At 41.5% G+C, this 72089-nt stretch overlaps 1 protein-coding gene and 1 pseudogene across 1 annotated transcript; both read right to left on the bottom strand.

Annotated features, from left to right (window-relative positions):
- Positions 1-15045: 15045 nt before the first annotated feature.
- Positions 15046-27161, bottom strand: Clec4a1 (C-type lectin domain family 4, member A1). Its single transcript, NM_001005890.2, has 6 exons — positions 26948-27161; positions 24373-24486; positions 21337-21438; positions 18183-18334; positions 16915-17030; positions 15046-15547 (listed from the first exon to the last, which is right to left on the bottom strand). The coding sequence occupies exons 1-6, from the start codon at positions 27045-27047 to the stop codon at positions 15400-15402; spliced, it is 732 nt and encodes a 243-aa protein (NP_001005890.1). The 5' UTR covers positions 27048-27161; the 3' UTR covers positions 15046-15399.
- Positions 27162-28468: 1307 nt separating this feature from the next.
- Rpl7-ps25 (ribosomal protein L7, pseudogene 25) lies at positions 28469-29842 on the bottom strand (annotated as a pseudogene).
- Positions 29843-72089: the final 42247 nt, after the last annotated feature.

The raw sequence follows: 72089 nt of genomic DNA, 5'->3' as shown, positions 1-72089 counted from the left end.
GGCACTCCTGAGGCTGCAGAGCAGAAGAGACCACCAACTCTGCTCGCCCCTGCCCACTTCCCTGGCCCAAGAGGAAACTGTATAAGGCCTCTGGGCTCCCGTGGGGGAGGGCCCAGGAGCGGCAGGACCCCTGCCTGAGACACCGCCGGAACCTGAAAGAAACAGACCGGATAAACAGTTCTCTGCACCCAAATCCCGTGGGAGGGAGAGCTAAACCTTCAGAGAGGCAGACAAGCCTGGGAAACCAGAAGAGACTGCTCCCTGCACACACATCTCGGACGCCAGAGGAAAAAGCCAAAGACCATCTGGAACCCTGGTGCACTGAAGCTCCCGGAAGGGGCGACACAGGTCTTCCTGGTTGCTGCCGCTGCAGAGAGCCCGTGGGCAGCACCCCACGAGCGAACTTGAGCCTCAGGACCACAGGTAAGACCAAATTTTCTGCTGCAAGAAAGCTGCCTGGTGAACTCAAGACACAGGCCCACAGGAACAGCTGAAGACCTGTAGAGAGGAAAAACTACACGCCCGAAAGCAGAACACTCTGTCCCCATAACTGACTGAAAGAGAGGAAAACAGGTCTACAGCACTCCTGACACACAGGCTTATAGGACAGTCTAGCCACTGTCAGAAATAGCAGAACAAAGTAACACTAGAGATAATCTGATGGCGAGAGGCAAGCGTAGGAACCCAAGCAACAGAAACCAAGACTACATGGCACCATCGGAGCCCAATTCTCCCATCAAAACTAACATGGAATATCCAAACACACCAGAAAAGCAAGATCTAGTTTCAAAATAATATTTGATCATGATGCTGGAGGACTTCAAGAAAGACATGAAGAACTCCCTTAGAGAACAAGTAGAAGCCTACAGAGAGGAATCGCAAAAATGCCTGAAAGAATCGCAAAAATCCCTGAAAGAATTCCAGGAAAACATAAATAAACAAGTAGAAGCCCTTAGAGAGGAGACACAAAAATCCCTGAAAGAATTCCAGGAAAACATAAATAAACAAGTAGAAGCCCATAGAGAGGAGACACAAAAATCCCTGAAAGAATTCCAGGAAAACACAATCAAACAGTTGAAGGAATTAAAAATGGAAATAGAAGCAATCAAGAAAGAACACATGGACACTACCCTGGATATAGAAAACCAAAAAAAGAGACAAGGAGCTGTAGATACAAGCTTCACCAACAGAATACAAAAGATGGAAGAGAGAATCTCAGGAGCAGAAGATTCCATAGAAATCATTGATTCAACTGTCAAAGATAATGTAAAGCGGAAAAAGCTACTGGTCCAAAACATACAGGAAATCCAGGACTCAATGAGAAGATCAAACCTAAGGATAATAGGTATAGAAGAGAGTGAAGACTCCCAGCTCAAAGGACCAGTAAATATCTTCAACAAAATCATAGAAGAAAACTTCCCTAACCTAAAAAAAAGAGATACCCATAGACATACAAGAAGCCTACAGAACTCCAAATAGATTGGACCAGAAAAGAAACACCTCCCGTCACATAATTGTCAAAACACCAAATGCACAAAATAAAGAAAGAATATTAAAAGCAGTAAGGGAAAAGGGTCAAGTAACATATAAAGGGAGACCTATCAGAATCACACCAGACTTCTCGCCAGAAACTATGAAGGCCAGAAGATCCTGGACTGATGTCATACAGACCCTAAGAGAACACAAATGCCAGCCCAGGTTACTGTATCCAGCAAAACTCTCAATTAACATTGATGGAGAAACCAAGATACTCCATGACAAAATCAAATTTACACAATATCTTTCTACAAATCCAGCACTACAAAGGATAATAAATGGTAAAGCCCAACATAAGGAGGCAAGCTATACCCTAGAAGAAGCAAGAAACTAATCGTCTTGGCAACAAAACAAAGAGAATGAAAGCACACAAACATAACCTCACATCCAAATATGAATATAACAGGAAGCAATAATCACTATTCCTTAATATCTCTCAATATCAATGGCCTCAACTCCCCAATAAAAAGACATAGATTAATAAACTGGATACGCAACGAGGACCCTGCATTCTGCTGCCTACAGGAAACACACCTCAGAGACAAAGACAGACACTACCTCAGAGTGAAAGGCTGGAAAACAACTTTCCAAGCAAATGGTCAGAAGAAGCAAGCTGGAGTAGCCATTCTAATATCAAATAAAATCAATTTCCAACTAAAAGTCATCAAAAAAGTTAAGGAAGGACACTTCATATTCATCAAAGGAAAAATCCACCAAGATGAACTCTCAATCCTAAATATCTATGCCCCAAATACAAGGGCACCTACATAGGTAAAAGAAACCTTACTAAAGCTCAAAACACACATTGCACCTCACACAATAATAGTAGGAGATTTCAACACCCCACTCTCATCAATGGACAGATCATGGAAACAGAAATTAAACAGTGATGTCGACAGACTAAGAGAAGTCATGAGCCAAATGGACTTAACGGATATTTATAGAACATTCTATCCTAAAGCAAAAGGATATACCTTCTTCTCAGCTCCTCACGGTACTTTCTCCAAAATTGACCATATAATTGGTCAAAAAACGGGCCTCAACAGGTACAGAAAGATAGAAATAATCCCATGCGTGCTATCGGACCACCACGGCCTAAAACTGGTCTTCAATAACAATAAGGGAAGAATGCCCACATATACGTGGAAATTGAACAATGCTCTACTCAATGATAACCTGGTCAAGGAAGAAATAAAGAAAGAAATTAAAAACTTTTTAGAATTTAATGAAAATGAAGATATAACATACCCAAAATTATGGGACACAATGAAAGCTGTGCTAAGAGGAAAACTCATAGCGCTGAGTGCCTGCAGAAAGAAACAGGAAAGAGCATATGTCAGCAGCTTGACAGCACACCTAAAAGCTCTAGAACAAAAAGAAGCAAATACACCCAGGAGGAGTAGAAGGCAGGAAATAATCTAACTCAGAGCTGAAATCAACCAAGTAGAAACAAAAAGGACCATAGAAAGAATCAACAGAACCAAAAGTTGGTTCTTTGAGAAAATCAACAAGATAGATAAACCCTTAGCCAGACTAACGAGAGGACACAGAGAGTGTGTCCAAATTAACAAAATCAGAAATGAAAAGGGAGACATAACTACAGATTCGGAGGAAATTCAAAAAATCATCAGATCTTACTATAAAAACCTATATACAACAAAATTTGAAAATCTTCAGGAAATGGACAATTTCCTAGACAGATACCAGGTATCGAAGTTAAATCAGGAACAGATAAACCAGTTAAACAACCCCATAACTCCTAAGGAAATAGAAGCAGTCATTAAAGGTCTCCCAACCAAAAAGAGCCCAGGTCCAGACGGGTTTAGTGCAGAATTCTATCAGACCTTCATAGAAGACCTCATACCAATATTATCCAAACTATTCCACAAAATTGAAACAGATGGAGCACTACCGAATTCCTTCTATGAAGCCACAATTACTCTTATACCTAAACCACACAAAGACACAACAAAGAAAGAGAACTTCAGACCAATTTCCCTTATGAATGTCGACGCAAAAATACTAAATAAAATTCTGGCAAACCGAATTCAAGAGCACATCAAAACAATCATCCACCATGACCAAGTAGGCTTCATCCCAGGCATGCAGGGATGGTTTAATATACGGAAAACCATCAACGTGATCCATTATATAAACAAACTGAAAGAACAGAACCACATGATCATTTCATTAGATGCTGAGAAAGCATTTGACAAAATTCAACACCCCTTCATGATAAAAGTCCTGGAAAGAATAGGAATTCAAGGCCCATACCTAAACATAGTAAAAGCCATATACAGCAAACCAGTTGCTAACATTAAACTAAATGGAGAGAAACTTGAAGCAATCCCACTAAAATCAGGGACTAGACAAGGCTGCCCACTCTCTCCCTACTTATTCAATATAGTTCTTGAAGTTCTAGCCAGAGCAATCAGACAACAAAAGGAGATCAAAGGGATACAGATCGGAAAAGAAGAGGTCAAAATATCACTATTTGCAGATGACATGATAGTATATTTAAGTGATCCCAAAAGTTCCACCAGAGAACTACTAAAGCTGATAAACAACTTCAGCAAAGTGGCTGGGTATAAAATTAACTCAAATAAATCAGTAGCCTTCCTCTACACAAAAGAGAAACAAGCCGAGAAAGAAATTAGGGAAACGACACCCTTCATAATAGACCCAAATAATATAAAGTACCTCGGTGTGACTTTAACCAAGCAAGTAAAAGATCTGTACAATAAGAACTTCAAGACACTGAGGAAAGAAATTGAAGAAGACCTCAGAAGATGGAAAGATCTCCCATGCTCATGGATTGGCAGGATTAATTTAGTAAAAATGGCCATTTTACCAAAAGCAATCTACAGATTCAGTGCAATCCCCATCAAAATACCAATCCAATTCTTCAAAGAGTTAGACAGAACAATTTGCAAATTCATCTGGAATAACAAAAAACCCAGGATAGCTAAAGCTATCCTCAACAATAAAAGGACTTCAGGGGGAATCACTATCCCTGAACTCAAGCAGTATTACAGAGCAATAGTGATAAAAACTGCATGGTATTGGTACAGAGACAGACAGATAGACCAATGGAATAGAATTGAAGACCCAGAAATGAACCCACACACCTATGGTCACTTGATTTTTGACAAAGGAGCCAAAACCATCCAGTGGAAAAAAGATAGCATTTTCAGCAAATGGTGCTGGTTCAACTGGAGGGCAACATGTAGAAGAATGCAGATCGATCCATGCTTATCACCCTGTACAAAGCTTAAGTCCAAGTGGATCAAGGACCTCCACATCAAAGCAGACACACTCAAACTAATAGAAGAAAAACTAGGGAATCATCTGGAACACATGGGCACTGGAAAAAATTTCCTGAACAAAACACCAATGGCTTATGCTCTAAGATCAAGAATCGACAAATGGGATCTCATAAAACTGCAAAGCTTCTGTAAGGCAAAGGACACTGTGGTTAGGACAAAACGGCAACCAACAGATTGGGAAAAGATCTTTACCAATCCTACAACAGATAGAGGCCTTATATCCAAAATATACAAAGAACTCAAGAAGTTAGACCGCAGGGAAACAAATAACCCTATTAAAAAATGGGGTTCAGAGCTAAACAAAGAATTCACAGCTGAGGAATGCTGAATGGCTGAGACACACCTAAAGAAATGTTCAACATCTTTAGTCATAAGGGAAATGCAAATCAAAACAACCCTGAGATTTCACCTCACACCAGTGCGATTGGCTAAGATCAAAAACTCAGGTGACAGCAGATGCTGGCGAGGATGTGGAGAAAGAGGAACACTCCTCCATTGTTGGTGGGGTTGCAGACTGGTAAAACCATTCTGGAAATCAGTCTGGAGGTTCCTCAGAAAATTGGACATTGAACTGCCTGAGGATCCAGCTATACCTCTCTTGGGCATATACCCAAAAGATGCCTCAACATATAAAAGAGACACGTGCTCCACTATGTTCATCGCAGCCTTATTTATAATAGCCAGAAAATGGAAAGAACCCAGATGCCCTTTAACAGAGGAATGGATACAGAAAATGTGGTACATCTACACAATGGAATATTACTCAGCTATCAAAAACAACGAGTTTATGAAATTCGTAGGCAAATGGTTGGAACTGGAAAATATCATCCTGAGTGAGCTAACCCAATCACAGAAAGACATACATGGTATGCACTCATTGATAAGTGGCTATTAGCCCAAATGCTTGAATTACCCTAGTTCCCTAGAACAAACGAAACTCAAGACGGATGATCAAAATGTGAATGCTTCACTCCTTCTTTAAATGAGGAAAAAGAATACCCTTGGCAGGGAAGGGAGAGGCAAAGATTAAAACAGAGACTGAAGGAACACCCATTCAGAGCCTGCCCCACATGTGGCCCATACATATACAGCCACCCAATAAGACAAGATGGATGAAGCAAAGAAGTGCAGACCGACAGGAGCCGGATGTAGATCGCTCCTGAGAGACACAGCCAGAATACAGCAAATACAGAGGCGAATGCCAGCAGCAAACCACTGAACTGAGAATAGGTCCCCTATTGAAGGAATCAGAGTAAGAACTAGAAGAGCTTGAAGGGGCTCGAGACCCCAAAAGTACAACAATGCCAAGCAACCAGAGCTTCCAGAGACTAAGCCACTACCTAAAGACTATACATGGACTGACCCTGGACTCTGACCCCATAGGTAGCAATGAATATCCTAGTAAGAGCACCAGTGGAAGGGGAAGCCCTGGGTCCTGCTAAGACTGAACCCCCAGTGAACTAGTCTATGGGGGGAGGGCGGTAATGGGGGGAGGGTTGGGAGGGGAACACCCATAAGGAAGGGGAGGGGGGAGGGGGATGTTTGCCCGGAAACCGGGAAAGGGAATAACACTCGAAATGTATATAAGAAATACTCAAGTTAATAAAAAAAAAAAGAAAGAAAGAAAGGAAGGAAGGAAGAAAGAAAGAAAGAAAGACATTCTACAGTCCTGTTTGAATAGGAATACTGACTTGTAGCTCTTCACAGATGATGGCTTCTGTCTGTTGTGGAGTGTGGTAGGATTCAGTTTTCTTTTAAGGGGCTGGCCCCTGGGAGTATGACTGTGATCCAAGTGAGTGTATGGGCAACACAAATTGAACTTGTTTTGTTGTTGTTGTTGTTGCTGCTGCTGCTACTGTTGTTTTCTCTCTCTCTCTCTCTCTCTCTCTCTCTCTCTCTCTCTCTCTCTCTCTAATTTTGTTTTGCGGAGGTTACAAGGCTTGGTGGGTGGACCAAGGAGGGCTGGCAAGGGAACGTGATCTGGTGCATTATGTGAAATTTCCAAATAACCAATAAAAATAGAATGCTAAAAACAAAAAAAATGGGGTTCAGAGCTAAACAAAGAATTCACAGCTGAGGAATGCCATATGGCTGAGAAGCACCTAAAGAAATGCTCAACATCTTTAGTCATAATGGAAATGCACATCAAAACAACCCAACTTTGGCCTCTTAAAAGGAAATAAAAAACCCTCCTCTCCACAAACGCTTTCTGCCCAACAATGCCCATACAGCTTCTTAGTTTTAGTTCCTCCCCTACACTTGTGGGAGCCCTATGTCAGCCCCAGGGGTTACTGGAATGGATCTACACCCCAGTGGGCAGTGCACCCAGAATGCTGAGGTAGCTACTCTAGCTATTGTGATTTAAAATGGCAGAAATAGAGCACTACAAATCTTATGAAAAGAAACTGATGTCCTTGTCACCCTTTTTCTCTCTCCAGTAGTCTATAGTTACTCAAAAAACACTCCCACTTTGCTATTAGTTTAATAGGATTCCCAAGACAAATTGGTAGCCATTACCCTAATAAAAAAATTAGTTTTCTGCCCTCCGCCTGTTGCAGCTGCCCCGTCCCGCTCTTTACAAAGAAACATATCATTGAGGCACCTCAGTATTTACAGATGAAGGAAAGAAGGGGGCCACAACAATAATATACTACTCCCATGGAGATGAATCCCCTGTTATCTGATTCAAGGAGCTACCCTATCACTCCCTCAAAGAAGTCAAGGCCCTTTCATTTCTTTTCAGATGGTGTATATGCTGTTCCTTTGCTCCCCTGGTTATCAAAATCCTTTGTTAAATTAGGCAAATCCACTGTTAAGTTCACTCTCCCCTCTGCTCACACATGTCTCCACTCTTTTACAGGGAAGCACCACTCACCTCTACATACAGCACGTCAGGTCTCACAGTCCCCTTTCCAGTCCAGTATCTGAGGAAAATGCTCTTGCTGATTGGACTGCCTCTACAGGAACATGCATAGCCTCCCTGGAGCAAGTAGATCGACTTCATTCACACACACGCACGCACACACACAAATATAAAGGGGGCTTCACGCCCAATTCCCCACATTGCTCTTGCTCAGAGGATAATAAAAGCATGCTGCTCTTGTGCATCCCTTATTATAGGGTTTGTATACCCTAGCTATACAAACTGATGTCACCGATATCCCCAGTTCTGCAGACAAAAATATGTCTTTGTTACTGTTGACCCATACTCATATTTTACATGGGCTACCGCCCAAAAATGAGAAAGCTCAAAAAGGTAAGTTCACCATATGCCCTCTACCTTTCTCATAATAGGATAAAAACTGACAATGGCCCTGCCTTTACCAGCTCCTAATTCAAAGCCTTCTGTTCACAGTGGAAAATTGCCCGCCACACAGGGATTTTTTTTTTACATTCCCAAAGATCAAGGGAAAATAGAAAGAATATATCAAACCTTAAACATCCAACTCATAAAACAAAAAGCGAATGTCTACCCCCAAAAATACAATTAATAATAAGGGTGTAGAAAGCTTGAAAAGGGAGTTTAACACAGGAAGCAACAGTGTTGTTGCACTAGAGAGGAAGTGGTGGTTAGAACACATTGGCTCGGTGACATGATGTTACAGGGACATGCAGGATGGAATGTTGAAGAGGCTCCTACAAGGCAAACAGGGAGAGACAGACTGAAGAGAGGAATATGTTGTGACTTCTGAGTTCCAACATAGAGACTGAGACCTATAATGACACCTCCCCTTCATAAAACAAAAACGGGAGATGTGGGATGAGTGCAACCTGGAAGGATGTGCCTGGAACAAGAGTGAGGTCAAGAAGCAACCAAAATGCCAAAAATCTCATTTGAAACTGACCGGGAGTAAGGATTCCTCCCTCCCCATTCTCCACCTGTATGTCCCAGGGCATAGTAGTACCACAACCCCACTCAGTCCTTCTTGGGGAAGTCATGTAGCCTCTTGGTCAAATTACAAGTTTAGGCACCCAGAATCCCTCTCCATGCAGATAAAGCGATCTCAGTACCTAAGCCCCAGCCAACAATGTACATCCTCCTTGAAAACTCCTACCCACCTCCCAAGGTTTACAAAGCCCTTATTACCCCAGAGTAAAGAGTCTCCTGGAGTATCATCTAAGAGAGCCGTTTCACTGACTATTGTCTAGAAGAACTGTTACACACACACACACACACACACACACACACACACACACGCACGCACGCACGCACGCACCCTCGCGGGGGTGGGGGGAGAGAGAGAGAGAGAGAGAGAGAGAGAGAGAGAGAGAGAGAGAGAGCTGTAACACTGAAAACCATCTCTGCAAAAGCTTTCTCCTCTCCAGCACTCACTGCCTGGACCAAGATCCTGCTGACTCACCCCATTCTGGTTCATCTTCATCCCTTCAAGCCCAGTGTGCTACCCCAGCACCCCAAGGGAAGAATCAGAGTACAGAACAACAGTTAAACATGCTGTCTCTTCACAGCCAGAATATGGCAAATACATAGGCAAATGCCAGCAGCAAACCACTGAACTGAGAACGAGACCCCCGTTGAAGGAATCAGAGAAAGAACTGAAAGAGCTTGAAGAGGCTCGAGGCCCCTTATGAACAACAATGTCAAGCAACCAGAGCTTTCAGGGACTAAGCCACTACCCAAAGACTATACATGGACTGACCCTGGGCTCCAACCTCATAGGTAGCAATGAATAGCCTAGTAAGAGCACCAGTGGAAGGGGAAGCCGTTGGTCCTGCCAAGGCTGGACCCCCAGTAAACGTGATTGTTGGGGGGAGGGCGGTAATGGAGGGAGGATGGGGAGGGGAACACCCATATAGAAGGGGAGGGGTTAGGGGGATGTTGGCATGGGAAATGGGAAAGGGAATAACATTTGAAATGTAAATAAAAAATACCCAATTTAATAAAGATGGGGGGGGGAGATGCTGTCTCTTCTCCAACCTGTATTGTTGGCCTCTTTGTCAAACTGAGGACTTTTTTGGGTCTATTTTTAGGCCGGTGCTGCATTTTCTTTAGGACTTGAAATCGGATAATGATGTCTCCCGCTGGTTTTTTGCTTGTTTGTTTGTTTGTTTGTTTGTTTCATTTCTTTTCGTTTTGTTTGGTTTTCATCATTGTTGTTCGAGATTGTTTTGGCTATCCTGGGTCTTTTGTGTTTCCAGGTGAAACTTAAGATTATTTGTTCAATTTCCATGAAAGCTGTGTTAAAATGGAAGGGGTATGCATTGGCTCTGTAGATTGCTTTTGATAGATGGCTGGCCATTTTCACATGATTAACCCTGCTGGTCCATAAGCAGAGGAGATCTTTCTGTCTTCTGGTGTCTCCCTCAACTTCTTTCTTTAGCATTTAAAAGCTTTTTAAATGTGTTTTAAGTAAAAAAAATTTAAAGGTCAGAACATTTCTGCCATGGCTGGCTTGAGTTGTAGGGTGACTTAGTCACAATGAGAAAAGGAGAAGTTTTGATGGCATACTGCCATGTGTTTTCCCTTCCCCTCAGAGAGGAAGAGTTTCAAACTGAGGGACTGAGAGAGAAAATGCTCCCTCAGCTGCACCAGTGAAGCGGCTTTAGCTTCCTTTGCTTCTCCTCTGTGTGAGCTCGGTCTGTACTGTCTGCTCTGGAGCACGGTACTCCACTACCTGCTTCCTCCCACCCTTTCATCCTAAGTTTCTAGATCATGCGGGCACAACTCTTGATAAAGCGTGATGACATCGTAGAACAAAGTCCGATGGACTAGCCCAGGCTAGACTATAATATCAAACAGGACAAAATGGTAAGGAAACAGAAAGCTCAGACAGTGGGCAGAGCTGTGGGTGAGTTCAAGTCAGGTGTGCAGATGACGGGAAAACATTTTCGCCTTTCCAGGGAGCTCGATGTCAAACCAAGTCTTCAATGAATGATCCCTCTGCAGGACTTTGAAGACAGATTTGTCCCACTAGCTGACATGAGGATTGGTGTAGAAAAGGCAGGTACCACACATGGACGAAGACCAACTGCACGTGTGATTTTTGATTGTCCTTGGCCCTTATCAAAGGGCTCAAAAGTTGCAGTTATGCAGATATGGAAAGCTAAAACCAATCAAGGTGATATGGGTCAACCCTCAGGGCCACAGACCCAGTCAGTCCAGATTCTACTGTAAGCTCTGAACTCACTGAAAGATTTTCTTTCACAAATATTTTAAAACAAAAATCACAAATAACACTTTTTAAACATTTAATCCCTTAATAATATTGGTTTGAGTTAGTCTGCCCAAAACAGTGTCTCTTTTCTAATTTTCCTATAAGTATTAAGATTCTTTGTTAAAGAAAAGAACAACCATTTTGACCTCAAATAACCTCATTAATCGATATCATTTGCACTAGGGTTGAATTGGGTCCTTACAGTCTAAACACAAAGGCCAAATAGAAATAGAGGGTCAATCCCAGATCCAGCAGCTCAGTTCGAATCATCTAAGTCTGTGAAGATGGATTTAGGTGGCCGAAATGAAGTAACTCTGTTCTGGTCAAAGATTAACAGGGCATCAAACTTTTCAGGCAATAGTTCACAGTTAATGGAATGCAACCACAACATGAAGAGTCATTACATATATATAGAGAGAGAGAGAGACAGAGACAGACAGAGACAGAGACAGAGAAACAGAAAGATGGGGGTGGAATAGTACGTGCATGAAGCTTAGAATATATGGAGCTGATTTTGGTTTAGGTTTTGTTTTAGATTTAATATATATACATATATATATATGCATATATATATATGTATATATATATAAAACCATCATTGTCTTCAGATGCACCAGAAGAGGGCATCAGATCCCATTACAGATGGTTGTGAGCCACCATGTGGTTGCTGGGAATTGAACTCAGGACCTCTGGAAGAGCAGTCAGTGCTCTTAACCAGTGAGCCATCTCTCCAGCCCTGGTTTTGGTTTTGGTTCTGTTTTCAGATTTACAATTTGAAATAAGTATGTTCAATATGCCATAAGATAAAAAATCAATACTGAGAATTTCCATGAAGAATCAGAAATTTTATTTTATTTTTTTAAAGCAAACAATGAAAGTTAAGAGCTGAAGAATGCAGTTTCTGCCATTACGTACTCAGTGGCTGGGTAATGCCACCTGCAGTCATCATGAGATCCTTGGGACACATCTGCTAAGTGTGGAGAAGCCAGAGCCCGCAGGCCTTGCCGACTTCACGTTCTGAGTGGTACTTTCCCGTGGACACAGCAGCAGCAGCTGGAAGGCACTAGATCCAGACTCGATGCTCAGATCTAAGCCAGTCTGAGGTCCTTGGAGGAAGAGGCTGTGCCTTCCTACACAGGAAAAGCTCCTGAGATGCCAGTTCAGAGCTCTCCGGCTGCTGTGCACCTGATCCTACACAGCAGCAGCAGCCACAGCAAGCCCTGAACTAGGTGCAGAGGGCCAGTGTGGTGCACGGCAGTGTCCTGGAAGCTGTATCAGATGCTAGCCCACTGATGTCACAGTGCAAGTGCTTCAGTCATGCAGGTGCCAGCCGCCTTCTTTGCCCTCCTCTTAAAAGCATCTCCCTGAAGGCACTACACAGACCAGAAGCTCTGGGATCTGCTGGGGGTGACCGCACCCTTCTCCAGATTCACCATTCTCCCAGACCCCAGTTCCCACACATCATAATTCGGTGCCCTCCAGGGCAGTGGTGGTCTCACACTACCTCTTTACCCAGTGGCCAACCTCAGGTGCCTGAGGAAGCTGAAAGAAATGGAGCCCCTGTGGCTGATGATGCTTCTCGGGTCTCCCCTTCTTCCTCACTGTGTGGACATTAGATACAAAGGAAGCCAGTGCCCAGCCCCCTCCCATCTCCCTGTGCACGCTGCCCATCTGGTCGATGGGCTGAGCAACTATTGTTCGCTGGATACCTTGTCAGGCTTCAAGTCAAGCCGAGGCTATGTAAGAGACAGAAAGACAATGTCCAATATCTGACCCCTTAAAACTCACCAGGTTGCTTGGAAATACCGTCTATTGCGCAAATGTGCACAACGGCCACTGAGCAAGGTCTCTAGATCGCAGAGGCCTCCTCAGAGCACAACAGTGCACACGTAAAAACAAGTCTGAACTCAAGTAACAGAAAAGAGAAGCCTGGCCCAGCTCCCCGAACCCCCAGCCCCCTTTACCAAAAGAGCTACTGCCCGGAGGTACGGGCTCCAGGTGACAGGTGACTGAGTTACTGAGATGGGCTCAGATGATCAAAATCCTCCTGGCTCCTGGGTTCTTGCCTCAGAGAACACAAATAGTTCCTCTCTGGTCCATAAGGAACCTTCCCTGCCCTGGCATTGTGGGAATTGCCTGAGAATGGCTGGGTTAAAAACAGTTCACTGTTACCCCAGTGTGGCTTAAATTACAAACCACAGGCACCTGTCACCTCTGCTCCACTTCCTGAACCAAACGTGGCACATTTCTCTTTGCTGGGGCAGCCTGCAGTCCTGTCCCGGCACTCAAGACCCAGAGAAGGGCGGGGTGTTCAAATACATTAGAAATTGTTCAAATTTGTAGAACTAGAAGGTGACGTGAGTGTGTTTTGCTGTTTTGCAGAAAAAAAAAATTTCCAAAAGTGCAATGCGATTTGTCCAGTTGTGGATCGCTGATACCCAGCCACTCAAGCTCAGAATAACAGCTGAGTTGGTGTTTCTTACAGGCCCGTTCATGGGTTTGGGCTCACCGGGGTAGCTTTCCCTTTAATATTGCTCTGTAAACAAAGACCTTATTTAATTTTGCGACATACCCGTTTACTTAAAGGTGCTGTGGGGAAAATTGAAGAAGCAGTGAAATGTGTCCACAAAATACATAGAAGCAAGAAGCAGTCCAGCACTGAATACTAGGACAGTGTGGGGTGGGATTCCACACACCTCTAATTCCAGGACTCAGGGAAGAGATCTCTTGAGTTTGGGGCCAGCCTGGTCTACAGAGCCAGTTTCAGGATAGCTAGGACTACACAGAGAAACTCTGTCTTGGAAAAAAAAAATTAAGTCCTTCCCCTCACCCCCGGAATTATTGTGCAGATTCTTTTCTGGGAAGTAAGGCTGGAAATCTGACAACACCCGAAACCGAAACCTGCATAAATAACTTGAATTTGGTTATGGTCAGGAAATAAGAGCTTAGTGAGAGCCTCAGCTGCAGCAGCTCTGGAGGTCACATCGTGATGTGCATGTGAGGATAATGTACGTGTGGAATCTTTACACGTTAATTCCATGGGAGGATAATGTACGTGTGGAATCTTTACACGTTAATTCCATGGGAAGAAATACAACAGCAGTTTCAAGGAGCTGGGTGTCAGGAGAAAGGATAGGGTTATAATGGTAAACTGAAATTTTCAGATCAAAAACAAGTTCTGGTGGCCCAATGTGCATCTATTGTGGCCACAACAGCCAATGATAGTATAGTGTGCATATGAATTTGTTTAGGAAGGCATTAAGCAGGGGCTGGAGAGATGGCTCAGCGGTTAAGAGCACCGACTGCTCTCCCAGAGGTCCTGAGTTCAATTCCCAGCAACCACATGGTGGCTCACAACCATCTGAAATGGGATCTGGTGCCCTCTTCTGGTGTGTCTGAAGACAGCAACAGTGTGCTCATATACATAAAATAAATAAATCTTTAAAAAAAAGAAGAAGAAGAAAGCCTTAAGCAACAGGATTGTTGGGGGGAGGGCAGTAAGCGGAGGAGGATGGGGAGGGGAACACCCATATACAAGGGGAGGGGAGGGTTTAGGGGGATGTTTGCTTGGAAACTGGGAAAGGGAATAACAATTGAAATGTAAATAAGAAAAAATAAAATAAATAAATAAGAAGAAAAAAACAAAAAAAGAAATGTAAATAAGAAATAACCAATTTAATAAAGGTGGAGAAAAGGGGAAAAAAAGCAGGCCTTAAGCACTCTTATTACACAAACAAACAGACAAATGGACACTGTCTTCAGTACTGGGTTAAGTAACCTGTAATCATTTCTTGGTATATGGTGGGGGGGGGGGGAACCACATCATCCAATCAGTGACTAAAACCTCTGCCATTAGACAGATGTTAGGAGATGTGCTTTCTGTGTGTGCACTAAGGGATCTCTAGCAGAGTATCTGTTATGCTTGCCTTATGAATGAGGAAATGAATGGACATGTACAAAAGTGATCTGCAGACATCTCTTACACATAAAGAATTTACTAAGAAGCTGGGTGGTGGTGGCACATGCCTTTAATTCCAGCACTCGGGAAACAAAGGCAAGAGGATCTCTGGGAATTTGAAGCCAGGCTTGGCTATATAGTGAGTTCTAGGACAGCGAGAGGTACATAGTGAGACCCTGACTCCAAAGACACAGAGAGAGAGAGACAGAGAGACAGACAGACAGAGAAAGACAGAGAGACAGAGACAGACACAGAGACAGCTGGGGGGAGGGGGATTGTCTAAGAAGCTGGCCTGCTGGTACAATTCCAATTCCTTGTTTGATCCCTGAGAAGTCTAAATGAAGAACTTCCTAGCTGTCTCTGTAATTATGGATTCCAGTCCATGTGTCTGTAGAGAATTCTTCATTCATACGTAGAGCTGCCTCATCTTGCAAACCAGCCTGTGATAACCGTCACAAGGGGCGACACTCCAGCCCCATCCTTTAAGGTTTGGATGGTAACTTAGCACAACACAAAATCCCTTGTTGCCACTGGGTTCGTCTGCGTGCCAGGATCTGAAAGAGAAAAAGCTGAGGGTAACTCTCACAACTTTGAAAAGGGTTAGGAGGCACTACCGGGCCGAAAGCTAGGAGTGGATTTGGGGAAATCAAGGTCACGTGTGCCCAAGTCGCTTTTCCACTACTCATGCACTTTCTCCTCCACTTGAATCTCTTGCATTCCCCCTGAAAACTGAGGACATAGCAGGCAATGATCACACCTTATTGTATTACATATTCACCAGCAAGCATCTCAAAGGCTCACCTCTACAAGATCATTCCTACATCCCTTCTAAGGCTTTCTTATCTGATGAAAATACTTAACATTGGTCCAAGAGCCAATTGTTTGATCCTTTTTCTTTAAAATAACATTTTTGTTTATTATTTGAAAATATAATACAATATATTTTGATCACATTCTTTCCTGTCTCCAACTTCTTCTGGATCCTCCCTCAAACTCCCTACCCACCCAACTTCACATTCTTTCTCTCTCTTTTAAAAAAAAATAAAGTGGGGTCTGTTTTGGCAACTGCTCCTGAGCGTGGAGCCTGCCCTGGAGTGTAGTTGATACACCCAGTGACACTCCATTGGAGACAACTGATTTTCCTTTCTCCAGAAGCCATCAATCAGGAATAGCTTCTTAGTTAGGGTGCGACTTTGCACCCACTTCCCCTCCTCCATGCTAGGATTTTGTCTAGCTTGAGCTTGTGCAGGTCCTTTGCATGCTGTCTCCACCTCTGTGCTTCTGCCCTTTTAAGTTCAATCTTAGAATTTGAGGGACTAATTAAAATATACGGATATATACCTATATCAGAACTAGGAAAGCTTTGCTTTTGAAAAATATCATCTTTTAACAATCAATTCTAATTATAACATGAAATTTTTTATTAAGATATAAACAGTGAAAGGGCACAGAAAATTTTACCAAGATCTGAAGACCATGGTAGGGTACCCTGAATCAATTACTGAGATTCTCCAATGTCCTCATCTCTAAAAGAGAAAATGGTAACATCTCCCTCACAATATGTGATTAAATACATTAACAAGCCAGGCCATGGTGGTGCACACCTTTGATCACAGCTCTTGGGAGGAAGAAGCAGGAGGATCTTTGAGTTTGAGGCCAGCCTGGTCTACAGAATGAGATCCAGGGCAGCCAGGACTACACAGAGAAACCTTATCTCAAAAAAAAAAAATACATGCATGCATGCATGCATGCATACATACATACATACATACATACATACATACATATATAAAAACAATAATAAAATTATTGAGCCTAGTACAAAGCAACCAAAAAAGAGTAAGCTATTTCAGTCCTATAATCCAACACATTAAATTCCCTGAATGACACGGGACTCAGGGTTCCTCAGCTCTAGACTTACGTGGCATTCTGATTGAATGGTGTCTGATCAACCCACTGCCATTTTCCATGGCCCTCTGTATCCGACAGCCCCACATAATAATGAGCACGAGGGTTCAGAGTATCAGTGATGAAATCCTAAAGGGAAAAAAGGAAGAGAACTCAGCTTGGATTGAGTAGGTTGGTTGGTGTGCGTGCTTGCTTCAAGCTTGCTTGCTGAGCTATTGGAAACTGTTGTCTACTGGGAGAGGGAGAGTCACATTCAAGGATGCAGCCCCATGATAGGCCATCCATGTTCCCAAAGATAGTCCTACATTCATGTACATACTGGCAACATGAAGTGGACTCAATGGATTTAAAATAATATTTAAGAACACTTTGTCTTCTTAAAGGAGGGAATAGAGGTTGGGGAATAAGGAACAAGTTGGAAGGGAAGGGAGTGGGGGGTTGGTCAAATATTATATACATCTATATATCATACAATAAAATAGCTTCTTCTTTAATTATTCTTTCAGGTATAGAAATGTGAGGAAATAGCATGGTCCATCATACAAATTTACAACATAAAATGAGCAAATTGGAGTTGCTAGCATGTCAGTGTTTTTAAACATGTTCTTTAAATCTTTATTAATATATGATGCATGCATATATTTATAAGTACAGGGTAACATTTCATCTGAGTTCTTTATGATAGCATAAATATAAAAAGAAAAGGACAGTATGTAAAATTTGTCACTTGAGGAGCCCCACTCACATTACACATGAAAGCAATCTCTATCCTCAATCCTAAAGAATTACTAGCTGAGCCTTACTTCCTTTTTTCATTAAGAACTGGCATTCCTCAAAGCTGTAACTGGAAGAAAATCTGCAGATATCATTGTTTGTTTTGGGGGGTTTTTTTCCTCCATAGCTTTAAAGATTCTTTAATCTCATTCCTGACTGGCTTTTCAGAATTTAACTTTATTTTCTATTCAGCTTCATAGGCCTCTCTGGTGTGCAGTTAATGGTAAACATTATCATATCAAAATCACAAACTGATATTTCAGGCAGAACACATTATCCTTTAACCCTCGTGGGTTGAACCTTTATGATGGCACTATTGTGTAGGGTTGTTTAGTTCCAGTGAAGTGGGACCAAGGTATAGAAGGCAAATGTTAAAGCCACCATTCTTGCATATCTGCTGGAAAGCCTTCTGCCACAGCATCAACACCCACGTCAACAAAACTCCCTCTTAGTAGAAACAGGCAGACAGTATGGTGGACCCAGGCCCCACTCTTTCCCAGGATGCACCTGCTCTTCCTGGCTGTGGATCACCAACAGATGAGCACCCCTGTGGGAGCACTTCTCCTCACTGTCACTCCAGGATGCAGAGTCCCTGGAAGTGAAGTAGCAGTGGGAACCAAATGGCTTCCAATTCTTTGGACAGCAGCTCCAGACTTTGTCTTTATTGGAAGGAAGGAGATGTAAGTACAAAGCATCGTATTTAAGTAAGGCATAATACAAAAATATACCAAGGGCTCACAAGAAAGTAACCCATCATGTCAAGAATCAGAATGTTTTCAAACTTAAAACAAAAGACTAATACATAGCAAGAAGCAAGGTAAACACCTCTCCAAGACACTAGGAACGTCATGGAAGAGGGAGCAGAAAAAATGTAAGGACCAAAGGATGGAAAGGAGTGTTGACTTCTGGGCATGACATGGGTGTTGCATATTAGAAACTCACAGTAGTGGTGAACCACTCAAGACTGAGCCCATCGCTTACCCTTTCTAGACCTCATCAGTTAAAGGTTGCAGAATGAAGTCCTGTTCTTCAGTGCTGTAGCCACTGATACACTGCCCTTATCAAGTAATTAACCACCCCACCCCACCTATTGGTGTGGCTCACAGAAAGACAGACAGGAAAGTAAGAGGAAGAAGTGGGAAGAGGATTTGGAACAAAGGAAGATCTTGGCGGGAAAGCACAGGGATTAAAGGAAGATAATGGGGGACTTCGATCAAAGAACATTATATATGTATGAAAATATGAAAGTATTTTTAAAGCATAAAGATGACAGTAATGGTAGAATTTCTTCAACAAGCTTTAATGCACCCATGATAAAAGTGCTTCGGTGAGCATAATGACATGCATGGGGCGCAATAGTGGCATGAATACCTTGGTGGTAACCAACACCTCTCTAATTGGACTTACGGTCCACTCAACGAGAGGGAAACCATGCCTAATAGTAAAAATCTAACTATCCAGGTCTAGTAAAGTCACAGATCTTAGAGAAGAACCTACAACTACCACCTTTTTAAACCAGCATAACCCTAACTACATTTTAAATATTTATCCTTATACCCACAGATAAGTGTAGTCCTCACCCCTCATGAAGGAAACTTCTCTATGCAACACAACAGATCATTACAGAAAACCACCACCAATCAAAATGCAGAGTTATGGAGCCCATTCCCGAAGGATACATCTACAAAACAACTCCGGCACCTAAGGCTCAGGGATCCTTTCCACAAGAGAGCGTGGAAAGAGTGTAACGCTCAGAGGAACAGAGTTTGCTATGAGATTGTGTCTGCTAAAAACATCAGAAACTACACCTGTGAAGTCTTACCAGCATGATTGCCTAAGCATGTGCTTAACAAGGACCACAATAACAGATGAGCTAACATGGATGGGGTGTGAGGCAGGGAGTCAACAAGGCCTCAACCCCACACAAAGAACTATAGGCAACTAAGAAATATGAAGAGTGGAAGAAACAGTCTTCCTCAGGGAAGAGCATACCCACTGGTTCTCTAATACCAAATGGTCAGCCCTGAAAACAAGCATGCAATTAACATTATACATAATGAGCAGGTTGTACTTCAAGGAAAGCCTTTGGGTATAGATAGATAGATGATAGATAGATAGATAGATAGATAGATAGATAGATAGATAATAGGTAGATAATAAATAGATAGATAGAGGTATAGATAGATAGATTAGATGATGATGATGAAGATACATAGATAGACAGACAGACAGACAGACAGACAGATAGATAGATAATATATCTGTAACCATTACAGATGTAACAACAAATTAATTTTAAAAAGAGTCCATGAATTTGAAAGAGCACAGAGGTGTATATGGGAGGGTTTGGAGGAAGAGAAGAAGGAAATTGTGCGATTATACTATAGTCTCAAAAAATAACAGAAATAACTTTAAATGCTTCAGTGAGATGATACAGACATCTTGGAAAAACTGAAAGCCAGAAAAGATGCAGACGTCAGTAAGAATCAAAATGGAATTTGTTTTTTACTTGAAAAGTGCAGAGGATGTGCCTAATCCTGCAGAGACTTGATCTAGAAGGGTGGGGGGTACCTGGGTAGTGGGGAGCCACCCTTTCAGAGGTGATGGGGGTGGGAGGAAGAATTCTGTGAGGGGGGACTTGGAGGGAGCAGCATATGGGTATAAATAAATGTTTTAAAGATCTGTATTAAAAATGCAGTAACCTTTTCCATTTACAATAGATGGCACTGATAACAGAATGGAGGGGACAAATTAAAGAACTGTCAAATAAAATAATAAAAAGGTACCAACTTAACAACAAAAATGAAACACACAGATAAAAGAACCACAGCCTCATACCATGATCCCAAATGTATATAACAGCACAGGAGCAAGATATGCGAAGTATAAACTGATGCATGGGAAAAGAGAAATGAGACGCTCTGAGGCAGAGAAAACCACTCAGAAAAACAGGAAGAGTTTAAAGGGGCATTTCCCAACATGCTGAAAATAATTCATAAGTCAGTAAGCTAAAACAGGAAACATCTTAGAACTCATGAGTATGCCTCTAAATAACTGTATATCAAAATCAAGGTCTATTTTTAAAACATATTTCACTGGGATGAGGATATAGCTCAGTTAGGGCACTCACCTAGTGAGCGAGAAGCCCTGAGTTCCATGCACATCATAAAACCAAATGTGACCGTGAACACTTGTAATCGCGGGACTAGGGAGGGGGAGGCAGGAGATACATTTGAGACCAGCCTAGGCTGCATGGGACTCCATCTCAAAATAAAACCGAATTGAACAAAAATGAAAATATGATATGCCAAAACTTGTAACACACTATTCTTCCATAAGAGGATTCAAGGCTACACAGGGTAATGGCTGAGAGGAGGCTGAGGACAGAGTCTATCCATCCTGAGTCTAGGATAGAGCCTTCTTAAATCTCAGAAGGAAGGAAGCAGATCGCTGAAAGTGAAATGTCGAAGGAGCAGAAGGACCAACAAGATGTGTATCAAACTATAATACAAAAATAAATGTCCTCAGGTACCTGTAGATACCACTGATTAATGTGTAGAAAAGGCAGATCTCATGTGCGTAAGAATTGAAAAATACTGCGTTGCTAGGTCTAATGGCTAACAATCCACTCCAAAAGGATTCCAGGCACATTAAGTTTTACCTTCCACGGACGAATGGTTTTTTATACAATGCAATTTTGCGTGGTTCAGTTGTTGTAGAGTATTTTTTTCTTCAAGGAGATCAGAATACATATGAAACAAAGCTGGGGGGGGAGAATAAAAGATACTCATTTTCCTGGTAGCATTATAATTTTACTCTTCACTCATTACTTCTCCCTGCCAACCCCACCTGCCCTCCCCTTTTTGTTTGTTTCTTTGAGGCAGGATCTAGCTGTGTAGCCCAGACTAGTCTCACACAATTTCCTGCCTCCCTGTCCAGAGAACTAGGAGGTGTGAGCCCTCACACCCGACTCTCAGTCAGTGAACCAAGACTGTCATGTCAATCCCAACTTAAAACTAACTCACAGACGCAAATTGGGCAGAGAGGGAACAGGAAGGGTGAATCTGGGAGGAATTGGGAAAAGAATGTGGGTGAATATGATCAAAACACATCGTGTGAAATCCTCAATTAATAGGAATATATTTTAAAAGTAGAAAAGGGACTACACGCGTCTATGATTTGTAATGACCATGTTTTGCTTTGTTTTGTGTTTTGGCTGACTGATCTATCCCTTTAGAACTGGGGGCTTTTCTCTTTCCCCATTAAGTCTTAGGTGCTCCTTGCCCCACCACATCCCGGCTTTTGCTTCTATTTCACTTAAACCATCCTTACACGATGGTGTCTCCCTATAATCTGAAAACTGGAGAGGTGGAGATAGGAGGATTGACAACTCCGGGTCAGCTTGGACCATGTATCAAGTTCAAATCCAGTCTGAGTTACAAAGTGGGATAGTGATTCAAAAAAAAAAAAATAGATTGGGGTTGGGGATTTAGCTCAGTGGTAGAGCGCTTGCCTAGCAAGCGCAAGGCCCTGGGTTCAGTCCCCAGCTCCGGAAAAAAGAAAAAAAATAGATTATCGATAACATCCTGGACACTTGTCTGCCTTGCTCTTGGATGTGACCACAGTTCTTCCTTCTCATACTAAACCCTCTTTCCAAGTGATGGGCACATCCCCATGTTTCACCTGCTGCCTGAATGGGAATGGAAAACCTCAGACCTTCCCTCCTGACATTCAGATAACTATGCCCTCACGGAACATGACAGTCAAGGATAAACTCAACACACTCAAAGCCCAAATCAGTATCTGCTATCCTCACCCTGTTTTGTCCACCTTCATGAACACCTTCATCACAGCCAAGTCTGCCAAGCCTGGGTGTTGGAGTGGCTTCGCTTCCCGGGTTCCTTCATTCCCAGATCTTGATGTTCATCAAGCCTCTTCCTCCTGGGCTCTATCTCCTCACCACCCTTCACAGACACTGTCTTTGGGTCAGTCTCTGCTGGGTTCTGGGTTTGCTTTCTAGCTTTTCTCTTGACCTCTAGTTTATTCCATTTACATACCAGTCTGACAGTGCACTTCTGCAGGTCTAATTTGACTGTTTCAATTCCCTGCCTAAAACTCCGTCAGCGGCTCCTCCTGACTGTGACACATTTATAAAAATGCTAACAATTTTTAATATTCCTATACCCGTGCTTCATCTTGCCATTCACTCATGCAAAAACAACTCTGGCTACTTCCAAGTTGAGACTTTGAGAGGCGTGACTGACTCTGTCTCGTGCTCTGAGATGTTCAGTGAACAAAGATGGGCTATCCCGATGAATGAGAGAAGTGTGGCCATACTGCTCCTGTAATCCCACATGACAGTCTCTTCCTTGGAAGTTATCCTGCATGTGCCCAGCCACATGCATGGATGGCTAAGTTCCAAGGGCTTCAGGAGCCTCCTAGCTGATAGCAATATAATCTGCCAAGCCACAGAAGCATGAAACAAACAAATGGCAGTCTTAATGTATAAAACTTTAGAGCTTCTTGTTAAGAAGCAAAAGATACTTGAAAAAAGTATCTAGTGGAAAATGCAAACTTTTTTCTTTTTTTGGACAGGGTCTTACAGCATAACCAGGCTGGCCTAGAATTTTGCAAACCTCCTGCCTCAGTTTCCCCAGTGCTAAGATATTAGGCATGCAGCACCATGCCCAGCCCAGACCTTTATTTTTTAATGCTAACACAGCACTTTCCCCATTCTGAGTCCTGTTTGTGTCTACCGCCTATGACCTCATTGCTTCTTCACTTGGCGCTGTGTGTTCCAGACAAGCTAGCTTACTCTTCCCCGTGTTTATCATGCTCTCCTACTTCTGGACAGTGCTGGCCCACTGGTCTAGATATCACCTCCTCCAACCCAACCTCAGCCCCCTGTGCTCACACCCAACCTGCACAGCACTTCCTATACCATTTTGTAGATATCACTTTACTTGGCCACTCTCTAAAGAACAGGGCTATTTTTCTCTCTAGGTCCTCTAACACACTTTCCAGCACAGGAAGATGATTACTAATTATTGGAGGGAAAGATAAAATACACAAAAATATACTAATTGTACACTATTATTTTTAGACAAGTTGCCACCGGGCTACCCTGAAGCTACAGAGCTTTCCCTGTTTCTGACTCCTGAGCGCTGGGATTAAATTAAAGGCATGTGCCACTGTGCCTGGCCTTGCCTTTAAATTTTCTAATAAGCTCTAAAAGCTAACCTTATATAGAAATCCTCTACTTGTTAAATTGGCTTAGATCTCACATAGCCTGGAGCAGGAACAAAGTAATTAGAAGGTGCTCCACTGGAGTGCTGTCCCTGGAATAGCCTGGTCTTCTCATCCCTCCTTATTCCAAAAGATGAGTGTCTGCGCGTCTAATGGGTCTGGCTTCTAAATGCTGCCAAGGAGACACAGCTTCATCCTCGGTACTGGAATCCAACGTGCGTGCCCCAGTATGTCCCTTTGTGACACCAACAAACATGTACATGTTTCTCTAGTGAGAATGAATGACTTTAACAGAAAAGTCATTGTGTAATTAATTAGAAATTCCCAATGTCTCCCCAAAGAAAGTTTCTTTTTCAGGTATCTTGGGAAAACCACTGATAATTACGTTTCTAGTGGGTGTCTCTCTTTGTGTGAGACAGACATTGCTTACTTATTCCGTTGGCATACTTACTGGTCAGACCAACAGAGGATAAGATTGCTAACACCAGGAAAAATATCAACAGGGCAAGAAGCAGTGTGGGAAAGCCAGGATTACTTTTGTGAACGGTGGTCTTCTTTGGGAGCGCTAAAGGGAAAAATAAACTAATTAAATCAGTAATGAATTCTACCGTTTCCTCCTCTTCATCTTCTCCCTTTTCTACCATTATATATTAATAGTACAGACTCTAGTACCTCACTCAGTTTTCTGTTTACTTAACAATATATCGCAACTTTAAGGAATTAGTTTGTATTTGGGAGACGCGTCGTTTTACGTTGAAGGGGAGTTTGAGTGCCTCTTTCTCCACCCATACTGGAGACAGGAAGCAGGATCTCACATTTGCTGAATGCAAGCTCTGTTACTAGAGTTACAAGAAAGGGTCTATACTATCTCTGAGAGAATTTTATCTTTTTAAACTATTTGGATATTTCAGCCAAACAGTGCGTGGAGCTTAAGGACTCATGGAAGAATAGGAAGAAGGATTGTGGGACCCGAAGGTTATAAGAATTCAACAGGAAGACCAACGGAGTCAACTAACCCGGACATTTGGAGCTCTGAGTCTGAACCACCAACTAAAGAACATACACAGGCTGGACCTAAGCCTCCCGCTCATATGGAGCAGATGTGCAGCTTGGTCTTCATATGTTTCCCGAACAACTGGAGCAGGGGCCGTCCCAAAAGCTGTTGCCTGTATTGGGATATGTTCTACTAGCAGGGCTGCCTTGGTGGGCCTCAGAGAGAGAGGAAGCGCCTGGCCTCGCAGAGACTTGAAGTGCCAAGATGGGGCGGAGGGGGGGGACACACCTGCGGGTGGGGAGTCCCACCCACTCAGAGAAGAAGAGGAGGGAAATAGGGAAGGACTGTGGGAAGAAGGGACTAAGAGGTGAGCAGTGAGCAGGATATGAAGAGAATGATTTAAAAAATAGCAATAAAAAGAAGCAGGTAGGAGAGAAACAATGATGTCCATTGGGTAAACATAAAAGCACAACTTTATATCACTGACAATAACTCATTAATTTCGGTATTTGAGAGACATGTGTGTGAGAGTGTGTGTGTGTGTGTGTGCGTGTGTGTATGTATGTATGAGTGTGTGAATGTGTGAGTACGTGTATGTGTGCATGTATGTGTGTATGTGTGTGTGGTGTGTGAGTGTGTACATGTGCAAGTGTGAGTGTATGTGTTCATGTGTGTGCATATATGTGATTGTGCATACACATGTGTGAGTGTGTGTGTGTATGCGTGTGTGTGTCCTTTTATGGAGTTTTAAGGTATACATACATGTGTGCATATTTCCCCATATGACTGACATATCACAATCATTTATTTCTGCTCTGTTATTTTCATGGACATTTCTCCATCACCATATTTTCTTATCATGACTACATAGTACTTTGTTGTATGTTGAAATAGTCTCCCAAACTGCCTCCAGTATTACTGGGAAGCATGCAAAAACAGCTATGTCTGTATAAGCATACTTCACATGTTTTATCTATTTCTAGGGTCATCTTTTATCTATTTCTTGATTAGAAACCATTTTCTGGGTTGACGGAAACTGAGGGTGGAAGAGGCATAAAAAAGAGGGAGAAACAACAAGAGGGTAGTGGGGAAGGAGAGGCAAGTGTCACAGCTGCTTTCACACTTAGATGTGTGGGTGTGCATGCATGTATGTGTATGTGTTCGTGTGTGTGTGTGTGCATATACTGGTGTGTATGTGTATGCGTGTGTATATCTGTGTTTATGTGGGTGTGGGTGTGTATATGAATGTATGTATGAGTGTGTATATGCATTTGTGGGGGGGTGTGCATGTGTATATGTATTTATGTATGTATGTATTTATGTGTGTGTGCGTGTAAATAGATGTGTCATGAAAGCAGAGGGGAGGAATATTTCAGAAAGGGAAAGGAATGATCTAGAGATCAGGGAGGGAGGAGGGGTTAGGGTTAGGGATGTACACAAGGGATAAAGATGTTTGCATAAAATACCATAATGGATCAAATGGTTGGTTTACATGCTAGCTAAAGGACAGTTTAAAATGAAATTCCCTCAGGAATAGCACAGACCCTTGTAACTCTAGTAACAGAGCTTACATTTAGCAAGTGTTTAAGGCCCTGCTTCCTATTCCCAGCATGAGGGGAGAAAGGGACACTCAAACTCCCCTTATAGATAAAATGACAAGGCCCCCAAAACAAACTAATACCTTAAAGTTATGGCATGCTGTTAAGTAAATAGAAAGCTAAGTAATAGATTTATTTTCACAGGTAAAGTATCGTTTTACATATGTCAAAAAATATACAGAAGAACTCAGACTTTCTTTAAGGACAGTATCCTGAACTCATTTCTTTGCCCAGTACAAGGCAACAAGCCCTTCAAAGCTACTTTACAGACAATTTAACTTGCTGAATTATCTCCTGTCTCACACCACAGCCTGGCAAACAGCCAGCATCAACATCCCCCAGGCCTTGTTCATAGATACCTTCTTTCACCTCACCATTAGCCTAGACCACCAGAAAACGAGATTGTATTGTTCTGGGGGTGCAGGAAGGTTTACCTGAAGATGAGATGGTGCATGAAGATGAGTCTGAGACGGTGCCTGAGGAAACAGGTTGATTTTTGAAGTTCACGTCAGTATAAATGTTTGGTAATGCCATATTGAGAAGAGTCCTGCTTTCTTCAGAAAACCTGTGTCAGCCTTAGTATGTTTTATATAAACAAGAAATAAATGTGGTGAGGATTAATCCAGCATCAAGGAGAAGGTGCAGAAGACTAAATGGGCAAGTACCTCTGAGAGTACTTGAAAATTTAAAACCACAGGGTGGAACTCTCTGGGCCACAGAGATCCGATCCCCACAACCAGAAAAAAAGAATCGCAAGCTTCAAACTCGTTCAGCATGGATATGCAAACGCTGTGAAAAGCGGCCTGAACAGGGAAGAGGAAGAAATAGGGAGGAAAGGAAAAGAGGAACCAGGCATTAGAGAAGTCTGCCCTGAAACCCGAGCTCTCAGCACTCTGCAGCAGAGTTTGGGCACTTCCACATGCAAATGCAATTTCTGCAGCCAACAGGGGCTAAAGCTACTTAAACTAGACACAGCACTCACTTTAGCCGAACAGCCAAGTTTTGAGCATCACATTTTAAGAGGTTCCTAAACCTCGGCACCTTTCCGGCTCTATAGAATGTGCACCACTCTAAGACAGGGCAGATTTCCTAAATCTCTTGGGCTCCCAAAGTCGGCAATCTGTCTTCTTTTGGGAGTGAAGAGCTCCTAAAAAGGGGAAGCCCTGGGTCCTGCTAAGACTGAACCCCCAGTGAACTAGATTGTTCGGGGGGAGGGCGGCAATGCGGGGAGGATGGGGAGGGGAACACCCATAAAAAAGGGGAGGGGGAGGGATTAGGGTGATGTTTGCCTGGAAACCGGGAAAGGGAATAACACTCGAAATGTAAATAAGAAATACTCAAGTTAATAATTAAAAAAAAAAAAAAGCAAGCCAAAGCCCGGGGGGGGCCCCCTCTGGACTTTCTCTTCTGCTGTGTCAAGCACCCTTCTCTTCTAGCCGTTCTTCTGCTTTCTCCAGATCATTCCCCGGGAGACTCTGGAGACTGGCAGACTGTGCCTGGCTGTCATCCACCATCTTGACTCACGCTATGTGCTGCTTTTTAGAGTACCCCCGCCCTCACACACACACACACACACACACACACACACACACACACACACACAATGCTACCCCTGGAGCATGTGCCCCACACAGAGCCTGAGATCAGTCTCAAGTTTGTTCTGCATCTTCTCGGGAACAGTAATTGCTTAGCCATTCCCTCAACCTCGGTTCCATCTTGATGGCTGCGCATCTTGTAGGCAGGACAAATTTGGGGTTGAAGGGTTTGTGGCTGTGCTGGTGTCCTCCTCCCTCCACTGGTAGTCTCTCCTGGCTACAGAAGGTGGGCACTTCAGGCGCCATATCCCCTGCTGCTAGGAGTCCAAGCTAGGGTCACCCCCATAGACTCCCAGGAGCCTCCCCGATCCCGAGTCTTCAGCTGGCCCCATAGATGCTCCCCCAACAAAATTCTGTTCTCTTTCCCAGCCCCCTCCCCCCGCACACACCCAATCAGCACCCCTATTTTCTCCCTACCCCCTCACCCATCCAGCTCCCTCCCTCCACCACCCCAGATGTCTATTTTATTTCTCCTTCTCAGTGAGATTCAAGCATTCTCTCTTGGGCCCTCCTTGTTACTTAGCTTTTCTGGTTCGTGGATTGTAGCATTGTTATCCTGCGCTTTATAGCTAATATCCACTTACAAATGAGTACATACCAGTCATGTCTTTTTGAGTCTAAGTTACCTCACTCAAGATGACATTTTCTAGCTCCATCCATTTGCCCGCAAATTTCATGATGTCCTTGGTTTTGTTTGTTCGTCTGTTTGTTTGTTTTTTGTTGTTGTTGTTTGTTCTTTTGTTTTGGGGGGAGTTTTTTTGCCAAGCTGTGACTGTTTATTAACTGACCAGATTATAAAAATACCATGGTCAACGCCTTAGTTCATCGTCTAATAAACCTGTTTATCTGGTCTTCCTGTTGCCAGCATCTCCACCTTCTACAAAGTGAGTTGTCGTTTTCTTCATTCCACCTCATGAGGAAGACAGTTTGAAGGGCCACAGGAAGTTATTTGCTTCCTTGAAGCATTTCCCAACTGTATAGATCTCATGAATTAGATCCTCCATGCAGATAATGACAAATTTACCAAGAGATGGAGCAATCAAGGAATTATCTGTCAAGGCAACGCGCTTTTTATTGATTTTGCCATAGCCTCGCTTGTAGATGAGCTCATTTACTGACTTCAGGCTGGGAGGCCCCATGCAATGTACGGTTCCGCAATCCTCCGCATGTTCACTGAAGCCTTGTGGAGCTTCACGAAGGAGCCATTGAAGATCTGCCGAGGACGAAGCAGTTGCAACACCTTGCGCACCCTTGGTCTTACTCCACTGATACCTCGGGTTCTGATGACAAATTTCTGATGCCCAATTTTGGTTCTTCGGGCACATAGAAGTCCCCAGCTTTCCTTGCCTTCCTAGCCATGCGACTCTCAGTCCGGTACATCTATCTGCACTCTTTGTGATAGTGGTTTGCCTTCTCGCAGATGAGCTTCCTCCTTGCCTTTCGCGGTGTCTTCAGGGCAAACTTCTTCCTCAGGCGCTTCACCTTCGACTCTGCGAAATTCCTTTGCTTTTTCTTTTTTTTTTTTTTTTTTTTTTTTTTGGTTCTTTTTTTTCGGAGCTGGGGACCGAACCCAGGGCCTTGCGCTTCCTAGGCCTTTGCTTTTTCTTAAGGGTTTCTGACTCCATGGGAACCTTTTCCTTCTTAAGGGTTCCTGGCGCAGTGGCAACCTTCTTTTTCTTCTCTAGTATAGCCTCCATGGTTCCAGCCAGAAAAAGAGAGCGATGTCCTTGTTTTTAATAGCTAAGTAACATTTCATTGTGTAAATGTACATTTTCTTTATCCATTCTTGAGGTAAGGGACATCTACGTTGTCTCCAGTTTCTGGCTATTGTGAATAAAGAGGTAAAAGACTCTCCCAGAGCCTGACAAATAGAGATTCAATTGCTCACAGTCAACCGTTAGACTGAGAAAGGGGTCCTCATTGGAGGAGTTAGAGAAAGGACTGAAGGAGCTGAAGGGGTTTGCAACACCATAAGAAGAACAATACCAACCAACCAGACCTCCCAGAGCTCCCAGGGACTAAGCCACCAACCAGGGAGTATACACGGAGGGCTCCATGGCTCTAGCAGCATATGTAGCAGAGGATGGCCTTATCTGACATCAATAAGAGGAGAAGTCTTTGGTCCTGTGAAGGCTCAATTTTCCCAGTAGGGGAATGCCAGGGTAGTAAAATGGGAGTGGGTGGGAGGGGGAGCACCCTCATAGAAGCAGGGGGAGAGGAGATGGGGAGAGAGGGATTCCGGAAAGGAAACCAGAAAAGTGGATAACATTTGAAATATAAATACATAAAATAGCCAAGAAAGAAAGAAAGGAAGGAAGGAAGGAAGGAAGGGAGGGAGGGAGGGAGGGAGGGAGGGAGGGAGGGAGGGAGGGAGGGGGAAGGAAAGGAAAGGAAAGGAAAGGAAAGGAAAGAAAAGAAAAGAAAAGAGGCTACAAGCAAAGTTGTGCAAATGTCCTTGCGGTATGATGAAGCAGCTTCTTGGTATATGCCCACGGTCTTGGTATAGCAGGATCTTGAGGTAGAACTATTGCCAATTTTCTGAGAAATCTCCAGGTTGATTTCCAAAGACGTTATACAAGTTTGCATTCCCACAAACAATGGAGAAGTGAAACCCTTGCTCCACATCCTTGCCAGCATGTGCTATCACTTGATTTCTTGATATTAGCCATTCTGAGGAGTATAAGATGGGATCTCAGAGTCATACTAATGACTGAAGACTTGAACATGGGCTGGAGAGATGGCTCGGAGGTTAAGAGCACTGACTACTCTTCCAGAGGTCCTGAGTTCAACTGCCAGCAACCACATGGTGGCTTACAACAATCTGTAATGGGATCTGATGCCCTCTTCTCATGTGTCTGAAGAGAGTGACAGTGTCCTCATATACATTAAATAAATCTTTTTTTAAAAAGACTTGAACATTTCTTTTTTTTTACCAATTTTCTTTTTTTAGTGATCAAATGGTATCAATATTTATTACCAAATTAATTTCACAAGTCTTGATTGCAGTTTGACAAATATTTCTTTTTATTTATTTTTTATTTATTTTTTATTTTTTATTAACTTGAGTATTTGTTATTTACATTTCGAATGTTATTCCCTTTCCCGGTTTCCGGGCAAACATCCCCCTAATCACTCCCCCTCCCCTTCTTTATGGGTGCTCCCCTCCCCACCCTCCCCCCACTGCCGCCCTCCCCCAACACTGGGGGTTCACTCTTAGCAGGACCAACGGCTTCCCCTTCCACTGCTGATCTTACTAGGATATTCATTGCTACCTATGAGGTCAGAGACCAGTGTCAGTCCATGTATAGTCTTTAGGTAGTGGCTTAGTCCCTGGAAACTCTAGTTGCTTGGCATTGTTGTACATAAGGGGTCTCGAGCCCTTCAAGCTCTTCCAGTTCTTTCTCTGATTCCTTCAATGCGGGTCCTATTCTCAGTTCAGTGGTTTGCTGTTGGCATTTGCCTCTGTATTTGCTGTATTCTGGCTGTGTCTCTCAGGAGAGATCTACATCCGGCTCCTGTCGGTCTGCACTTCTTTGCTTCATCCATCTTGTCTAATTGGGTGGCTATATATGTATGGGCCACATGTGGGGCAGGCTCTGAATAGGTGTTCCTTCTGTCTCTGTTTTAATCTTTGCCTCTCTATTCCCTGCCAAGGGTATTCTTGTTCCCCCTTTTAAAGAAGGAGTGAAGCATTCACATTTTGATCATCCGTCTTGAGTTTCATGTGTTCTATGCATCTACGGTAATTCAAGCACTTGGGCTAATAGCCACTTATCAATGAGTGCATACCATGTGTGTTTTCTGTGATTGGGTTAGCTCACTCAGGATGATATTTTCCAGTTCTAACCATTTGTCTATGAATTTCATAAACTCGTTGTTTTAGATAGCTGAGTAATATTCCATTGTGTAGATGTACCACATTTTCTGTATCCATTCCTCTGTTGAAGGGCATCTGGGTTCTTTCCAGCTTCTGGCTATTAGAAATAAGGCTGCTATGAACATAGTGAAGCACGTATCTTTTTTATATGTTGGGGTATCTTGTGGGTATATGCCCAAGAGAGGCATGGTTGGAACCTCAGGTAGTTCAATGTCCAATTTTCTAAGGAACCTCCAGACTGATTTCCAGAATGGTTTTACCAGTCTGCAATCCCACCAACAATGGAGGAGTGTTCCTCTTTCTCCAAATCCTCGCCAGTATTTGTTGTCACCTGAGTTTTTGATCTTAGACATTCTCACTGGTGTGAGGTGAAATCTCAGGGTTGTTTTGATTTGCATTTCCCTTATGACTAAAGATGTTGAACATTAATTTAGGTGTTTCTCAGCCATTCGGCATTCCCCAGCTGTGAATTCTTGGTTTAGCTCTGAACCCCATTTTTTAATAGGGTTATTTGTCTCCCTGCGGTCTAACTTCTTGAGTTCTTTGTATATTTTGGATATAAGGTCTCTATCTGTTGTAGGATTGGTAAAGATCTTTTCCCAATCTGTTGGTTGCCGTTTTGTCCTAACCACAGTGTCCTTTGCCTTACCGAAGCTTTGCAGTCTTATGAGGTCCCATTTGTCGATTCTTGATCTTAGAGCATAAGCCATTGGTGTTTTGTTCAGGAAATTTTTTCCAGTGCCCATGTGTTCCAGATGCTGCCCTAGTTTTTCTTCTTAGTTTGAGTGTATCTGGTTTGATGTGAAGGTCCTTGGACTTAAGCTTTGTACAGGGTGATAAGCATGGATCGATTTGCACTCTTCTACATGTTGACTTCCAGTTGAACCAGCACCATTTGCTGAAAATGCTATCTTTTTTCCATTGAATGGTTTTGGCTCCTTTGTCAAAAATCAGGTGCCCATAGGGGTGTGGGTTCATTTCTGGGTCTTCAATTCTGCTCCATTGGTCTATCTGCCTGTCTCTGTACCAATACTATGCAGTTTTTATCACTATTGCTCTGTAATATTGTTTGAGTTCAGGGATAGTGATTCCCCCTGAAGTCCTTTTATTGTTGAGGATACTTTTAGCTCTCCTGGGTTTTTTGTTATTCCAGATGAATTTGCAAATTGTTCTGTCTAACTCTTTGAAGAATTGGATTGGTATGTTGATGGGGATTGCAATGAGTTTGTAGATCGCTTTTGGTAAAGTGGCCATTTTTACTATTTTAATCCTGCCAGTCCATGAGCATGGGAGATCTTTCCATCTTCTGAGGTCTTCTTCAATTTCTTCCTTCAGAGTCTTGAAGTTCTTATTGTACAGATATTTTACTTGCTTGGTTAAAGTCACACCGAGGTACTTTAAATTGTTTGGGTCTATTATGAAGGGTGTCGTTGCCCTAATTTCTTTCTCGGCTTGTTTCTCTTTTGAATAGAGGAAGGCTACTGATTTATTTGAGTTAATTTTATACCCAGCCACTTTGCTGAAGGTGTTTATCAGGTTTAGTAGTTCTCTGGTGGAACTTTTCGGATCACTTAAATATACTATCATATCATCTGCAAATAGTGATATTTTGACTTCTTCTTTGCTAATCTGTATCCCCTTGATTTCCTTTTGTTGGCTGATTGCTCTAGCTAGAACTTCAAGAACTATATTGAATAAGTAGGGAGAGAGTGGGCAGCCTTGTCTAGTCCCTGATTTTAGTGGGATTGCTTCAAGTTTCTCTCCATTTAGTTTAATGTTAGCAACTGGTTTGCTGTATATGGCTTTTACTATGTTTAGGTATGGGCCTTGAATTCCTATTCTTTCCAGGACTTTTATCATGAAGGGGTGTTGAATTTTGTCAAATGGTTTCTCAGAGTTTAATGAAATGATCATGTGGGTTTTGTTCTTTCAGTTTGTTTATATAATGGATCATGTTGATGGTTTTCCATATATTAAACCATCCCTGCATGCCTGGGATGAAGCCTACTGGATCATGGTGGATGATTGTTTTGATGTGCTCTTGGATTCGGTTTGCCAGAATTTTATTGAGTATTTTTGCGTCGATATTCATAAGGGAAATTGGTCTGAAGTTCTCTTTCTTTGTTGTGTCTTTGTGTGGTTTAGGTATAAGAGTAATTGTGGCTTCATAGAAGGAATTCGGTAGTGCTCCATCTGTTTCAATTTTGTGGAATAGTTTGGATAATATTGGTATGAGGTCTTCTATGAAGGTCTGATAGAATTCTGCACTAAACCCGTCTGGACCTGGGCTCTTTTTGGTTGGGAGACCTTTAATGACTGCTTCTATTTCCTTAGGAGTTATGGGGTTGTTTAACTGGTTTATCTGTTCCTGATTTAACTTCGGTACCTGGTATCTGTCTAGGAAATTGTCCATTTCCTGAAGATTTTCAAGTTTTGTTGAATATAGGCTTTTATAGTAAGATCTGATGATTGTTTGAATTTCCTCTGAATCTGTAGTTATGTCTCCCTTTTCATTTCTGATTTTGTTAATTTGGACACACTCTCTGTGTCCTCTCGTTAGTCTGGCTAAGGGTTTATCTATCTTGTTGATTTTCTCAAAGAACCAACTTTTGGTTCTGTTGATTCTTTCTATGGTCCTTTTTGCTTCTACTTGGCTGATTTCAGCTCTGAGTTTGATTATTTCCTGCCTTCTACTCCCCCTGGGTATATTTGCTTCTTTTTGTTCTAGAGCTTTTAGGTGTGCTGTCAACTGCTGACATATGCTCTCTCCTGTTTCTTTCTGCAGGCACTGAGAGCTATGAGTTTTCCTCTTAGCACAGCTTTCATTGTGTCCCATAAGTTTGGGTAGGTTGTACCTTCATTTTCATTAAATTCTAAGAAGTCTTTAATTTCTTTCTTTATTTCTTCCTTGACCAGGTTATCGTTGAGTAGAGCATTGTTCAACTTCCACGTATATGTGGGCATTCTTCCCTTATTGTTATTGAAGACCAGCTTTAGGCCGTGGTGGTCTGATAGCATGCATGGGATTATTTCTATCTTTCTGTACCTGTTGAGGCCCGTTTTTTGACCAATTATATGGTCAATTTTGGAGAAAGTACCATGAGTAGCTCAGAAGAAGGTATATCCTTTTGCTTTAGGATAGAATGTTCTATAAATATCTGTTAAGTCCATTTGGTCCATGACTTCTCTTAGTGTGTCTACATCTCTGTTTAATTTCTTTTTCCATGATCTGTCCATTGATGAGGGTGGGGTGTTGAAATCTCCTACTATTATTGTGTGAGGTGGAATATGTGTTTTGAGCTTTAGTAAGGTTTCTTTTATGTAAGTAGGTGCCCTTGTATTTGGAGCATAGATATTTAGGATTGAGAGTTCCTCTTGGTGGATTTTTCCTTTGATGAATATGAAGTGTCCTTCCTTATCTTTTTTGATGACTTTTAGTTGAAAATTGATTTTATTTGACATTAGAATGGCTACTCCAGCTTGCTTCTTCCGACCATTTGCTTCGAAAGTTGATTTCCAGCCTTTCACTCTGAGGTAGTGTCTGTCTTTGTCTCTGAGGTGTGTTTCCTGTAGGCAGCAGAATGCAGGATCCTCGTTGCGTATCCAGTTTGTTAATCTATGTCTTTTTATTGGGGAGTTGAGACCATTGATGTTGAGAGATATTAAGGAATACTGATTATTGCTTCCTGTTATATTCATCTTTGGATGTGAGGTTATGTTTGTGTGCTTTTCTTCTCTTTGTTTTGTTGTCAAGACGATTAGTTTCTTGCTTTTTCTAGGGTGTAGCTTGCCTCCTTATGTTGGGCTTTACCATTTATTATCCTTTGTAGTGCTGGATTTGTAGAAAGATATTGTGTAAATTTGGTTTTGTCATGGAATATCTTGGTTTCTCCATCTATATTATTTGAGAGTTTTGCAGGATACAATAACCTGGGCTGGCATTTGTGTTCTCTTAGGGTCTGTATGACATCTGTCCAGGATCTTCTGGCTTTCATAGTCTCTGGTGAAAAGTCTGGTGTGATTCTGATAGGTCTGCCTTCATATGTTACTTGACCTTTTTCCCTTACTGCTTTTAATATTCTTTCTTTATTTTGTGCATTTGGTGTTTTGACTATTATGTGACGGGAGGTGTTTCTTTTCTGGTCTAATCTATTTGGAGTTCTGTAGGCTTCTTGTATGCCTATGGGTATCTCTTTTCTTAGGTTAGAGAAGTTTTCTTCTCTGATTTTGTTGAAGATATTTACTGGTCCTTTGAGCTGGGAGTCTTCACTCTCTTCTATACCTATTATCCTTAGGTTTGATCTTCTCATTGAGTCCTGGATTTCCTGTATGTTTTGGACCAGTAGCTTTTTCCACTTTACATTATCTTTAACTGTTGAGTCAATGATTTCTATGCAATCTTCTGCTCCTGAGATTCTCTTTTCTATCTCTTGTATTCTGTTGGTGATGCTTGTATCTACAGCTCCTTGTCTCTTCCTTTGGTTTTCTATATCCAGGGTTGTTTTCATGTGTTCTTTCTTGATTGCTTCTATTTCCATTTTTAATTCCTTCAATTGTTTGATTGTGTTTTCCTGGAATTCTTTCAGGGATTTTTGTGATTCCTCTCTGTAGGCTTCTACTTGTTTATTTATGTTTCCTGTGTTTCTCTAAGGAAGTTCTTCATGTCTTTCTTGAAGTCCTCCAGCATCATGATCAAATATGATTTTGAAACTAGATCTTGCTTTTCTGGTGTGTTTGAATATTCTGTGTTTGCTTTGGTGGGAGAATTGGGCTCCGATGATGCCATGTAGTCTTGGTTTCTGTTGCTTGGATTCCTGCGCTTGCCTCTCGCCATCAGATTATCTCTAGAGTTACTTTGTTCTGCTATTTCTGACAGTGGCTAGACTGTCCTATAAGCCTGTGTGTCAGGAGTGCTGTAGACCTGTTTTCCTGTTTTCTTTCAGCCAGTTATGGGGACAGAGTGTTCTGCTTTCGGTCCTGTAGTTTTTCCTATGTACAGGTCCTCAGCTGTTCCTGTGGGCCTGTGTCTTGAGTTCACCAGGCAGGTTGCTTGCAGCAGAAAAGTTGGTCTTACCTGCGGTCCCGAGGCTCAAGTTTGCTCGTGGGGTGTTGCTTATGAGCTCTCTGCAGCGGCAGCAACCGGGAAGATTTTTGCTGCCCTTTCCGGGAGCTTCAGTGCACCAGGGTTCCAGATGTTGTTTGGTGTTTTCCTCTGGAATCAGTAATGTGGGCAGAGTGTAGACTCTTCTGGTTTCCCAGGTGTGTCTGGCTCTCTGAAGGTTTAGCTCTCCCTCCCACGGGATTTGGGTGCAGAGACCCAATTTTCTTGACTGGAATAAACCGCCTGTACTTTGCTTCATAGGATCTTACAGCATTAGTTGACAGGTCTGTTAAGAACTGAACATTTCTTTAAGTGCTTCTTGGCCATTAGAGATTCCTATCGAGAATTCTCTATTTTGCTCTGTACTACATTTTTTAATTGGGCTATTTGGGTTGTTGGTGTTTAATTTCTTGAGTTTTTTAATATATTTTGGATATTAATCCTGTTTGATGTAGAGTTGAGGATTTTTTTTTCCCAATCCATAGGCTGCCATTTTGCCCTATTGATGGTGTCTTTTCCCTTACAGAGGCTTTTCAATTTCATGAGGTCCCATTTATTAATTGTTGATCTTAGTGCCTGAGCTGTTGGTATCCTGTTTAGGAAATTGTCTCTTGTATCAATGCATTCAAAACTATTCCTCACTTTATCTTTTATCAGATATAGTGTGTCTGGTTTTATGTTGAGGTCTTTGATCCACATTGGAATTGCGTTTTGTGCAGGGCAATAGATATGGATCTATTAGCCTTATTCTACATGCAGACATCAGGTTAGACTTGCACCATTTTTTTGAAGATGCTTTCTTTCTTCTGTTGTATGATTTTGACTTCATTGTCAAATATCAAGTGTCTGTACGTGTGTGGATTTATTTCTGGGTCCTAGATTCAATTCCATTGACCAACCTGTCTTTATGTCAATACAATGCTATTTTTATTATTGCTCTATGGCACTGCCTGAAATGAGAAATGGTAATATCTCCAAAAGTTCTTTTATTGTACAAGATTTTTTAGCTATCCTGGGTTTGTTTGTTTGTTTGTTTGTTTGTTTCCCATATGAAGTTGAGAATTGCTCTTTCAAGGTCTATAAAGAATTGTGTGGGAATTTTGATGGGGATTGTGTTGAATCTAGTGATTGATTTTGGTAAAATGTCTATTTTTGCTATGTTAATCCTACAAATCCATGAACATGGGAGATCTTTCCATCTTCTGTTATTTCCTTCAATTCCCTTTTCTTCAGAAACATGAAGTTCTTGTCATACACATTTTTGATGTGTTTGGTCAATTACACCCAGATATCTTATATCACTTATGAAGGATGTTGTTTCCCTAGTTTCTTTCTCAGCCCATTTATCACTTGTATAAAGGAGGGCTACTATTGGGAGGCACATCCCATTCTGTGGCCCTCTGCCTCCTGCTTGCTGTTTCAGAGGTGAGATTCAGCTGTTCCTACTGCTATGCCTTTACTTGACTCAGTGGACTCTAACACTCCGGAATTATAAATCCAACTAATGCTTTCTTTTATACGTTTCTTTGGTTATGGTGTTTTACCACAGCAATAGAAAAGTCACTAATATACACAGGGCAATGCCGACTTTGTAGAACGAGTTCAGTAGGGCTGGAGAGGTGGCTCAGCCGTTAAAGGCTAGGCTCACAGCCAAAAATATAAGAGTTCAGTAATGTTTCTGCATATTTTATGGGACACTTTGGGAAGTGCTCATATTAAATCATGCTTAAAAGTTGGGTAGCATTTTTCAATGTCCCCCACCTGCTCTTCCAATGTTCTTTGGGGAAAATGCTAATTTCTGTTTCAGTCTCCTTGCTTGTTATAGGTCTGTGTAACTAGTTTTATCTCTTCATGATTTCATTTTGGTGGGTTATGTACATTCAGAGATTTATACATTTCTTATTGGTTTTCTAGCTTTTTGAAATATACATTTTCAAAGTATTCCCAGATAGGCTTCTAGACATCATTGGAGTCTATTGTAAAAACTCCCTTTCATTTCTAATTTCTTTTGGTTAGTTCAACTAGGAGTTTCTCAATCTTGTTAAATTCTGTGTATTATTGTCTTAGTCTCTATCTCATTAATTTCAGCCCTAAACTTTATGATTTCTCATGATTACTACATTTGGGTTTGGCTCCTTCAGCCTTGAAGTACATCACTAGGTTACTATTTACAGTCTCCTGCATTTTTAATGCAAGCTCATATAGCTGTAAACGTTACTCTTATGGCTGCCTTGGCTGTTCTCAAGGAACAAGGAGACTATGCTCTCTTTTCCATTGGTTTCCAGAAACATTGATTTATGTATTTCTATCTCTGCATTTCTCTGTATGTGTGTATAATGCAGCTGTATCTGTGTATGCTGGGGGAGGGGAAGTGGTCCGTGCACATAAGAAAATATGTGATGGCAGCCAGAGGTCAACATCAAGTTCCCTCTATTCTTCTCTACATTATGCTTTGAGACAGCATCTCCCATTAAACCTGAAGCCCACCAAATCAGAACTATCTGACCAAGAAGACCCATGGAACCTCCTATCTTCCTCTTCCTGTGGTAGGATCATAAACACATACCACCACAGCAAGCTTTCTTTGTGGGATGGAAACTCAGATCTTCATGATTGCACATGATTACTGACTGAACCACCTCCAAAGTCCCTTGTGCTAGCTAGTTTTTTTGTCAGCTTGACACAAACTAGGAGTCATCTAAGAAGAAGGAACCTCAGTTGAGGAAATGCTTCCTTAAGATCAACCTGTAGGCAAGCCTACAGAGCATTTTCTTGGTTGATGTAGGAATGCACAGCTCTTGGTGTGGTGGTGCCACCCCCTAGGCAAGTGGTCCTGGAGTATATAAGCAAGCAAAGAGGGTCAAGTCAATGAGAAGCACTCCTCCAAGGTTTCTGCATCAGCTCCTGCTTCTAGGTTCCTGATCTCACTTTCCTGAATGATGATCTACAAGGTGGAAGATGAAATAAATCCTCCCCTGCCTAATTTGCTTTTGGTCATTGAACCCTTAACTATAGCATTTATATTTTTATGAGGATTCTTTTTCCATTACTAGTTTCATAAATTGTTCACTTCGTTCAAAAATATATTGTTCAATCTCCAAGTATTTTTGTGCTATTGATTTCTCATTGTATTTCTTTGTTGTCTGGTAAGATATAAGGAATTATCTTAACTTTAATATTTTTTATTATTTTTATTTTTTTACAGTCAAGTCTGAGATCTCTCAGACACTGATCCAACAACTAGGCAGCATACACAAGCTGGTCCGAGGCCCCCAACATATATACAGCAGAGGACTGACTGGTCTGGCCTCAGTGAGATAAGACCTATTTAACCCTCAAGAGACTTGAGGCCCCAGGAAGTGGGGAGGCTTTGGGAAGGGAAGGGCAGCCTCTTGAAGACAGGAGGGAGGAAGAATAGAGTGAGAAACTGTGGGAGGACAGACCAGGAGCAGAGTAATGACTGGACTATAAAACTATGAAAATAATAAAAAAAAAATTTAAAAAGCTGAACTTGGTCCAACATGTCTTTAGTCCTAGCACTTGGGGGGCAGAGGCAGGTATATTTCTGAGTTCGAAGCCAGCCTGGTCTACAAAGCAAGTTACAGGAGAGCCAGGGCTATAAACCCTGTCTTGAAACAAACAAAAAATCAATCAAATCAAATATATATCAGGCTCCCCACCTCATCACCCTATTTTGACCCACAACTCCCTGATCTACCATAACTACAGTTACCAAAACTCTAGGTAGGCTGCCTACCATGTAAACCACCCTCATTCTCTCACTGTCTGCCCAGCCTACCCCCAATCACTCTACCCATTCTTGCCACCATATCTTGGTCCCCCAAATCAGGTTGGGGGCCCCCATTAAACCAGAGACAATGCTGGCTGCCAGAAATCCAGGTAGGCTGCAGCCCACAGACTCACAGACTATCTTCACTCTCACAGTATACACCTACCCTACCCCCAATCACCCATCCCATCCTCTCTGCCATGTGTCAGCCCTCAATTCAGGCAGAAACTCACTGTTCAATGGAGGCTACCCTGGCCATCAGAAGTACAACCTCCAACTCCAGTGGAGACCCTCTATTTAACCACAAACCAGTCCAGCCAGAAGACCAGAGAAGAATAAAAAGCCAAAAGCAAAAGCACACATTCAACAAAGACAGTCTTAGAAATCACCACCTGAACCAATAATCACCCCAAACCTAGATGCCTAGGTGCTAGTATAAGAATACAATCAATGATAGCAATATGTCATCAATGTAGCCTAGCTATCCTACTACAACAAGCCCTGAATAGTCCAACACAGCTGAAGCACAAGAAAATAACCTTAAAACTTATTCTATGATGATGATAGAGGTCCTTAAAGAAGAAATTAATATATCCCCTAAAGAAATAAGGGGAAAACAAACAAAAAGTTGGAGGAAATAAATAAATGCCTTAAAGAAAATCATGAAAGGCAAGAAAAAATAAAAGAAACAGTTGAAGCAAATGAATAAAACCATTCAAGATCTGAAAAAGGCGTAAGAAACAATAAAGAAAACACAAACTGAGGAAATTTTGGAAGTGGGAAATCAAGGCAAACATACAGGAAAACAGACACATCACCAACAGAATACAAGAGATTGAAGAAAGAATCACAGGAGTTGAAGATAACAAAAGAAATGGATACATTGGTTAAAATGTTAAATCTGAAATTTTTTTCTGATACAAAACATCCAGGAAATCTGGGGAACTATGAAAAGACCAAACCTAAAAATTATAGAAACAGAGCAAGGAGAAGGGTCAAGAAAATACTTTTAACAAAATCATACCCCAAAAATTCCAAGGGAGCACAGACATGGGAGGACTGGGAGTAAAGATGATTGGTAAAATTCCCAAATATTCAATAAAAATATCATGTTATCAAAAAATTCCTAATCTAAAGAAGAACATGTCTATAAAGGTACAAGAATGAATAAAGAACACAAACTAGATTGGACCAGCAAAGAAAGTTTTCCTTGCCACATAATAATCAAAACATTTAACATACATGCAGGGAGGGAAAAGAGAATATTTAAAGCTACAAGAGAAAAAGGTCAAGAAACATATAAAGGCAACATTATTAGAATTACACATGACTTCTTGATGAAGTTCTAAAAGCCAGAGGGGCCTGGACAAATGCTCTGCAGACTCTAAAAGATCACAGAGTCGCCTGGAGCTGAACAGTTCCCACAGCCCTCTGTACCAAATCCCATGGAGGAGAGAGCTGGACTCTCAGAAGTGCAGACAATACTGAGAGCTCAGGGGAGACCATCCATTCTGCCCACATTCCTGGTCAGAGAGGAACACCCTGGCCTAGTGCCCTCTGTGCCTTCTGGGCAAAGGAAACTAGGAGCAGTCAAAAACAGGACATTCTGGTTTCTGCCTATGCCAAGGAGCCAAAAGCCAGTCACCAGGAGCATAGACACAACTGAGAGCAGAGGTAAGACCACCTTTTCTGCTCCAAGCTTCCAGTCTGATAGCCTCATGACACACAAAGGCAGAAGTCCTCTGGGACAGGACACTTCGGGTTTCTGGCTGCACCCAGAACTGAACTGCTCCCACAGCCCTCTGTACCCAAATCCCCATGGGGGAGAGAGCTGGACTCTCAGAAGTGGGGACAATCTAAGATGTAAGGGGAGACCGACACTTCTGCTCACATTCCTGGCCCAAGAGGAACCCGCCTTGTGCCCTCTGGATACAGAAACATAGGAGCAGTCAGTGGCAGGAACTTTCTGGTTTCTGCTTGAACCCAGAGCTTAAAAGCTATTCACCTGGAGTTCTGACACACTGAGAGCAGAGGTTAGACCAACTCTTCTGCTCCAAGTGACCCACCTGGAGGCTTTAGGACACACAAACCAGGAACAGTTCTCTGTTCCCAGATCTAGCTGGAAAAAAAACAGGTCTACAAGAATGCTGACACACAGGCTTACAGGAGAGTGAAGCCACTGTCACAGACAGCAAAACAAGCTACCACCAGAGACAACCTGATAGCAAGAGGCAAGTGCAGGAACCTAAGCAACAGAAACCAAGACTACTTGATATCATCAGAGCACAGTTCTCCCACCAAATCAAATACTGGATATCCAAACACACCAGAAAAGCAAGATTTGGATTTTAAAAAATCACATCTCATGATGATGATAGAATAAATTAAAAAAGACATTTAAAAACTCCCTTAAACAAATATAGGACAACACAGGTAAACAAGTAGAAGCCCTTAAAGAGGAAACACAAAAATCCCTTAAAGAATTACAGGAAAAGACAACCAAACAGATGAAGGACTTGAACAAAACCATCCAGGATTTAAGAATGGAACTAGAAACAATAAAGAAATCACAAAGGGAGACAACTCTAGAGATAGAAACCCTAAAAAAGAGATCAGGAGTCATAGATACAAGCATTGCCAACAGAATGCAAGAGATGGAAGAGAGAATCTTGGGGGCAGAAGTTACCATAGATAACATTGACAAAACCATCAAAGATAATGGAAAATGGAAAAAAGTCCTAACCCAAAACATTCAAGAAATCCAGGACACAATGAGGAGAGCAAACCTAAGGATAATAGGTATAGAAGAGAATGATGACTCTTGACTTAAAGGGCCAGTAAATATCTTCAACAAAATTATACAAGAAAACTTCCCTAGCCTAAAGAAAGAGATGCCCATAAACACACAAGAACCTACAGAACACCAAATACATTGGACCAGAAAAGAAACTCCTCTCATCACATAATAGTCAAAACACCAAATGCACAAAATAAAGAAAGAATATCAATAGGAGTAAGGGGAAAAGGTCAAGTGACATATAAAGGCAGACCTATAAGAATTATACCAGACTTCTCACCAGAGACAATGAAAGCCAGAAGATCCTGGGCAGATGCCACACAGACCCTAAGAGAACACAAATGCCAGCCAAGGCTACTATAACCAGCAAAACTCTCAATTAACATAGATGGAAAAACCAAGTTATTCTACAACAAAACCAAATTTACACAATATCCAGTAGAAACAAATCCAGCCCTACAAAGAATAGTAAATGGAAAACCCCAACATAAGGAGGGAAACTACAGCCTAGAAAAAGCAAGAAAGTAATCTTGCAAGGAAACCAAAAGAAGAAAGACACACAAACATAATTCTACTCCTAACAACAAAAATAACAAGAAACAACAATAACTATTCCTTAATATCTCTTAACATTAATGGACTCAATTACCCAATAAAAAAACAGAGATTGTACACATACAGCAGACCCAGCATTTTGCTGCATACAAGAAACACACCTCCATGACAAAGACAGACACGGCCTCAGAGTAAAAGGCTAGAAAACAACTTTCCAAGCAAATGGTCCCAAGAAACAAGCTGGGGTAGTCATTCTACTGTCAAATAAAATTGACATTCACCCAAAAGTTATCAAAAAAGATAAGGTAGGACACTTCATATTTATCAAAGGAAAAATCCACCAAGATGAACTCTCAATTCTGAATATCTATGCTCCAAATGCAAGGGCACCTACATTCATAAAAGAAACCTTACTAAAGCTCAAAGCACACATTGCACCTCACACAATAGTAGTAGGAGATTTCAACACCCAAATCTCATCAATGGACAGATCATAGAAACAGAAATTGAACAGAGACATAGAGAAACTAAGAGAAGTCATGAACCAAATGGATTTAACAGATATTTATAGAACATATCATCCTAAAACAAAAGAATATACATTCTTCTTAGCACCTGACGGTACCTTCTTCAGAACTGACCATATAATTGGTCACAGAACAGGCCTCAACAGATACAAGAAGACTGAAATAATCCCATGTATCCTATCAGATCACCATAGACAAAGGCTGGTCTTCAATAACAACAATAGCAATAGAAAGCCCACATATACATGGAAGTTGAACAATGCTCTACTCAATGATAACTTTGAAAAGGAAAAAATAAAGAAAGAAATTAAAGACTTCTTAGAATTTAATGAAAATGAAGGCACAACATACTCTAATTTATGGGACACAACAAAAGCAGGGCTAAGAGGAAAACTCACAGCTCTGAATGCCTCCAAAAAGAAACAGGAGAGAGGGAGAGGAGACGGAGAGAGAGAAGCTATGGCAGGACAATATGGCGGGTGATGTTAAGATTCCATGCTGTACCTTTACGGGTTGTTACAAATGTTCTTAAGGGATGGATGGTACTGGGCTTTGTATGTTTAGGTGGACAGTTATATCTTACCAATTGGGTCAAAGATTATTGTGTTGTGTGTTCTTTTATGTGACAATTTGAGTATAGCAAAGTGTGTGGTGGCAGGAGACACTGGGCCACCAAGGAGTTGGGATGTGTTTCTGCCAAGATATCTAGCAGATATCTTGGGGCACCGTGGTGCTGGACCTAGTGAGGTAAAAGACAACAATACTTTTTTATTTTGTATATTTTTACAACAACAGATGGCGAACTAATGTAATGGACAAGAATCCACTAGTAATCCTAACAGTTGAGAGAAAGTTTTTATTTTCTAAGTTAAGAGGAGGCCAGCATGATGTTAAGTCATGTGATATCTCAAGCGCGGGAATTTAGCAAAGAAACAGGGAAGTAGCCTGGGCTGGCAGGCTGTAGGTCCCAGGCTGTGTGATAAACAATGGCAGCTCAGAGAGTTAGAGATTAAAAGCTACTTTTTAAAGAAAGTTGTTTAGAAAGTCTTTCAGGATACTCATATTCTTTTTAACATGGGCTACACAGGAATTTTGGGTTGAAATCCTAGTTAGACAAGCTACTTCTTTTTTTTTTTTTTCTTTTTTCTTTTTTTTTTCGGAGCTGGGGACCGAACCCAGGGCCTTGCGCTTGCTAGGCAAGCGCTCTACCACTGAGCTAAATCCCCAACCCCCGACAAGCTACTTCTTAATTACAGGTTTATTAAAAGGTGATTAAGTTTGTTTTTAGAAAGAAGAGAGTAAAGAGATTATCCGAATCATGTGGGGATTTTCATCTATGGTTCAGAACTTAGATAGGGAAAAATTGGTCACTAACTCCAAGTAGAGAGTTGTGATAAATGTCTTTAACACCAGACAGAGTGAATGCAGACATATATTATAGAAGTTATTAAGGTTAAAGAAAAATCTGTGGCTCTGGGTAGAGAGCTTAACAGATGGTATATTTTGGGCTAAAGTCCTGGTTTGATATGTTGCTTATTGATATTAGAATTGATAGAAGGTATTTGGTTTGCTTTATGAATTACCTCGATAAAGGCCATATGGCTCGTTGATGCTGGCTAGCTAGGGTTTGTGGTTATTTTTTATATCTACCACAACAGGAAGCTCAGATTTTCTTAACATGGGCTCCACAAGAATTTTGGGTTAATTTCCTGATATCACAGAGTACAAAAGTCTATCAGGCTCATTGTTTAGCTTATTTAAAAAATTGTTTAATCTTCATAATGGGTGTGACTTTGAGTTTTTTTTTTGGTTCTTTTTTTTTTTTCGGAGCTGGGGACCGAACCCAGGGCCTTGCGCTTCCTAGGTAAGCGCTCTACCACTGAGCTAAATCCCCAGCCCCGTGACTTTGAGTTTTATGGTTATAGTATTACTCTAGGAGAGAGTGCAAAATACAAGCTTTTCTGGTTACAGACTGAGGAACACAGTATTTTGGGAGAAAGATTTTGTCTTTGTGTTTTTAAAAGTATGATTAGGCTCTGGAAACCTTCACAGAGTCACTGATCAGATTTGATAGAGGTAGACTGCCTGAAAATTTTTTTCAGGAGAATCAAACAAAAGGTATCTCGATTCTAAACTTTTGTCTTGAGAGTTCTATTTTACAAGAAGGTGCCTACTTGGATTCCTGGTCTCAAGGACTTTCACCTGGGTCCAGTCAGGACACATCGGCTACAGCATTTGCCTCATTCATCCTACCCCCTACCCCCAAGGATATCTCAATGCCCATGTACGGCTTGAAGAAGTTATAGAGGAGTCGTCGCCCCAATTCCCTGGACTTTGGGGGGGCTGAAAGTGGTTATTCTACAGTTGTTTTTATGAGGAATTTAGAAATGTTAATTTAACAGGAAGGAATTAGCTGGATTGAGTTATACAGTCATAATCTCATTTGGTAACTAAGCTAAAAAAACATATCTTTGCTTTGATATAGAATTTATTTGTTAAAAGAGTTTAAAAGTACAAGGTTTAGAGCCAGTCCTTCTATTGATGTCATGACAAACTTCTGAGTTGATTACACATGTGAGTTAAGGGCCAAATAGCAAACATATTGCTGACTTTGTGAGAGTGCTTCCAAGATATTATTAAGATATAAAGGGCTGGAGAGATGGCTCAGCGGTTAAGAGCACCCGACTGCTCTTCCAGAGGTTATGAGTTCAATTCCCAGCAACCACATGGTGGCTCACAACCATCTGTAAAGAGTTCCAATGCCCTCTTCTGGTGTGTCTGAAGACAGCTACAGTGTGCTTATATATAATAAATAAATAAATCTTTAAAAAAAAAGATATAAAGACAACAGTCCAGATTGTCTTATATTATAGGTAGATGGTTTTCAAAAACGTCAGAAATCCACAAAATTTGAGATTTAAAGTTATTTATCTTTTGTTGAGACACATCTGCTCCTAACAGTCCCCCTTTGGCAGATTTAATGAAGAATGTGAACATCTCTACCTCCAGATGAGGCAATACTTTGTGGCTAGGCAGCCACCAGACAAAACTGCCTGTTTCATCTGCAGACTAATACTGTCCAGAAAAGGACAAATTATGCAGAATAGTTGACTGATAAACTGCCAAGACAGGGTGATCAGCCCTTCAAAATCTGCATTTTAAGAGTTTGTCAGTTGATTTTGGGCCAGAAGGCTGAAGACTTGTGCTCACATGTTGCTAACAGGGGACTGTGCTAGTGGAGATTTGTCTCTACAACCTCTCAGTTCTAGAAGCCATGTTAGGCTTCCTATGTGTATAGATATTTGGTCATTCTCAGATTTCTAACAGGGTTGAAGGCTGATTATAGTCTCATATCAGGCTGTTTAACTCTGAATATACATATTTTATTGGATAGTTATCAGATACTATACAAGCTAGCCAAGACATAATATAGATTTTAAGCCTTTCTTAAGCTGGAATGGATAGCTAAATGTTCTGTTTAACTGATATAGTGATGACTGGGTGTTGAGTACACCGTATGCTTTATAAATTGTAGAATGGTAATAATTGTACTCAATTTATATATAACTGAAAAGGCTTTTTAACTGGACAAAAAGGGGGAAATGTTGTGGTTTGCCCTGGAGTTATCTGTATTTTGATGCTAATTCCACTGCCCAAGGACAGCTGCCTAGTAACATACTCAGGAATCAGGTGACTTCACCAGAAACTTCTCCCCATTGAATTTGTAAAATACAGGTGAGGGGCAGGTACAGGATAGAAGAAAGCCTGTCATTGGAGGAGGAGGAAGGATGTATGGGAGAGAAGTTTGAAGGAAGAGGAGAAGACTGGAATGGAAAAGAGGAGAGGAGAGGGAGAGAGAGAAGCCGTGACAGGACAATATGGCAGGTGACATTAAGATTCCATGGTATACCTTTACAGGTTGTTACAAATGTTCTTAAGAGTTGGATGGTATTGGGATTTGTATGATTAGGTTGGCAATTATATCTTACCAATTGGGTCAAAAAGAAAGAAAGAAAGAGAGAAAGGAAGAAAGAGGAGAGAGCATACATTAACAGTTTGACAGCACACCTAAATGCTCTAGAAGAAAAAGAAGCAAATATACATAAGAGGAGTAGAAGACAGGACATAATTGAACTCAGGGCTGAAATCAACCAAGTAAAAACAAAGAGAACTACACAAAGAATCAACAAAACCAGGAGCTGGTTCTTTGAGAAAATCAACAAGATAGATAAACCCTTAGCCAGAATAACCAGAGGACACAGAGAGAGTATCCAAATTAACAAAATCAGAAATGAAAAGGGAGACATAACAGAATCTGAGGAAATTCAAATAATCATCAGATCCTACTACAAAAGTCTATATTCAACAAAACTGGGAAATCTGGATAAACTCCTAAAGAAATAGAAGCAGTTATTAAAAGTCTCCCAACCAAAAAAAGCCTAGGACTAGTTAGGCAGAATCAGACCTTCATAGAAGACTCATACTAACACTATCCAAACTGTTCCACAAAATAGAAACATAAGGAACACTACCCAATTCCTTCTATGAAGCCACAGTTACACTTATACCTAAACCACACAAAGACCCAACAAAGAAAGGGAACTTCAGGCCAATTTCCCTTATGAATATTGACATAAAAATACTCAATAAATTTCTAGAAAACTGAATCCAAGAACACATCAAGACAATCATCCATCATGATAAAGTGGGCTTCATCCCAGGCATGTAGGGATGGCTGAATATATGGAAATCCGTCAACGAAATCCACTATGTAAACAAACTCAAAGAAAAACACCACATGATCATTTCATTAGATGCTGAGAAAGCATTTGACAAAATTCATCAATCATTCATGTTAAAAGTCTTGAAAAGATCAGGAATTCAAGGCCCATACCTAAACAGTAAAAGCAATATACAGCAAAAGAGTAGCCAATATTAAACTAAATAGAGAGAAACTTGAAGCCCCACTAAAACTATGGACTAGACAAGGCTGCCCACTCTCTTCCTACCTATGATATAATATAATATAATATAATATAATATAATATAATATAATACTCGAAGTCCTAGCCAGAGCAATTAGACAACAAAAAGAGGTCAAAGGGATACAATATGGAAAGGAAGAAGTGAAAATACCACTCTTTGCATATGATATGAAAGTATACTTAAAGAACCTCAAAAGTTCCACCAGAGAAATACTAAGCCAGATAAACAACTTCAGCAAAGTGTCTGGGTATAAAATTAATTCAAACAAATCAGTAGTCTTCCTCTATTCAAAGGATAAACAGTCTGAGAAAGAAATTAGGGAAATGACACCCTTCACAATACTTCCAAATAATATAAAATACCTCAGTGTGACTTTAACCAAGCAAGTGAAAGATATGTATGACAAGAACTTCAAGTCTCTGAAGAAAGAAATTGAAGAAGATCTATGAAGATAGAAAGACCTCTCATGCTTATGGATTGGCAGGATTAATATAGTAAAAATGGCCATTTTGCCAAAAACAATCTACAAAAGCAATGGAATCCCCATCAAAATTCCAACTCAATTCTTCATAGAGTTAAAAATAGCAATTTGCAAATTCACTTGGAATAACAAAAAACCCAGGATAGCAAAAAGTATCCTCAACAATAAAAGGACTTCTAGAGGAATCACCATCCCTGAACTCAAGCAGTATTACAGAGCAATAGTGATAAAAACTGCATGATATTGGTACAGAGACAGACAGATAGACCAGTGAAATAAAATTGAAGACCCAGAAATGAACCCACACACCTATGGTCACTTGATTTTTGACAAAGGAGCCAAAAACATCCAATGGAAAAAGGATAGCATTTTCAGCAAATGGTGCTGGTTCAACTGGAGGTCAGCATGTAGAAGAATGCAGATCTATTCATTCTTATCACCCTGTACAAAGCTTAAGTCCAAGTGGATCAAGGACCTCCACATCAAACCAGATACACTCAAACTAATAGAAGAAAAAGTGGGGAAGCATCTCGAACAAATGGCACTGGAGAAAGTTTCCTGAACAAAACACCAATGGCTTATACTCTAAGATCAAGAATCAACAAATGGGATCTCATAAAACTACAAAGCTTCTGTAAGGCAAACGACACTTTCAATAGGACAAAATGGCAACCAACAGATTAGGAAAAGATCTTTACCAATCTTACATCTAATAGAGGACTAATATCCAAAATATACAAAGAACTCAAGAAGTTAGATTCCAGAGAGCCAAATAACACTATTAAAAAACGGGGTACAGGGGTTGGGGATTTATCTCAGTGGTAGAGCGCTTGCCTAGGAAGCGCAAGGCCCTGGGTTCGGTCCCCAGCTCCGAAAAAAAGAACCAAAAAAAAAACAAAAACAAAAACGGGGTACAGGTCCGGGTCGCGCTCCTTCTGCTCCACTGCCTGCTTGTGAGTGCTGCCCAGCAGGCTGCCATGGCAAACGTGGCCAACACATCCTGGGCGTCCCTCCTCGCGCCATCGAGAATGAGTTCAAGAAGGCATACCAAAAGTTAGCCAAAGAATACCATCCTGATAAGAATCCAAATGCTGGAGATAAATTTAAAGAAATGTTTTGCCTATGAAGTATTGTCAAATCCAGAGAGGCAGGAGCTATATGACAGATATGGAGAACAAGGTCTACAGGAAGGCAGCGGCGGGGGGGGGGGGGGGGTGGCAGCATGGATGATATTTTCTCACATATTTTTGGTGGAGGATTGTTTGGCTTCATGGGCAATCAAAGTAGAATTGAAGAAGAGGCGAGGACATGATGCATCCACTGAAAGTATCTTTAGAAGACCTGTATAATGGCAAGACAACCAAACTACAACTCAGCAAGAATGTGCTGTGTAGCGCATGCAGTGGCCAAGGTGGAAAGTCTGGACCTGTTCAGAAATTCAGTGCTTGTCCGGGTCGAGGTGTCCGCATTATGATAAGACAGCTGGCTCCAGGGATGGTATAGCAGATCCAGTCTGTGTGCTCTGACTATAATGAAGAAGGGGAGGTCATCAATGAAAAAGACCGCTGTAAAAAATGTGAAGGGAAGAAGGTGATTAAAGAAGTCAAGATTCACTGGAGCAGCAGGTCCCGCCCAGTTCAGACACCGCCCGGACCTGAAGGGACCAATCAACAGTTCTCTGCACCCAAATCCTGTGGGAGGGAGAGCTAAACCTTCAGAGGGGCAGACACTCCTGGGAGGCCAGAAGAGACGACACTCTGCCCACATTTCTGACTCCAGAGGAAAACACGTAACACCATCTGGGACCCCGGTGCACAGGGGCTCCAGGAAAAGACGGCAAAGGGCCTCCTGGTTGCCGCCCTCACGGAGAGCTCAAAAGCAGCCCCCCAGGAGCAACTTGAGCCACCGGACCACAAGTAAGACCAACTTTACTGCTCAAAACGACCTGCCTGGTGGACACAGGACACAGTCCCACAGGAACAGCTGAAGACCTGTAGACAGAAAAGACTACGCGCCCGAAGCAGAACACTCTGTTCCCACAACTGGCTGAAAGAAAACAAGAAAACAGGTCTACAGCACTCCTGACACACAGGCCTCTAGAAAGGTATACCCACTGTCAGAAATAGCAGAACAAGGTAACACCAGAGATGACTTGATGGAGAGAGGCAAGCACAGGAACCCAAGCAACAAAAAGCAAGACTGCATGGCATCATTGGAGCCCAATTGTCCCACCAAAGCAAACACTGAATATCCAAACAAACCAGAAAAGCAAGATCTAGATTTAAAATCACATTTGATCATGATGCTGGAGTACTTCAAGAAAGACATGAAGAACTCCCTTAGAGAAATGCAGGAAAACATAAATAAACAAGTACAAGCCTATAGAGAAGAATTACAAAAATCCCTGAAACAATTACAGGAAAACACAATCAAACAGGTGAAGGAATTAAAAATGAAAATAGAAGCAATAAAGAAAGAGCAAAGGGAGACAACCCCGGATATAGAAAACCAAAGGAAGAGACAAGGAGTCGCAGATACAAGCATCACCAACAGAATACAAGAGATAGAAGAGAGAATCTCAGGAGCAGAAGATTCCAAAGAAATTATCGACACAATGGTCAAAGAGAATGTAAAACAGAAAAAGCTACTGGTCTAAAACATACAGGGAATCCAGGACTCACTGAGAAGATCAAACCTAAGGATAATAGGTATAGAAGAGAGTGAAGACTCCCAGCTCAAAAGACAAGTAAATATCTTCAACAAAATGATAGAAGAAAACTTCCCTAACCTAAAGAAAGAGATACCCATAAGCATACAAGAAGCCTACAGAACTCCAAATAGATTGGACCAGAAAAGAAAATCCTCCCGTCACATAATAGTCAAAACACCAAGTACACAAAATAAAGAAAGAATATTAAAAGCTGTAAGGGAAAAAGGTCAAGTAACATATAAAGGCAGACCTATCAGAATCACACCAGACTTCTCGCCAGAGACTGTGAAAACCAGAAGATCCTGAACAGATGTCATACAGACCCTAAGAGAACACAAATGCCAGCCCAGGTTACTGTATCCTGCAAAACTATCAATTAACATAGATGGAGGAACCAAGATATTCCATGACAAAACCAAATTTACACAATATCTTTCTACAAATCCAGCACTACAAAGGATAATAAATGGTAAAGCCCAACAGAAGGAGGCAAGCTATACCCTAGAAGAAGCAAGAAACTAACTGTCTTGGAAACAAACCAAAGGGAAAAGCACACAAACATAATCTCACATCCAAATACGAAAACAACAGGAAGAAATAATCACTATTCCTTAATATCTCTCAACATCAATAGTCTCAACTACCCAATAAAAAGACATAGATTAACAAACTGGATACGTAACGAGGACACTGCATTCTGCTGCCTACAGGAAACACACCTCAGAGACAAAGACAAACACTACCTCAGAGTGAAAGGCTGGAAAACAACTTTCCAAGCAAATGGTCAGAAGAAGCAAGCTGCAGTAGCCATTCTAATATCGAAAAAAATTAATTTTCAACTAAACGTCATCAACAAAGATAAGAAAGGACACTTCATATTCATCAAAGGAAAAATCCACCAAGATGAACTCTCAATGCTAAATATCTATGCTCCAAATACAAGGGCACCTACATACATAAAAGAAACCTTACTAAACCTCAAAACACATATTCCATCTCACACAATAATAGTAGGAGATTTCAACACCCCACTCTCATCAATGGACAGATCATGGAAACAGAAATTAAGCAGAGACATAGACAGACTAAGAGAAATCATGACCCAAATGGACTTAACAGATATTTATAGAACATTCTATCCTAAATCAAAAGGATATACATTCTTCTCACCAACTCGTGATACATTCTCCAAAATTGACCACATAATTGGTCATAAAAGAGGCCTCAACAGATACAGAAAGATAGAAGAATCCCATGCGTCCTATCAGACCACCACAAGCTAAAGCTGGTCTTCAATAACAATAAGGGAAGAATGCCCACATATACATGGAAGTTGAACAATGCTCTACTCAATGATAACCTGGTCAAGGAAGAAATAAAGAAAGAAATTAAAGACTTCTTAGAATTTAATGAAAATGAAGGTACAACATACCCAAACTTATGGGACACAATGAAAGCTGTGCTAAGAAAAAAACTCATAGAACTGAGTGCCTGCAGAAAGAAACAGGGGAGAGCATATGTCACCAGCTTCACAGGACACCTAAAAAGCTCTAGAACAAAAAGAAGCAAATACACCCAGGAGGAGTAGAAGGCAGGAAATAATCAAAATCAGAGCTGAAATCAACCAAGTAGAAACAAAAAGGACCATAGAAAGAATCAACAGAACCAAAAGTTGGTTCTTTGAGAAAATCAACAAGAGAGATAAACCCTAAGCCAGACTAACGAGAGGACACAGAGAGTGTGTACGAATTAACAAAATCAGAAATGAAAAGGGAGACATAACTACAGATTCAGAGGAAATTCAAAAAATCATCAGATCTTACTATAAAAGCCTATATTCAACAAAACTTGAAAATCTACAGGAAATGGACAATTTCCTAGACAGATACCAGGTACCGAAGTTAAATCAGGAACAGATAAACCAGTTAAACAACCCCATAACTCCTAAGGAAATAGAAGCAGTCATTAAAGGTCTCCTGACCAAAAAGAGCCCAGGTCCAGACGGGTTTAGTGCAGAATTCTATCAGACCTTCATAGAAGACCTCATACCAATATTATCCAAACTATTTCACAAAATTGAAACAGATGGAGCACTACCGAATTCCTTCTATGAAGCCACAATTATTCTTTTACCTAAACCACACAAAGACCCAACAAAGAAAGAGAACTTCAGACCAATTTCGCTTATGAATATCGACGCAAAAATACTCAATAAAATTCTGGCAAACCGAATCCAAGAGCACATCAAAACAATCATCCACCATGATCAAGTAGGCTTCATCCCAGGCATGCAGGGATGGTTTAATATACGGAAAACCATCAACGTGATCCATTATATAAAGAAACTGAAAGAACAAAACCACATGATCATTTCATTAGATGCTGAGAAAGCATTTGACAAAATTTAACACCCCTTCATGATAAAAGATCTGGAAAGAATAGGAATTCAAGGCCCATACCTAAACAGAGTAAAAGCCATATACAGCAAACCAGTTGCTAACATTTAACTAAATGGAGAGAAACTTGAAGCAATCCCACTAAAATCAGGGACTAGACAAGGCTGCCCACTCTCTCCCTACTTATTCAATATAGTTCTTGAAGTTCTAGCCAGAGCAATCAGACAACAAAAGGAGGTCAAGGGGATACAGATTGGCAAAGAAGAAGTCAAAATATCACTATTTGCAGATGATATGATAGTATATTTAAGTGATCCCAAAAGTTCCACCAGAGAACTCCTAAAGCTGATAAACAACTTCAGCAAAGTGGCTGTGTATAAAATTAACTGAAATAAATCAGTAGCCTTCCTCTATACAAAAGAGAAACAAGCCGAGAAAGAAATTAGGGAAACGACACCCTTCATAATAGACCCAAATAATATAAAGTACCTCGGTGTGACTTTAACCAAGCAAGTAAAAGATCTGTACAATAAGAACTTCAAGACACGGGGCTGGAGAGATGGCTCAGTGGTTAAGAACACCCGACTGTTCTTCCAGAGGTCATGAGTTCAATTCCCAGCAACCACATGGTGGCTCACAACCATCTGTAAAGAGATCCGATGCCCTCTTCTGGTGTATCTGAAGACAGCTACAGTGTACTTATATATAATAAATAAAATAAATCTTTAAAAAAAAAAAAGAACTTCAAGACACTGAAGAAAGAAATTGAAGAAGACCTCAGAAGATGGAAAGGTCTCCCATGCTCATGGATTGGCAGGATTAATATAGTAAAAATGGCCATTTTACCAATGGCAATCTACAGATTCAATGCAATCCCCATCAAAATACCAATCCAATTCTTCAAAGAGTTAGACAGAACAATTTGCAAATTCATCTGGAATAACAAAAAACCCAGGATAGCTAAAACTATCCTCAACAATAAAAGGAATTCAGGGGGAATCACGATCCCTGAACTCAAGCAGTATTACAGAGCAATAGTGATAAAAACTGCATGGTATTGGTACAGAGACAGACAGATACACCAGTGAAATAGAATTGAAGACCCAGAAATGAACCCACACACCTATGGTCACTTGATTTTTGACAAAGGAGCCAAAACCATTCAATGGAAAAAAGATAGCATTTTCAGCAAATGGTGCTGGTTCAACTGGAGGTCAGCATGTAGAAGAATGCAGATCGATCCATGCTTATCACCCTGCAATGCTTAAGTCCAAGTGGATCAAGGACCTCCACATCAAACCAGATACACTCAAACTAATAGAAGAAAAACTAGGGAAGCATCTGGAACACATGGGCACTGGAAAATACTTCCTAAACAAAACACCAATGGCTTACGCTCTAAGATCAAGAATCGACAAATGGGATCTCATAAAACTACAAAGCTTCTGTAAGGCAAAGGACACTGTGGTTAGGACAAAACGGCAACCAACAGATTGGGAAAAGATCTTTACCAATCCTACAACAGATAGAGGCCTTATATCCAAAATATACAAAGAACTCAAGAAGTTAGACCGCAGGGAAACAAATAACCCTATTAAAAAATGGGGTACAACCCTTCATAATAGACCCAAATAATATAAAGTACCTCGGTGTGACTTTAACCAAGCAAGTAAAAGATCTGTACAATAAGAACTTCAAGACACTGAGGAAAGAAATTGAAGAAGACCTCAGAAGATGGAAAGATCTCCCATGCTCATGGATTGGCAGGATTAATATGGTAAAAATGGCCATTTTACCAAAAGCAATCTACACATTCAATGCAATCCCCATCAAAATACCAATCCAATTCTTCAAAGAGTTAGACAGAACAATTTGCAAATTCATCTGGAATAACAAAAAACCTAGGATAGCTAAAGCTATCCTCAACAATAAAAGGACTTCAGGGGGAATCACTATCCCTGAACTCAAGCAGTATTACAGAGCAATAGTGATAAAAACTGCATGGTATTGGTACAGAGACAGACAGATAGACCAATGGAATAGAATTGAAGACCCAGAAATGAACCCACACACCTATGGTCACTTGATTTTTGACAAAGGAGCCAAAACCATCCAATGGAAAAAAGATAGTATTTTCAGCAAATGGTGCTGGTTCAACTGGAGGGCAACATGTAGAAGAATGCAGATCGATCCATCCTTATCACCCTGTACAAACCTTAAGTCCAAGTGGATCAAGGACCTCCACATCAAACCAGACACACTCAAACTAATAGAAGAAAAACTAGGGAAGCATCTGGAACACATGGGCACTGGAAAAAATTTCCTGAACAAAACACCAATGGCTTATGCTCTAGATCAAGAATCGACAAATGGGATCTCATAAAACTGCAAAGCTTCTGTAAGGCAAAGGACACTGTGGTTAGGACAAAACGGCAACCAACAGATTGGGAAAAGATCTTTACCAATCCTACAACAGATAGAGGCCTTATTTCCAAAATATACAAAGAACTCAAGAAGTTAGACCGCAGGGAAACAAATAACCCTATTAAAAAATGGGGTTCAGAGCTAAACAAAGAATTCACAGCTGAGGAATGCCGAATGGCTGAGAAACACCTAAAGAAATGTTCAACATCTTTAGTCATAAGGGAAATGCAAATCAAAACAACCCTGAGATTTCACCTCACACCAGTGCGATTGGCTAAGATCAAAAACTCAGGTGACAGCAGATGCTGGCGAGGATGTGGAGAAAGAGGAACACTCCTCCATTGTTGGTGGGATTGCAGACTGGTAAAACCATTCTGGAAATCAGTCTGGAGGTTCCTCAGAAAATTGGACATTGAACTGCCTGATGATCCAGCTATACCTCTCTTGGGCATATACCCAAAAGATGCCTCAACATATAAAAGAGACACGTGCTCCACTATGTTCATCGCAGCCTTATTTATAATAGCCAGAAGCTGGAAAGAACCCAGATGCCCTTCAACAGAGGAATGGATACAGAAAATGTGGTACATCTACACAATGGAATATTACTCAGCTATCAAAAACAACGAGTTTATGAAATTCGTAGGCAAATGGTTGGAACTGGAAAATATCATCCTGAGTGAGCTAACCCAATCACAGAAAGACATACATGGTATGCACTCATTGATAAGTGGCTATTAGCCCAAATGCTTGAATTACCCTAGATCCCTAGAACAAACGAAACTCAAGACGGATGATCAAAATGTGAATGCTTCACTCCTTCTTTAAATGAGGAAAAAGAATACCCTTGGCAGGGAAGGGAGAGGCAAAGATTAAAACAGAGACTGAAGGAACACCCATTCAGAGCCTGCCCCACATGTGGCCCATACATATACAGCCACCCAATTAGACAAGATGGATGAAGCAAAGAAGTGCAGACCGACAGGAGCCGGATGTAGATCGCTCCTGAGAGACACAGCCAGAATACAGCAAATATAGAGGCGAATGCCAGCAGCAAACCACTGAACTGAGAATAGGTCCCCTATTGAAGGAATCAGAGAAAGAACTGGAAGAGCTTGAAGGGGCTCGAGACCCCAAAAGTACAACAATGCCAAGCAACCAGAGCTTCCAGGGACTAAGCCACTACCTAAAGACTATACATGGACTGACCCTGGACTCTGACCCCATAGGTAGCAATGAATATCCTAGTAAGAGCACCAGTGGAAGGGGAAGCCCTGGGTCCTGCTAAGACTGAACCCCCAGTGAACTAGACTATGGGGGGAGGGCGGCAATGGGGGGAGGGTTGGGAGGGAAACACCCATAAGGAAGGGGAGGGGGGAGGGGGATGTTTGCCCGGAAACCGGGAAAGGGAATAACACTCGAAATGTATATAAGAAATACTCAAGTTAATTAAAAAAAAAAAATGGGGTACAGAGCTAAACAAAGAATTCACAGCTGAGGAATGTCAAATGGCTGAGAAACACCTAAAGAAATGTTCAACATCTTTAGTCATAAGGGAAATGCAAATCAAAACAACCCTGAGATTTCACCTCACACCAGTGAGAATGGCTAAGATCAAAAACTCAGGGGACAACAGATGCTGGCGAAGATGTGGAGGAAGAGGAACATTCCTCCATTGTTGGTGGGATTGCAAACTGGTACAACCATTCTGGAAATCAGTCTGGAGGTTCCTCAGAAAATTGGACATTGAACTGCCTGAGGATCCAGCTATACCTCTCTTGGGCATATACCCAAAAGATGCCCCAACATATAAAAAAGACACGTGCTCCACTATGTTCATAGCAGCCTTATTTATAATAGCCAGAAGCTGGAAAGAACCCAGATGCCCTTCAACAGAGGAATGGATACAGAAAATGTGGTACATCTACACAATGGAATATTACTCAGCTATCAAAAACAACGAGTTTATGAAATTCGTAGGCAAATGGTTGGAACTGGAAAACATCATCCTGAGTGAGCTAACCCAATCACAGAAAGACATACATGGTATGCACTCATTGATAAGTGGCTATTAGCCCAAATGCTTGAATTACCCTAGATCCCTAGAACAAACGAAACTCAAGACGGATGATCAAAATGTGAATGCTTCACTCCTTCTTTAAATGAGGAAAAAGAATACCCTTGGCTGGGAAGGGAGAGGCAAAGATTAAAACAGAGACTGAAGGAACACCCATTCAGAGCCTGCCCCACAGGTGGCCCATACATATACAGCCACCCAATTAGACAAGATGGATGAAGCAAAGAAGTGCAGACCTACAGGAGCCGGATGTAGATCGCTCCTGAGAGACACAGCCAGAATACAGCAAATACAGAGGCGAATGCCAGCAGCAAACCACTGAGCTGAGAATAGGTCCCCCGTTGAAGGAATCAGAGAAAGAACTGGAAGAGCTTGCAGGGGCTCGAGACCCCAAAAGTACAACAATGTCAAGCAACCAGAGCTTCCAGGGACTAAGCCACTACCTAAAGACTATATATGGACTGACCCTGGACTCTGACCCCATAGGTAGCAATGAATATCCTAGTAAGAGCACCAGTGGAAGGGGAAGCCCTGGGTCCTGCTAAGACTGAACCCCCAGTGAACTAGACTATGGGGGGAGGGCGGCAATGGGGGGAGGGTTGGGAGGGAAACACCCATAAGGAAGGGGAGGGGGGAGGGGGATTTTGCCCGGAAACCGGGAAAGGGAATAACACTTGAAATGTATATAAGAAATACTCAAGTTAATAAAAAAAAAAAAAAAAAAAAAGAGGAACACTCCTCCATTGTTGGTGGGATTGCAGACTGGTACAACCATTCTGGAAATCAGTCTGGAGGTTCCTCAGAAAATTGGACATTGAACTGCCTGAGGATCCAGCTATACCTCTCTTGGGCATATACCCAAAAGATGCCCCAACATATAAAAAAGACACGTGCTCCACTATGTTCATCGCAGCCTTATTTATAATAGCCAGAAGCTGGAAAGAACCCAGATGCCCTTCAAAAGAGGAATGGATACAGAAAATGTGGTACATCTACACAATGGAATATTACTCAGCTATCAAAAACAACGAGTTTATGAAATTCGTAGGCAAATGGTTGGAACTGGAAAATATCATCCTGAGTGAGCTAAGCCAATCACAGAAAGACATACACGGTATGCACTCATTGATAAGACGCTATTAGCCCAAATGCTTGAATTACCCTAGATGCCTAGAACAAATGAAACTCAAGACGGATGATCAAAATGTGAATGCTTCACTCCTTCTTTAAAAGGGGAACAAGAATACCCTTGGCAGGGAAGAGAGAGGCAAAGATTAAAACAGAGACTAAAGGAACACCCATTCAGAGCCTGCCCCACATGTGGCCCATACATATATAGCCACCCAATTAGACAAGATGGATGAAGCAAAGAAGTGCAGACTGACAGGAGCCGGATGTAGATCGCCCCTGAGAGACACAGCCAGAATACAGCAAATACAGAGGCGAATGCCAGCAGCAAACCACTGAACTGAGAATAGGACCCCCGTTGAAGGAATCAGAGAAAGAACTGGAAGAGCTTGAAGGGGCTTGAGACTCCATATGTACAACAATGCCAAGCAACCAGAGCTTCCAGGGACTAAGCCACTACCTAAAGACTATACATGGACTGACCCTGGACTCTGACCTCATAGGTAGCAATGAATATCCTAGTAAGAGCACCAGTGGAAGGGGAAGCCCTGGGTCCTGCTAAGACTGAACCCCCAGTGAACTAGACTGTTGGGGGGAGGGCGGAAATGGGGGGAGGGTTGGGAGGGGAACACCCATAAGGAAGGGGGGGAAAGGGGAGGTTCAGAAACCGGGAAAGGGAATAACACTCGAAATGTATATATGAAATACTCAAGTTAATAAAAGTAAAAAAAAAAAAGAAGCAAATACACCCAGGACGAGTAGAAGGCAGGAAATAATCAAACTCAGAGCTGAAATCAACCAAGTAGAAACAAAAAGGACCATAGAAAGAATCAACAGAACTAAAAGTTGGTTCTTTGAGAAAATCAACAAGATAGATAAACCCTTAGCTAGACTAATGAGAGGACACAGAGGGTGTGTACGAATTAAAAAAATCAGAAATGAAAGGGGAGACATAACTACAGAATCAGAGGAAATTCAAAAATTCATCAGATCCTACTACAAAAGCCTATATTCAACAAAACTTGAAAATCTGCAGGAAATGGACAATTTCCTAGACAGATACCAGGTACTGAAGTTAAATCAGGAACAGATAAACCAGTTAAACAACCCCATAACTCCTAAGGAAATAGAAGCAGTCATTAAAGGTCTCCTATCCAAAAAGAGCCCAGGTCCAGAAGGGTTTAGTGCAGAATTCTATCAGACCTTCATAAAAGACCTCGTACCAATACTATCCAAACTATTCCACAAAATGAAAGAGATGGAGCACTACCAAATTCCTTCTATGAAGCCACAATTATTCTTTTACCTAAACCACACAAAGACCCAACAAAGAAAGAGAACTTCAGACCAATTTCCCTTATGAATATCGACACAAAAATACTCAATAAAATTCTAGCAAACCGAATCCAAGAGCACATCAAAACAATCATCCACCATGATCAAGTAGGCTTCATCCCAGGCATGCAGGGATGGTTTAATATACGGAAAACCATCAACGTGATCCATTATATAAAGAAACTGAAAGAACAAAACCACATGATCATTTCATTAGATGCTGAGAAAGCATTTGACAAAATTCAACACCCATTCATGATAAAAGTCCTGGAAAGAATAGGAATTCAAGGCCCATACCTAAACATAGTAAAAGTCATATACAGCAAACTAGTTGCTAAGATTAAACTAAATGGAGAGAAACTTGAAGCAATCCCACTAAAATCAGGGACTAGCCAAGGCTGCCCTCTCTCTCCCTACTTATTCAATATAGTTCTTGAAATTCTAGCCAGAGCAATCAGACAACAAAAGGAGATCAAGGGGATACAGATTGGAAAAGAAGAAGTCAAAATATCACTATTTGCAGATGATATGATAGTATATTTAAGTGATCCCAAAAGTTCCACCAGAGAACTACTAAAGCTGATAAACAACTTCAGCAAAGTGACTGGGTATAAAATTAACTCAAATAAATCAGTAGCCTTCCTCTACACAAAAGAGAAACAAGCCGAGAAAGAAATTAGGGAAATGACACCCTTCATAATAGTCCCAAATAATATAAAATACCTCGGTGTGACTTTAACCAAGCAAATAATAGATCTGTATGATAAGAACTTCAAGCCTCTGAAGAAAGAAATTGAAGAAGACCTCAGAAGATGGAAAGATCTCCCATGCTCATGGATTGGCAGGATTAATATAGTAAAAATGGCCATTTTACCAAAAGCGATCTATAGATTCAATGCAATCCCCATCAAAATACCAATCCAATTCCTCACAGAGTTAGAGAGAACAATTTGCAAATTCATCTGGAATAACAAAAAACCCAGAATAGCTAAAACTAACCTCAACAATAAAAGGAATTCTGGGGGAATCACTATCCCTGAACTCAAGCAGTATTACAGAGCAATAGTGATAAAAACTGCATGGTATTGGTACAGAGACAGACAGATAGACCAGTGAAATAGAATTGAAGACCCAGAAATGAACCCACACACCTATGGTCACTTGATTTTTGACAAAGGAGCCAAAAAAGTCCAATGGAAAAAAGATAGCATTTTCAGCAAATGGTGCTGGTTCAACTGGAAGTCAGTATGTAGAAGAATGCAGATCGATCCATGCTTAATACCCTGTACAAAGCTTAAGTCCAAGTGAATCAAGGACCTCCACATCAAACCAGATACACTCAAACTAATAGAAGAAAAAGTGGGGAGGCATCTCGAACACATGGGCACTGGAGAAAATTTCCTGAACAAAACACCAATGGCTTATGCTCTAAGATCAAGAATCGACAAATGGGATCTCATAAAACTGCAAAGCTTCTGTAGGCAAAGGACACTGTTGTTAGGACAAAATGACAACCAACAGATTGGGAAAAGATCTTTACCAATCCTACAACAGATAGAGGCCTTATATCCAAAATATACAAAGAACTCAAGAAGTTAGACCACAGGGAGACAAATAACCCTATTAAAATATAGGGTTCAGAGCTACACAAAGAATTCACAGCTGAGGAATGCCGAATGGCTGAGAAACACCTAAAGAAATGTTCAACATCTTTAGTCATAAGGGAAATGCAAATCAAAACAACCCTGAGATTTCACCTCACACCAGTGAGAATGTCTAAGATCAAAAACTCGGGTGACAGCAAATGCTGGTGAGGATGTGGAGAAATAGGAACACTCCTCCATTGTTGGTGGGATTGCAGACTGGTACAACCATTCTGGAAATCAGTCTGGAGGTTTCTCAGAAAATTGGACATTGAACTACCTGAAGACCCAGCTATACCTCTCTTGGGCATATACCCAAAAGATGCCCCAACATATAACAAGGATACTTGCTCCACTATGTTCATAGTAGCCTTATTTATAATAGCCAGAAGCTGGAAAGAACCCAGATGCCCTTCACCAGAGGAATGGATACCGAAAATGTGGTACATCTACACAATGGAATACTACTCAGCTATAAAAAACAATGACTTTATGAAATTCATAGGCAAATGGATGGAACTGGAAAATATCATCCTGAATGTGGTAACCCAATCACAGAAAAACACACATGGTATACACTCATTGATAAGTGGATTTAGCCCAAAAGCTTGAATTACCCTAGATGCACAGAACACATGAAACTCAAGAAGGATGACCAAAATGCAGATGCTTCACTCCTTCTTTAAAAGGGGAACAAGAATACCCTTAGCAGGGAATAGGGAGGCAAAGTTTAGAACAGAGGCTGAAGGAACGCCCATTCAGAGCCTGCCCCACATGTGGCCCATACATATACAGCCATCCAATTAGGCAAGATGGATGAAGCAAAGAAGTGCAGGCCAACAGGAACCGGATGTAGATCTCTCCTGAGAGACACACCCAGAATACAGCAAATACATAGGCGAATGCCAGCAGCAATCCACTGAACTGAGAACAGGACCACCATTGAAGGAATCAGAGAAAGGACTGGAAGAGCTTGAAGGGGCTCGAGACCCCATATGAACAACAATGCCAACCAACCAGAGCTTCCAGGGACTAAGCCACCACCCAAAGACTATACATAGACTGACCCTGGGTTCCAACCTCATAGGTAGCAATGAATAGCCTAGTAAGAGTACCAGTGGAAGGGGAAGCCCTTGGTCCTGCCAAGACTGAACCCCCAGTGAACGTGATTGTTGGGGGGAGGGTGGTAATGGGAGGAGGATGGGGGAGGGAAGCTCATATAGAAGGGGAGTGGGAGGGGCTAGGGGGAATGTTGGCCTGGAAACCGGGAAGGGGAATAACAATCAAAATGTAAATAAGTAATATTCAAGATTTAAAAAAAAGAAGAAGAAGTCAAGATTCTGGAAGCTCATGTAGACAAAGGCATGAAACATGGACAGAGAATTATGTTCACTGGGGAAACAGACCAAGCTCCAAGTGCGAAGGAGATATTGTTCTTTTGCTACAGGTAAAAGAGCATGAGGTGTTCCAGAGAGATGGGAATGATCTGCATATGACATATAAGATAGGACTCCTTGAACTTTGTATGGATTTCAGTTCACATTTAATCTTGATGCTCATCAGATTTTGGTGAAATATCCCCCTGGCAAAGTAATTGAACCAGGATGTTTTCATGTTGTTGGAGGCGAAGGAATGCCACAGTATCATAATCCCTTTAAAAAGGGTGATATTTACATAAAGTTTGATGTGCAGTTTCCTGAAAACAACTGGATCAACACAGACAAACTTTCTAAATTAGAAGATCTCCTGCCACCTAGACCAGAAGTTCCTAATGTAATTGGGGAAACAGAAGAAGTAGAGCTTCAGGAATTTGATAGCACTCAGGCTCTGGAGGTAGTCAGAGGCGTGAAGCCTACACAGCTCTGATGAGGAAAGCAGCAGCCATCATGGACCTAGAGTGCAGTGTGCCCATCAGTAAACTGCAGGCAACTGCACGGTGGATTTTCTCCACATTTGCCGGATTTGCCAGCTGCTGGAGTACCCGATGAGTCCAGATGAACGGATGAACATCTGCTGATCTATGTGTAACTTCTAAACTTGGTATAGTATCCACAGAGTGTATTATTTAAACTAACCACGAGCTTTACGTCTTCATTTCGACTGTTCTATAGCAGAGTAAAGCACTTGAACTAAGACTCCCTTTCACATGTGGGTTATAAGTTTCAGTCCTGGTATCTGCTTGATTTTTATCAGTTTTGTGTAGAGTTTATGTTTCATATTTTAAACTCAAATCCAGCATTGTAAAGTTTGTACAATTCGTCCTGAAGCTGTGTGTTTGGCTGCACCTGCATAAGCTGCTACAAATAGAATAAAGAATTCATAGCCTGTATCTATCATTTAAATGCATGGAAAACTGGGCTTTGCACACAATGGGTTTGAAGCTGACTGGCAACAATGGAAAAAATTACATTAGCCATGGTTGTAAAGTTCTTTTGGCTTTTTTTTTAAAAAAACCATTTTGTGAAAGGTTTCTGAAACTTGATAATAAAAAGTAGTTGGTGAAAAAAAAGAAAAATGGGGTACAGAACTAAACAAAGAATTCTCAGCTGAGGAATATCGACTGCCTGAGAAGTACTGAAAGAAATGTTCAACATCCTTAGTTGTCAGTGAAATGCAAATCAAAACAACCCTGAGATTTCACCTCACACCAGTCAGAATGGCTAAGATCAAAACCTCAGGTGGCAACAGATGCTGGCAAGGATGTGGAGAAAGAGGAACACTCCTCCATTGTTGGTGGGATTGCAAACTGGTACAGTTGACTCTGGAAATCAGTCTGGAGGTTCCTCAGAAAATTGGACATTGTACTACCTGAGGACCCAGCTATGCCACTCCTGGGCATATACCCAAATGATGTTCCAACGTATAACAAAGACATATGCTCCACTATGTTCATAGCAGCCTTATTTATAATAGCTAGAAGCTGGAAAGAACTCAGATATCCTTCAACAGAGAAATGGATACAGAAAATGTGGTACATCTACACAATGGAGTACTACTCAGCTATCAAAAACAATGACTTCATGAAATTCATAGGCAAATGGATGGAACTAGAAAATATCATCCTGAGTAAAGTAACCCAATTACCAAAAAAAAATGGTATGTACTCACTGATAAGTGAATATTAGCCCAAAAGTTTGAATTACCCAAGATACAATCCACAGACCACATGAAGGTCAAGAAGAATGACCATAGTGCAGATGTTTCAGTCCTTCTTTAAAGGGAGAACAAAATATTCATAGGAAGGGATATGAAGACAAAGTTTGGAGTAGAGACTGAAGGAATGGCCATTCAGAGCCTGTCCCACCTGGGAATACAGACCTTATATATACAGCTACTAAAACTAGATAATATCTATGAAGCCAAGAAGTACATGATGACAGGAGCCTGATATAGCTGTCTCCTGAAAGCCTCAGCCAGAGTATGACAAATACAGAGGCAAATGCTAACAGCCAACCATTGGACTGTTGGAAGAATTAGAGAAAGGATTGAAAGAGCTAAAGAAGCTTGCGACCCCATAAGAACAACAATACCAACCAACCAGACCTCCCAGGGACTAACCACTACCCAAAGCCTACACATGGACAGACCCATGGCTCCAGCTACATATGTAGCAGAGGATGGCCTTGTTGGACACCAATGGGAGGAGAAGCCCTTGGTCCTACCAAGGCTGAACCCCCCATGCAGGGGAATCTTGGGGGGAGGCAGGAATGGGCGGTGGTTGGGAGGGAGAACATCATTATAGAAGAAGCAGAAGTGGGTAGGATAGGGTGCTTATGGCCAGGGAACCAGGAAAGGGGATAACATTTGAAATGTAAATAAAAAATATCCAACTTAAAAAAAATCACAGAGTCAGCCCAGATTCCTATAACCAACAAAATTTTCAAATGTCTGAATGGAGAAAACAAGATATTCCATGATAAAATCAAATTTAAACATTATCTATGCACAATTTTAGCCCAACAGAAGGTATTAGAAGAAAAACACCAACCCAAGGAGGCTAACATCACCCAAGAAAGCACAAGAAACAAGTAACTCCACACCAAGAAAACCAAAAGAAGATAAGCATATCTCTCTCTCTCTCTCTCTCTCTCTCTCTCTCTCTCTCTCTCTCTCTCTCTCTCTCTCTCTCTCTCTCTGTCTCACCAACATAAAATAACAGGAACTAACAACCATTGGTTATTAATATGTCTCAACATCAATAAACTCAATTATCCAATAAAAAGACACAGGTCAACAAAATGGATGCAAAAACATAACCCCATATAAGAAACACAGCTCACCAACAAAGATAGAAACTACCTCAGAGTAAAAGGCTGGAAAAAGATTTTCCAAGCAAGTGGACCCAAGAAGCAAGCTGGAGTAGCCATTCTAAGATCTAATAAAAAAAGACTTTCAGCCAAAATTAATCAAAAGAGATGGGGACATTTCATACTCAGCAAAGGAAATATCTACCAAGATTGCATTTCAATTCTGCCTAAATGCAAGGGCTCCTACATTTGTAAAACGAAACATTAGTAAAGCCTAAATCACACAGTAAACCCCATACATTACTAGTGGAGACTTCAACATCCTACTCTCATCAACGGACAAGTCATCCAGACAGAAACTAAACAGAAAAATAATGAAACTTATCAAGGTTATGAATCAAATGTACCTAACAGATAGCTACAGAACGTTTCACCCAAACACAAAAGAATATACCTTTCTTCTCAGCACCTCATGGGAACATCTCCCAAATTGACCATATAGTCAGTCACAAAGCAAGACTCAATAGATAGAAGAAAATGGAAATAATCCCATGTATTTTATCAGACTACCATGGATTAAAGCTAGACTTCAACAACAGACACAACAGAAAACCTACAATCTCATGGAAACTGAACAACTCTCTACTGAGTGGCCACTGGGTCAAGGGAGAAAGGAAGGAAAAAATTAAAGACATTCTAGAATTTAGTGAAAATGGATGGGCAACATACCCAGACTTATGCGACACAATGAAAGTAGTACTAAGAGGAAAGTTCTTAGCACTAAGTACCTACATAAAGCAATTAGTGAGATTTCATACTGATGGCTTAACAGCACTCCTAAAAGCTCTAGAGAAAAAGAAGAAGGGACACCCAAGAGCTGAGAGTTGAGAAGCCTTGGATGCACTGTCACAGGACACAACTCCCTGGATAGAAAACAAATAGTGCAGGCTCTAAGATCAATAACTAATATATGGGATCTAAAGAAACTGAAAATTTTCTGTAAGGCAAAGGACATCATCAACAGGACAAAATGGCAGTTTGCAGAATGGGAAAAGATTTTCACCGACTCACATCTGATATCCAAACTGTATTAAAAAATAAACTCAAGAAACTAGGCATGAACAAGCCAAACAATCCAATTAAAACACGGGGTACTGAGGAACACTTAAAGAAGTGTTCAACACTCTTAGCCATCAGGGAAATGCAAATCAAAACTACTTTGAGATTCCACCTTATACTGGTCAGAATGGTTAAGATCAAAGGCACAAGTGACCGTTCATATTGGTGTGGATGTGGAGCAAGGGGAAGTCTCTTCCATTGCTGGTAAGAATGCAAACTTGCACAGCCAATATGGAAATCAATATAGCAGATTCTTAGAAAATTGGGAAGTAATCTACCTCAAGATCCAGCAATACCACTCTTGGGCATATACTTCATCCTACCACGAAGACACTTGCTCAACTACGTTCATAGCAGCTTTATTCAGAATAAGCAGAAATCAGAAACAACCTACATGTTCCTCAACGAAGAATGGATTTTTTTAAAATGTGGTTCATTTACATATTACTCAGTTATTTTTTTTAAAAAATGACAACATGAAATTTTCAGGCAAACAGAACTAGAAAAAAAATCATCCTAAATGAGATAACCCAGACTCACAAAGATAAACATGGTATGTACTCACTTATAAGTGGATATTAGCTGCTAATTAAAGGATGATCGTGCTACAATCCACAGACCCAGAGAAGCTAAATAGCAAAGAGAGCTCAAGGAGAGAAACATGGATCTCCAGGGAAAGGAGAAATAGACTTTGCAGGTGGACCAGAGATGGGTGGGGATGGGAACAGAAAGGAATCAGGAGAGTGGAGGAGGGATGGAGGGAGAGAATACTGAGAGAGACAACTGGAATTAGGGGGCATTTGGAAGGCCGTGTGAACACCTAGCACAGCGGAAATTCCCTATAATCTATGAGAGTGAACATAGCAAAGACTCCTAGCGATGGGTCATAGGGAACTTGAACAATCCATCTTCTATAACCAATTATGCCTTCCAGTCATGGGCCTAGGACATCAACCCAGCCACAAACCTTCAACCTATAATCTGCCCTACCTGTAAACTATGCTGGGATAATGTTGACACAGAAATTGTAGTAGTGACCAACCAATGACTGGTCCATGTTAGGGTCAATGCCACAAGAGGGAGCCCATGGACCTGACACTGCCTGGGTGACCAGGAGCCAGAGCCTGGATAGCCCAGAGACCTAGGATAGACCAAGCAGTAAAGCCTAATGATCTTCCGCAATACTCAGATCAATGCCTAGCCCAATTGCCATCAGAGAGGCATCATCCAGCACCTAGTAGGAGTAGATGCAGAGACCTATGGCTAAACAATAGGCAGAGCTCAGGGAACTCCATAGAAGAGGGCGAGGAAGGGTTGCAGGAGCCAGAGGGCTTAAAGACACCTTGCAACACCACCCACACACTCAGCTAAACAGGGATCACAGGGGCTCGGAGACTGAAGCAACAATCATGAACCCTGTATGGATCTAAGCTAGGTCTTCTGCATAGACATTATGGTTGTGTAGCTTGGTGTTCTTGTGGAATTCCTAACAGTGGGAGTGGGGGTGTCTCTGACTCTTTTGCCTTCTCTTAGGACTCTTTTCCCCCTACTGGGTCACCTCATCCAACCTTGATGGAGGGGGTTATGCCTGGTCTTATCGTAGCTTGTTATGCCATCTTCTGTTGGTATCCCTGAGAGGTCTGCTCTTTCTTGAAGAGAAACGGAGGAGGAGTGAATCTAGGAGAGAGGAAACATGGGTGGGGCGACAACTGGGAGGAGTGGAGGAGAGGAAAGTTCAATTAGGATAGGATATATGAAAGAAGAATAAGGGCTGGAGAAATGGCTCAATGGTTAAGAGCCCCGACTGCTCTTCTAGAGGTCCTGAGTTCAAATCCCAGCAACCACATGGTGGCTCACAACCATCTATAAAGAGATCTGATGCCCTCTTCTGGTGTATCTGAAGACAGCTACAGTGTACTCATATGTAATAAATGAATAAATCTTTAAAAAAAATAAAGAAAAGAAGAATAAATTAAAAGAAGAAAACCTATGTCAGAAAAATCATCAATAGACATGATCAAGCATAATAATTTCAGCAATGGAGGTTTGAAAGGGGATAGTAACATAAAGCAGACAGTAATATGCTCTGTCTGTTGGTCTGCTTTAAGTGTGAGGGAGCTGTGGGTTGGTTTTGTCTGGGTTTTGTTTTGTTCTGTTTTAACAGGATTTATGTAATCCTGATTGTCCTGGAACCCACTAGGTAGATCAGGATGACCTTGACCTCACAGAGCTCCACAAAGATGCTCTTGCCTTTGCTTCCCACGTGCTGGGATCTAAGGCACATGCTCTTATTCCAAACTTCTCCCTCGGTGGGATGACACGATTTCCCTCTCCCCTGGGATCACTTTTGTCAGTATCGACAAGAATGAGAGGGATCTGTTAGTCTCAGCAGTTCAGAGAGTAAGTATGGCCTTCCAGATGAGGACTTTTGAGAACACAGATAACTCTCTCTCAGGATTTCTCAGCCAGAGCTCTCCCATTCCCAGTAAGTGTTGCCCAAGTATTGAGAGACCAGGCCTTCTGTGGGCAGAGTGTTATGTGATGTGGGTGGGCTCTGCCTACACAGAAGACCCACCCTCCTGAATTCCTTTGTGTGGCAACAGCATGCTGGGTCATTTTCTCCAGCTGGCAATCTCAGGTTTCCTGGCCATGCCGCAGGTATTCACCCTCTTGTCCTGAGTCTGTACCAGTCTCTGCTGTACTTTTCACCAACCCAATTCTATCTGAAATTCCTGGGGCCACTCCTGTATGAAGCTCATTGGTCAAGACATTGACGCTCATCTGCATA

Source organism: Rattus norvegicus, chromosome 4, assembly GCF_036323735.1.
Source record: "Rattus norvegicus strain BN/NHsdMcwi chromosome 4, GRCr8, whole genome shotgun sequence".
Classification (NCBI taxonomy): domain Eukaryota; kingdom Metazoa; phylum Chordata; class Mammalia; order Rodentia; family Muridae; genus Rattus; species Rattus norvegicus.
Note: the sequence above shows the minus strand (reverse complement) of the source record. Positions and strands in the feature narration are given on the sequence as shown.

Coding starts and splice junctions, on each gene's coding strand:
- Clec4a1 (NM_001005890.2), bottom strand. CDS start 27,047: ATGGCATTACCAAACATTTATACTGACGTGAACTTCAAAAATCAACCT. Junction 21,439..24,372: donor ATCCTCTGTTGGTCTGACCA/GTAAGTATGCCA, acceptor CTCCCCCCCCAG/CTTTGTTTCATATGTATTCT. Junction 15,548..16,914: donor CCATTCAATCAGAATGCCAC/GTAAGTCTAGAG, acceptor TTTCTCTTTCAG/ATCCTGGCACGCAGACGAAC.